At 52.2% G+C, this 69,566-nt stretch overlaps 5 protein-coding genes across 5 annotated transcripts; 3 read left to right on the top strand and 2 right to left on the bottom strand.

The window, feature by feature from the left end:
• Positions 1-30,012: 30,012 nt before the first annotated feature.
• On the bottom strand, positions 30,013-36,029 carry LOC100899081 (ankyrin repeat domain-containing protein 11). Its single transcript, XM_003745402.2, has 10 exons — positions 36,011-36,029; positions 33,933-34,057; positions 33,464-33,836; positions 33,073-33,298; positions 32,250-32,938; positions 31,821-31,945; positions 31,603-31,739; positions 31,085-31,303; positions 30,744-30,972; positions 30,013-30,655 (listed from the first exon to the last, which is right to left on the bottom strand). Exons 1-10 carry the CDS (start codon positions 36,027-36,029, stop codon positions 30,233-30,235), a joined length of 2,565 nt encoding a protein of 854 aa, XP_003745450.1. The 3' UTR covers positions 30,013-30,232.
• A 496-nt stretch (positions 36,030-36,525) lies between these two features.
• On the top strand, positions 36,526-38,299 carry Tcs5 (TP53 regulating kinase). Its single transcript, XM_029112058.1, has 5 exons — positions 36,526-36,653; positions 36,821-36,966; positions 37,060-37,254; positions 37,342-37,544; positions 37,695-38,299. Exons 1-5 carry the CDS (start codon positions 36,620-36,622, stop codon positions 37,810-37,812), a joined length of 696 nt encoding a protein of 231 aa, XP_028967891.1. The 5' UTR covers positions 36,526-36,619; the 3' UTR covers positions 37,813-38,299.
• Positions 38,300-40,353: 2,054 nt separating this feature from the next.
• Positions 40,354-45,203, bottom strand: LOC100906659 (Smad on X). The gene is made up of 7 exons (XM_003745374.1): positions 45,059-45,203; positions 43,576-43,823; positions 42,524-42,750; positions 42,336-42,436; positions 41,998-42,153; positions 41,281-41,837; positions 40,354-41,129 (listed from the first exon to the last, which is right to left on the bottom strand). The coding sequence occupies exons 2-7, from the start codon at positions 43,776-43,778 to the stop codon at positions 41,006-41,008; spliced, it is 1,368 nt and encodes a 455-aa protein (XP_003745422.1). The 5' UTR covers positions 43,779-43,823; positions 45,059-45,203; the 3' UTR covers positions 40,354-41,005.
• Positions 45,204-50,372: 5,169 nt separating this feature from the next.
• LOC100898791 (GIGYF family protein Gyf) lies at positions 50,373-55,553 on the top strand. The gene is made up of 7 exons (XM_003745400.2): positions 50,373-50,512; positions 51,263-51,638; positions 51,764-52,342; positions 52,427-52,689; positions 53,209-53,618; positions 53,738-55,143; positions 55,278-55,553. Exons 1-7 carry the CDS (start codon positions 50,373-50,375, stop codon positions 55,491-55,493), a joined length of 3,390 nt encoding a protein of 1,129 aa, XP_003745448.1. The 3' UTR covers positions 55,494-55,553.
• A 7,565-nt stretch (positions 55,554-63,118) lies between these two features.
• Positions 63,119-65,931, top strand: LOC100898649 (zonadhesin). The gene is made up of 3 exons (XM_018640332.1): positions 63,119-63,184; positions 63,313-63,375; positions 64,678-65,931. The coding sequence occupies exons 1-3, from the start codon at positions 63,119-63,121 to the stop codon at positions 65,929-65,931; spliced, it is 1,383 nt and encodes a 460-aa protein (XP_018495848.1).
• Positions 65,932-69,566: the final 3,635 nt, after the last annotated feature.

Genomic DNA, 69,566 nt, shown 5'->3' with positions numbered 1-69,566 from the left:
CACGTAAGGTGAGGGTTTTCCCTGACTAGATTCCATTTGTGAATCAGTGCGATCAGAGTCGAGCTAGCCACTAGTCCATAGCGGGAACCCGATGCTTGATCTGACTAGGAGTACATACACGAAGCGCTTACAGTTCCTTCTCGGGGGTCCCATATATCTTCCTAAGAGGGGCGAAAGCCTCATAGGTGGGCACCGGCGGCTGCTGTGGGGTCAATGGACTCCGGGTTTTCGGTCAGTGCGGAGAATAGAGGCCGATTCCGCTTCGTTCCCGAGCGCTTACTGAAGATCATTGATCCGAAGACCTTGATGAGAGTTCTATGGAGCGGAAATTCTCAGCCGAGCAGTTTTCTCAATTATCCACTATTTCGAAGTCCTCTCTATATGTAAGAGACTAAATAAAATATCCCATCCACTATTTCGAAGTTGATAATAATCGTCGTTTACTACCATGTCGGTTCTTCGGGGTAGTTTGATGTACACACATAGCTTGCGACATTGGGGTGATTCCCGAGTATCATATCTGATCAAGTCCGACTCCCTCAAGCGGCTTGAAGTGATATACATACGCGATGTGCAGGCATGTGGACTGTTTAAACGTCGAGATCCGCTTTCGCTCAGGACGCGGAGACTCACGAGGGCTCCGTGGGCCGTAGAGGACTTGTTGGAAACGCCAAAAATCCGTTGGGCTACGATGCTCTGAGACTGTTGTATCCTCGAGTGAACATTACGACCTGTATCAAATTCGCACGTGTGTTCCGATTCGGGAAAGCAGGCTCCGAATTCGACGGAAGGAGGTGAGCGAGCGATTTCGAATGATGCTTGATCTCTTCGCCGCACTCCAGGACTCCTGATTGGAGGCATTCCCGTTGAGCGCCATAGCGCATCCTACTTGGTGAGGGGGAACTTGTGAAGGGGTTCTGCTCCGTCTGCAGATGTGATTCCTCCGTTAGCAATAGACCCAGTCTCGTCGAGCACGCGGGCGTAATTGAGTATCGCCACGCGGACAGACAACATGTCTGGGACACCCGGGCTTCTCGGGAACCCTAGTCGAACAACAAAACAAGGGCTCCGCTGTGCTAATCTGAATCATTTCGCTGAATTTCTGTTAATGGAGGGCCGTAGGAAGGTCGCCGGCACAACACGCGTCTGAGTTTTACACCAGACTTTGTCCATGCAGCTGGCTACACAACGCTCGCAGGAATGAAAAAATCACCATTCTCTTAACGACCGCTGAAAAACTCATTCGCTCTTCGAATGAAACAGGGCTGGTCGGCTGTAGTTTTCGGAGTGAAATTCTCTCGATGATTCGTTTATGAGCATGGAACGATTCGAGAAAATAACTTTCGGTTAACTTCCATCGCCTTCATCCGCGCAGTGTGCCGGTCTGGGCTTCTTGAGAAGTGCTTGCGCTTCCCTGAGATGGATCAATCTTCGAGTGAATCGAAGGAGATCCTGAAGCAGCTGACTGATTCTTTCATCGTCGATCGTTCAAGATGTATAACCGTTGCGTGAGTCGCCGGTGCATAGACTGAACACTCCGAGGACTGCTTTGGAAAGCTCAAGTTTTGGTGCTCAATCAGAATCATGCGAGTCATCGTCTTCTCAGCACTCCGCGATCCTCGCTCGGGAGGAGCTCGTTTGGAATTCGATCATGTTTCATATCTGATAGACTCGGGGATTGCCATGATCCGTGACCATTCAAACTCGGAGCAGAACAGAAGCGGTGCCGAGAGCCCTCGAGCAGCAATCGGATGAACATAGACTAACGGGTGGCTCAGAGTTCAGACCCTCCGCCACGGAGTGCCGATCGGCAAATAGCGGTGAGTCCACAATTTGTGAGCTGATGTGCGTCATACTATTTCCTCGACTGACGAAGCAGGGGATGATTTACTGGATTCCAGAGATATGAAGGAGACGAACCGAGACAGGCTGCTGGCTTCTGCTTCAGTCCCTCGCGGGCACGATGGATACCGTAAAAGGCTCCCTCAAACCGGAAGAAGTTTTTTGTTTCATATCAGGCGTTCTATCTTGGCTGGTATGAAAGCACCCTATTTATCTGGTCTCTCCTTCGCGGAGGCTTGTGCACTGAAGCGAACATCCCACTAGGGTATATCTACTTCTTATTTTATGACGCAACTTCGCAGAACTCGGCCTCCCGAGGTGTTTCTGGCGAGACGCTTTCGTGAGGCCGAGCGACTCTCTTGACTTCTGTGAAACGAGGGTAATCGTCTGCGTTCGCCGCAAGTGACAATATCATGACAATGGCTTATCCGGAGCCCAAGCTCTTCGAAATCCTGATTGAATTGGAGATGCCCCTCCCCCATCGATGGCGAGCGAAAGGCACCGAGGGTTCGCGATTTGAATGCATTGAGACCGACTCGATGCATTGCGGAAAGTACTCATCGTGCTCACAGAAACTCTCTTCAGTTCCGAGCGTCGGATAAACCATCCCTCGGCATCGGTGCTTCTCTGAAGCAGACTCAACGCTCCTCGGAATGTCCCCCTAGATTCTTCAGGACTCCGTATGTTCGGCTTGGCACACATGTACAGGGCGGGGCAAGATATGTACTTTGCTTCCAATAGCCTCAGGAACTTGAAGTTGAGGCACATTAGCTCCTAACCACGGAGTCATGCTGCACCATACCGATCTCTGCCGAGGATCCATGCACCGCTGTCCTTTTCACGATTCGACTCCGCCGCGATTTAAATAATTTGTACCGGCAGTGTTCTCCCGGATCGGCGAGTTCGATACCTCCAGTAGACTATGCTGGAAACTCTCATGTTACGAAAATCCGATTACCGATACAACCATACGCGGGACTCAATTATGAGACCAACTCGCGCAGTATTTTCAGCGACCGACAGCATTTGGATCATCCGCATAGCATCTCAATGTTAAGTTGTTACCCCACGGCCCCCTCTGCTGGTATCTGACCTCTTCCGCATTTCCTCGCGCAATGCTCCGAGATCAATTGATCGGACCCGCGCTTGTCTCGAGAAGGAGGCATGAAAATACGCAGCTCTTGACGCAGAGAGAGCTTTGCTTCCTCGTCTGGTTCAAGTTCTGCAGGCTTCCGGAACCAAGGAATATTTCTCGACCAATCCCGTTACTTGAATGGTCCAGTTATTACTCGTCGTTAGGAAGCCTCGTTGGCTCTTTGCAGTGGGTTTCGGGAATGTCATCATAAAATGAGCATTTGGGGCGCAAGAGTGGAGGACGAAGCCATGCTACCCGGAATGCGGCCGTCCAGAGAATATACCCGAAAAGAGTAGCCCTGTTCTTCATCTCCACGCAGCGGACAAGCTGTGAGCATCGGGAAAAGGTCCCGGCGTCGCGAAGAACCAGATGCAAAGCCTCCTAATGTGTAAGATATCGAAGCGCTATTCACAGATTCTCAGGGAATCAATCTAGATCGTGACACCATCGGATCTACATATTGCGAGACTGAATCGCTGAGGCGAATAGAATCCGGAAATCAGCTCCGTGCAACTCGCATGCCCTGCGAGGATGATCGGTCAACGACCTCGCATACAGTGTGCCCCGGAGACTATCATCAACCTACAATATTTGTGAGTCTCATGAGGTCTTCAGAGAGACACTTGTACATCTTGAACTTGCTCAAAGACAAGGGGCATTACGTAATACTTGAAAAACATGACCGAAATCGAAATTCTGAGCGGCAATCGAACTCGCAGTCGGAGGCTCCCTTGAGCTGATAACGATCAATTCCATCCATTCCGTTTGCGAGCTACGCATCACCTCATCAATTTCACGTATATACGAAAGCTCCGCTTGCCACGGTAAGATGCTCGTGGTTAGCCATTGCGGATCAATCGGTCATGATCTGAGGCAGGCGGACACCTGCCGCGGCAGATGCGAGCTTTCCCCCGAGATTTCAGCTTTCTGGGTTTTGAAACCCGTACAAAAGTTCGCTCCGTTCTAATTATGCTCACGATGTGATCTACGCAAGGACACGCATGCGGAGTCGGCTTCATGTACCAGAAGAATTCGTTGAAAATAGATTCAATGTTATATCTTCTGATCATGTGATCAGACGGGAGCGTTGCTATCCACCAAACACTTACAACATCCATCGTGCCGGCCCGAACGACTGAAATGCGGTGAATCAAGCCGCTCATGAATGGCGGCAACTTTCTCATTCGGACGGCTGTTTTATTCTGTTACGTCGCACATTCTCCGTGGAGTATATCACCTCACAGGTGGAAGAAGGTACACATAGAAGAATATCGAAGATGACCACCAATAATCATTTTCCTCGCAACGATCACTGTAGCGGCGGGAGAAAGTCCCCGCGTGAGCGCTATCGCTTCACCGTGCAATCCTGACTTACAACCAAGCCTTCCTCGTGATTGGGATCTCGTTCTTCCGCGAAGGAACATCGGCCGGCTCTGGGACGGGAACTCGGACCTAGCCAACGACGGCGGCATCACCATAGCGCACGGCTGCATGCGTCGCGCAAAAGGAATACCTGGCCACCTACCGGGGGCAGATCGAGTTGCAGAGTAGAGTTGCCCCACCACGTCGAGCTCTTGCTGATGTGAGTCCGGAACACGATGCAAAGGCGGTTCTTGCTGCAGTTTTTTTTGTTGAATATCGACGCGGGCGGCTTGCAGTTTCGCGCGCGCTCGTTATCGATATAAATAAGTACCACGATTGGCCGACCGCCAGTTGATGAAAGAAGTGGAAGTAAAGTTGCGAGTCAATATCACCCAGGTCTGGGCGGGCGATTATCTTTACCAGGGGTACGCACAGGTACACACAAGGATAAAGATCGCTTTATCCATATAAAATCCCATGCTCGTCTCCCTTCAAGTCATGCCGATCATGCTTTCCGGAGGCGTATCCCGAATTCCCCCCATCCTTTCCGATTTCACTCGGGCGCGAGTTCTGGTCCCGGTCAGAGAACTTTTTTGAAGGAGCAACCCTCATCAGGGTGCTCGTCGATTTTCGGAAATATTCGATGGCTCATGCTAAGCGGCTTCCGTCCACCAGAGGTTGTCCGGCTCGACCGCGTTTGCGGCGCAATGCCTTCTATACAGATCATCGCCGTCCCTATCTTCGGAACCGATCTTTAGTCTAAAAATAGCAGCGCCAACGGTAATCGAGCCATAATTCGGAAGACGGTCGAACAAGAAAGTTTTTCTGTGGACCTAGACCCCGTTTTCAGAATCGAGCATCGTGAAAGCTATTCTGCAATTCGTGATATCTGTACCCTTTTCAGTTACAGGCCTGAAGTATTGCACGATCATTACGGCAACAGATTCGATAAGAATGCCGAAGTCGTTCGATGCCATAGACATGTTTCACTGATCTTCGCTCGGCCTTAAAAGAAGAATCTTCGCTTCACGATAAGATCGTCAGGCTACGACTTATATCTCTTTCTAGCAGCCGGGATTCTGATTTTCAAGATCGAAGCCTCATCTGCCTGTGATATTTCCTCCCCGCGGCTCGACCTGACTTTCCGTCTTGCCTCCTCCTCCTTTTCTTCTCGGGAAGACTACTGCAAAATTTTTCCTGTCGAAGGCTCGCCACGTCTAGAAAGACCGATTTTCTCGCAGAAAATTTGTCTGCCGTGGGCTCAACGAACTGCGAAAATAGTAGGAAACTGAATCGCCGCCGCCGGCGGCAGACAGAAATGCTGCGTTAGCGAAGGCCGGCGCGGACGCTCTGGGGTAGCCTTTTGGTGTTATAGCAAACACATGCCGACATTCAACCTGCACCCGGAGATCGACTGGGACTCTGCCAGTGGATGACGCGACGCTCGGGATCCTGCGCTCTATTACATGGCTGCACCAGATCCCATACGGCCATGCCGAACTTTCAGAAGATTGTGCCGAATATCGCTTCGGTACTTGGTAGATGTTTGCGATCACGGGGAGATCACTCCTCTTTTTGCCCTTCCTCCTCGAGATCACTATCAGACCACTAGGGGGAACCATTGGGAGATATTCGGCTGCTCCCATTTGTGCACCATTAGATTATATGCCGACTGACGGCGGGAGAATTGTCAGAGCGTACCCGTGTACTCGGTCGGGCTCAATTGAACCTCTCGAGCAAAATGATTCGGATCAAGTATCCTAGCAAGGTCCTGTCATGAGGTAATACGCAAAACGATTTATTACATCAAGTCGTAATGAGGAATAGGTGTGGACGACTTCTCAAAGATTGACGATACAAGGCATAAATCGAAGGCCCGGCATGAATCGGCGATGGCTCCTTCCCGCTACCCCCTGTCATACATTCATCTCGAGAGCGGATGAGCGACTACTAGGATGATTACTCTTGACGTTATAATAATATTTTTTCTCAGTGTGGTCCCCACTTGACCCACTTCTGAATTCGGAACCTCTATTCCCCAACGGGAAATATCGGCCGGCTTCGGGAATTGAACCCGGCACCTCCCCGACGATGGCGGCGTCGATATAGCATATCGCGGGGGGGAGGGGTCCCTCTAGCGCTACCCTCCGAAGAGCCCTTGAATCTATTCAGGATAGGCGGCCTGTTATCATTTGATGACCAAATCAGCGAGGAAAAATTGTTATCTTATGATGCCCACGACATACTTTTACAGTCGCAGAATTCACCGGGAACAGCCGAACCAGCTTCCGTTATTTGTATGGCATACCGATTTGCCGATTCAAGGGATCGTCGACCACGTCCGCAACCTCAGCGAGAATGGAAGAAATTATCCCCGAAGTCCGGCCGTCGGAAACCGCTCCGTCTCTGACCCCGAAGTTGGAATCTCTTCCATTCGAAACGCCTCCCAAGTCCGCGGCTTCTGCTCTCAGAAGATGCTTTGCTTTCATTGTTGCGTTTGATTGACGATTCACTACCGGAAAGCTGTCACAACAAATCAATGTGCCGTCCGAGAAATTTTCTCGAAGCGGTATTCCGCTGGGCACCGTTCTTTTGAGCAAAGACCGATCGGTGAAGTATCACTCCACGATCTTGTCGAAGATTGATATTCACTCGGAGCGCTCTCATCCATGGGTTCCCACCTTCGATGAAGGGCGTGATGAGCTCTGAACTTCGGATGATTGACGTCAGAACATCGTTTCTCCGGATGCGGACGATATTCCGGTCGATGAACCTATATTGCTACACTCTACACAATAACGAGGGACCCTACCAAATATTTCCACACTACCAAATCTAGGTGGGTCGTTGAATCGAAAGATCGTGGAGAGAGAGGACCCTCGAATATAACGAGGAGTTTTTCCCGCTGTTTCGCGATACGCTCCCTGTGGTCCTCGTTTCTGGGAGCCGTCCGTGTCCATGCTCGGACTCAAGTTGTTTGGGCACATGATAAAAACGACGGAGTGCGATGCGAGCGCTCACTCAAGCGTCGAGCTGATGCCTGCATTCTGCCCCGGCAAAGGTATTTCCCGAATCCAGTAGAGCTCGTATAGAGGATCGACCCACGATTCCAGGGAAGCACGCAGGGAGCGAAACCAGCAGCGTGGGCAGTGATTGCTCTTTCATTCCTTCACTCAAGTGGAGGATGTGCGATCGCCTCGTGACCGACATCGACGACACACTCCGATTCCCCAGCCTTTGACTGCCCGCGACGAAATATAATAAACATCGAGAGCGAGAGGACGGACGGAAGAAATCATCCTGGACACTGGCCTCCATCCTTCGTCCTCACTTGTCTCCCCCGTGAACGGCTTCAATCAATGGGAACAAGCCTTTCCGGTAGATTGCCTTCTGATGGACCCGTAACTATGGGGCTGTCTCGAATCATAACATCAAGGCTTCAGCTTCATTCGAGCACACGAGTTTCCTGAGCTTTCCGCGTAAGCATAAAACAGACTGATCTCCTGTTTCCAAACCTCTCAACACCCTACCGGTCGAGCTGCGTCGCGTATCAACGGAATTTTAGCGTTGCAAGTCCAGGGGAAATCTCGTTGTATGGAGGACAGAGTTTTCTCGTGAGGCCACTCAGGCGATTCTGAAGACGTTCTCATGTCGCGGGGCGCCACTCTTCGCTCGATGGTTCAAAGCGCTGGCACCGGTTTCGCCAGCAAGAGACAGGAAATACGAACGGTGAAATCCAGTCATTCCTGGGACCCAAGAATTCCTAGGAATTTCAATGAGCGGATCCGCAAGTTCTCCTACCTCCCAGCGAGCTCCTCGGGAAAACTGACAGCTCGTCGGGTCGAAAGTAAATACCTTTGGGCTCTCAAGGACTCTTTATACCTTCATTCCACTTCCTTCTCCTCAGAAGATCCACACAGCAAAAAAAATTCCATACCGCAATTCCAGATTGGAAGTCTCCTACCGGAAGCGTCCCCCACGATCCTCGATAGGATATCTAGCGGCCTACTGACGGAATTCGATTGATATCGACGACGATGCATCACGGGTTCTCCAATGCTTTCCCCGACGGGAAAGGTGAATTCCTCGAGGGTTGGAGGCAAAGAAGAGTCGTGATGATCGGAAAGCCGAATCGTATCAGAGGGAATTTCAACTCGGAGCATCAAGTCGAGGACCATAAACGAGTTAATGGCCGCTGATGAGACGGGGGGAGTTCTGACCCGGATGCGAGTTGAGGTCCTCGAGACGCTACGGGAGGCGGTTGACGCTCCATCGCTCAAGTACGCCAACGCAGTGGCAGGTATGAGAGGAGCTCTAAAAGACGGAACCCCGATAGCCCGAAACGAAGCGGAAAGGTACGCTTTCGGGATTCCTAATACATACAATTGTAAGAAGGCGACGAAATCCGTCTCAGGTGGAGTGGGAGTGGGCTGGTCAACTATGGGGGCACGGGAGGCCCAGGAAAAGTTGTGACATATTCACGGAGTAAGATCCATGCAAGGCCATAGATGGCTGAATATCATGATTCATGGTGAACGTGATCGACCAGACCGGAGAAGAGAACTCGAACCTGGATCCGAATGTGAGGACATCCGAGGATTTATCGGCAGCGTGACTGAAGAATAAATTCACGGATCGGAAACTAGGGAGACTCGAAGATTTGGAATGTTAGCCTAGCTCAGCCTTCCTCAAACTAGGGGAACGCGTCTCCTGGGGGAGACGCGAGAGAAATCTAGGGCAGACGCTTAGGGTTCCGAGAATTCCCGACCGACCTGATTCCAAGTTTCTGAAAGCTCGCCAAGCTCATTGCCACTGTACTCCAAGCTTATAATCATTGTACAATTAAAGGATGAAGCCGTATGTACGGATAAAACGGCACTGTGGCATGTCTCGGTCGAAACTCTATCTTTTGAGATATTCGATGACCCTCGGGGGAGACGCGAGCGCACCCCAAGAGGCAGAAGGGAGACGTAGGAGAAAAAAGTTTGAGAATCGCTGGCCTAGCTCGAAGCGAGCGAAGTAGCACTGGATGGTGGCGACCCATCAGAACCCTCATCCTCTCGGGCCTTCGGAGAGAGCTTTTCCCTAAATGGGGATATGAAGGGGCCTCGAGATCCTTTGTTGCAACTCAATGTGAAGGAATCGAGCCCGTTCCTTCTCGCGGAGCGTGTTGAAAAGCGGCTCTTGACGTCTCTGATTATCCGGAGGGACTACACCTCCATTTCCCGCCAGGCAGGTCGGATCTGGCCGTGGGCTTTACTGAGTGCTCTCATGACTCTGTGCTTGATCGAGCTCAGCGGAAGCGGCGGCATACGAAGCTCAAACTTGATGACAGAGCTGGCATGACGACTCACCTGCTCTCATCGATGTGGATCGCAGAGCGTTGCCTTGACGGGATCGGCGACAATGATGCTTGCTTGCACTCAGCTTGCGGTGTTTGTTCCTGAGGAACTACGAGTCGGAGCGCCTTCCGGAGGTGTGGGCTCGATCGCCGTCTCCGTCGCAGGGCACAAACTTTGGGCTGCTCGCGAGTCTGCCGGTAGAGCTGTTTCCCAGAAAGAACCATGGCCCGCGAGAAATCGAGCAGGAGACTGGGGCAGGATGCCGTGTCTGCGGACGATCCATGATGTTATGTAATCAGTAATCAGGATCACCCGAGTGGTGCAGGTAGAATCGAGGGTCTCCCTCGTCGATCCAGTCCCGACTTTCCCTTCCATTTTCATGTGGGTAAAATCTCGTGCTCGGACTCTAGGATCTATGAAGTGTGTGGATTCAGCCAATTCGACCCACACATATGTGGTACTTGCACAAGGGAACTCCACGACTGAAAAGCAGAACAGAGCGATCAGGTCCCCCAACCCGAAGTTTCTCTCAGGTTTGTCGGGATTCGCAGCCTCTATCGGAACTACATACTGGTGCCGTCGAGAGGAGTGTATGAGCTTCAACACCCGACTCGAATGGAAGGGAACCTTTCGATACCGAGCATCAGGAGGATACTGACCAGGAGGACGTGCTCGCAAACCCATGATCATATCGAAGCCGCACCTTTCGCTTGTGGAAGAGCTCATCGATAAGACGTCGATTCGCAACGGCGAGAGCAGTCTGGAGTCGATCATGAATTATGATCGATCCTCGGCCATCGCTGTGTAAAAGGGGATTCTCGCCCCTCCTGAACCGATTAAGTCGGGGAGTACCTCTATGCATGCACGCGAACCGTTCTCGGCGATTTGCAGCCCAACCCGGATCAGTTTGTACTTTTCCCGTTGTGCGTAGTGTAGCGAAGTATTACGAATTTTCGATCAAGGAGCGAAAAGATTTCGATGAGGCAGCCACCTGATCTGCGCCGGCGCTGCGCCTCGGGGGAAACTCGGCTGAGCCGCTCCTCATAAGCTGAAAATCCTCGGAATTCGAACGGAGTGAATTCACATCTCATCGACATAAACAGCTCTCAAACGCATGAGGGGCGCAGAAAGCAGCATACATGGGAGCTGCCGTGATCTCCGATGCCTCCTACATGTGTAGCACTTCTTCAGCGCCTTTGCGTGGGTCCCTTACTGATCGGCGAACGAGACTGCAAGCGTCTTATTACTGAGGTCGCAAACGCCCGCGCTGCTACACCTCTCTATTCCATTACAAAGTCTTGCAGCTCGTCGCTAGGGGAACCCAGAGGCTCATGCAATGCGACGGCACGGAGCTGGCCGCAGATTCGATGCATGTCGAAGGACTTTTTCAGCTTGTCTTCCGTGATATCCCGAAGGGCAAACATTTGAACGGCCTGAGGCCTCAGTATTTTCCCTAAACCCGAGATCCAATTCAAGGCTTCGATCAGACGCTCCGGAATTCGACTCGTTCCAGAGGAAGATCGTGGGCTTCGGACTCGGAAGCGACGTCTACTCGAACCCGTCGGCGTCGTCCAATATCCCAATAGACTATCCTGCACTGCCGCGGCTCTCCGACTCCGGGGCAGAGCTGTGCGCCATGGGATTTTCGTCGGCGGCGGCGGTGGGCTGAGAAACGGGCGGCGGCGGTGGGCGCCGCGGCGATTTTCGGCGGACCAATAAGCCCACGGCACGCCGCGGGATAGGTGGAACGCACTTTCGAAAGCCCTTCTGATCGCGTCTCCTCATTTGTCGGGGATGAAATACCATTGGACGAGTGCGAACTCCCGACGAATTCAAGTTTAATTGATCAGCCTGGGCTCTCAAGGACTACGAACTACTCGATGGAGCTTCGGTCCGGAACGTCCCGTCTCATTCGAATGCTATGGCCCCGCATTCTCGTGCGAGCTCAGTACCTCGAACCGAGTTCCAATTTTTCCCCGTGGTGTCCTGTTACTTTCCATGAGGATTGGGCACGGCGCGCCGGCGTTCCGTCACGCCGTCGGACACCGTGCTTGGGTTCCGGCGGCGGCGGCGGACTCCAGAGGTCGGCTACGGCGATCGCCGGCGAATCCGTGACGCGGCGCACAGCTCTGCTCCGGGGCTACCGACTCATAATTTCGACGTCAGTCTCGAGCGCCGGGGGCCGGACAACGCATTCGAATAAGTTGTGAAGTAGATGGCGGAGACCAAGAGTCAGAGATCGATGGCTATCTACCTATAAGATCAGGATTGTTTTGAAGCGAAGTGCATATATCATATATTACATGAAAATGCATATCTCATATCTCCCCCGGTGTGCATACGCTTCGGAGTCGTCGTATCCTTGCTGCTGAGACTGGCCGATAGAGGCATCGACGGACAGAAAGTCCCGCCTGTGCCGAGTCTCGGTGTTTTCGAATAACTTTCCCGATTTTCCCGTTTAGCCCATAGTCCGACAAGAGTCAGAGTCCCTCTTCAAGTGTCGATCTGCTCTTGATCGATCCGAATCCTGACTGTGACCATCGCTGATATTCAGATAGAAACGCCCTGAAATCAACGGCGATGCGTACGATTCTAGTCTCGGTGAGTCGTCGGTTCTCAAATTCATCCGACATCCAGATACTCGAATATGATATATCCTAGACGCAATGGCATTGCCTTATACCCGAGAATTTCCGAAAAAACTATCGCCCGAGCATATCTCCCGCCCTTTAGAGCTGTTTCCCCCTATTTGGGTGCAAACGCTCGTTTCGGATGCTTATTTTTTTTCTTCTCAGAGCATTTGAGCATGCTTATTCTATCCGTTTCCACTGAATATCTGCCGAGAGTGAGGCTGGTGACTCTGTGATCACCACGTGCCTTTGTGGTCCCGAATTTCCAGTCTAAGCCCCAAGGACCTGAGCCACCTGTCCAAAGATCTCCTGACTCTAGGCGAGTCTTGAGTCTCGATTCTGGGGCCCAAACGACTTCAGAGCTTTTGGATCAGGACCTAGCGTAAGGGACTCGCTAAGAGCTACCTTCTTTCGATACAAGCGGACCGTTAGGATGCCGGTCCGGGACAAAGCAATGTCCTCCGTAGACCAGATTGAACCAAGGATACTATACCGCTCCTTTGCGAGAGTGGCCGCCGTTTCAAAGAACCGTGGTCACGGATAGAAGGACCTAAGCCATGGTCTCTACAAGCGACTCGAGTTACCGGAAGAGAAAAACATCAAAGCTTGCCAGCCGTGCCGCCACTCCCGGTGCGGAGCGCTGGCACGTCTACCCCTCTCCTGTTTTGTCTGATTGTGGGTCTGCGAGTGGATCTCCATGCCGTGTAAGTGCGTTTGACGGTAGGCAGCTTGGCATCACATCTCAAAGGCTAACCTTCCACTTGCTTCTGAAGAGCGCGGGAGTCCCCCGCAAAATGCCTCCTTTCCTCGGAAATGTTTGAACATAACTAGCCTCGCGCCTGCTCGAACTGGCTCGCTCGAGCTCCGACACTCCCTCAGGGTGGGAGATGAATGGCTCCGGCACGGCTTCACTTCCCCCATCTCGACCGCTCCATCGCCCGTGGCAGGCTCGAGGGCTGCATCGCCATCGGTTCGGGAATCAGACTCTGGATCAGATTTGGGCTCAGCATTGTCGAAAGCACAGTATTGTCGACGACTTCCCTATAACTCTAGCTCCCGCACTCCCAAATCGCTTGACTCTAGCCATCCGCATTCTCCATCTCCTACGCATTGAAGTCGCTAAACTGGTGATTGGCGACTCCATTCAGTCCAAACACAAGGGCGGACGGTCGACGGAGTGAGCGGGAATGGGACAATGAAACCTAAGCCCCACGAAGCGAAAGCTGAATACCGCATCCATAATTGTCCAATGAAGAGAACCGCAATCGTCCAGCAGGCTCGAATGGTCGAGCATCGTATCGAAATTCTGGATCGACGGCCACCCTCCCGAAGTTAGAGAAGTCACCGGATGATCTCGGTTAGACCCGAGGTGCTCGAGATCTCGGGAACTTTCGGTACTTCCGGGGGAGCAGCTAACTCCCGTTTATGTACTCATTAAGTCGTACTTCTTGCTGTACCGACCGAAAGTCTCCAACGAACGAGCAGGTTTTGGAGGGAAAATAGAACAGACGGTCACACTTGAGGGCGGGAACCCCATAAAGCGTTTATTAGCCACATTTTGGCGTCTTCGGAGATGTTAAGCTCGCGGCCGAATTTTCCGGGCTCCAATCGGAGAATCTTCGGTATTTGAACATTCTTATAATAATGAGGCCCCGCACGCGGGCCTTGTTTCCAGACCGAGAAATCGTAATCATAGAACCTATATCCGCGCTCGACGCATCGGGCAATGATGAGAGTCATCAGGTCCCTTGTCCGTCGAGATTTGTTCAAATTCCGCATCGAATGAGCACTGATCAATGAAAGGATTGAAACCGTGCTTTTAGCAGATCATCCCTCTAAATTGCATGAGAGCGTATGCCTGGGTCCGATCGGTATAGAAAGGTGGGATGCGGGTTTTCGGCAGCCGCCAAATCGGTACAATAGGAGACTCTTGCTTATCGCTTCGGAGATCATTGAGTTTCCCTTGCGTGGGACCGGTTCTGCCCTCAGTCAGTGGCTAATCAACAGAATCGAGCCTCGATTTTCGCTCCGACCGTGCCGCTCGGGCTCTACATTTCGGGCCCACTTGAGATTTTTCCTAGGAATCGTAGCTTCCGAGTATCATGAGCCGGAGGCTATACCACGGCTTTTTCCTCCTTGAAGAATCACTCCTGAAGAATCAATTGTGATCGGGACAAGCTCCTTGTGAGGGGTTACGTCCAAACGAAGATTACTATTTGCCTTGTCGAATGCTCTTTTTCCGAGCCCCTCGAGGAATTTTGTGATCAGTCACTGGCGATTCGCTCCGCAATCCCCTGCCTGAACTACCACGGGAGACTACCAGGGAAGGAAGGGGAAGGGTTGATAATGTTGGATGTACGTCGATGACGACCAGATCGGAGAATGCGTTCCTGACTCAATGATTTCTCGAAATGGCACGCCCGCCAATGCGATCTCGAACGCATCCTTGCAAAAGGTTTTCAACTCAGAATGGAAGAAATTCGGCCTGTCAACAGGAGAAGAGCAGCTCTACGCGTTGCAGCAGTTGACCTCTAAGATTTGCGACATCTTAGAGGCGACCTGTCCAGCAAGGATGCCATAGCGATTCCGTCCCTTGAGCAAGATTAATGGTTGTGTTGGAGTGAGGGATTCCTCGGAATGGCATCACATAATCGAGAGTCGCGCCGAGCGTCGGAAGATCGGCGAATCAAAATCCGTGAGCATATCGGTGAGATCGAGAGCTTGTTGAGTGATACCGATGATCTGTGATGGCATGGACCCGGACGATCGGCTCCCCGGCAGATGGAGCCGTAACCAGGAATCGTTGAGACAGCGACTATGGTTCACTACAGCGAATCACGAAAGCCGGGAGGGCACGAGGCAGAATCGCATGAGACGGATTAACGAAAGCCAGAATTCTCATGAGCTGGAATCCGCGGAAGCCGGAATCGGTTTCCCACCGAATCAGCGCCCTTCCAACCATTGCGGGGTTTCTGCGATGAGGCATGGGAATTTGTGTGATCAGAAGGATCTCGCAGCTGATGAGCATGATCGTGTGCTGTTCATGAGCTGTTGTCTCTCGTTCGCTGTGTAATGGCGGTGATGAGGTACAAAGCAGGAGAGCAGAATAGAAATTCCCCCATTAACTTGCGGCAATCATTTCCAACCGCGGTACCTTCCGAGCTCCTCGAGTTGCTTGCAACGGCTAATTCATGTCGAGGGTCTGGAAAGCTCCAGGAGAAGCTTCATCAATGATTCCTGAGCCAAGTCTAAGTAGTCTCACCGGTTGAGAAGACGGGCGTCCTGCGTCTCTCCTTGCAACCGCAATATCTGACTGATCAGAGTTCTGGCTTCCGAGAACTTCGGCTTATGCGACTCTGGCTTCTGCGATTCTGGCTTGTGGATCCGCAACTATGACAATCTCTCGCGGGGATAGGAATCTCTGCTAATGGTATTTTTCTGATTGCTCTCCCACATTCTTCTCCTACGTTTCCCTCGGTCTCCTACCTCCCGCACTTGCAGTTCCCGTCAAGAACCATAGGGTCGCCTTCTTGAAAGTTGCTTCGTCGAGGTTGGAACGACGATTCTCGATCTCCCCAACTCTATTCGCTCCGCATTGTGAGTTTTTCCACGCTGGGAACAGCACAACGGGACCGGATGCCTGGCCTTGCACTGCTGACGGGAAGCCATCGATTCAAACGACGTGGTTTGCAGCTCCAATTCTGTATTCGGATCGGAATTAGCAAGATTGAAACTAGATGTGCACGATAGTGGACGGAATGAAAGTTGATGATTTGCAACTTCAATAAGGCACTCTAATTGGAATTAGCAAGATCCAAATTCGTACCGCGCTCTAGTGAATGGAGATGATGGTTCGGAGGGGTTTGCGATGGCTTGTGTAAGTGGGAGGGATAAGGAAAGCTTCTCTGAACACGGGAGAGAAATCTCGGGATGCCAATGGTCAAGGCGCCCGAGATTAGAGCATTCAAAGAACAATGTAGGACGCTTCTCCGTACGGAATGTTTAGCCTTGCAGAGGGCGCATGTATGGAGCCCGAATGAGGGAGACCGGCTGCGACCGCAGTGCCTCTCGATAGACGGGGCGCATTGCCTTTGCTTTTCGATCCGTAAGTTGACAAGCATCAATCAGCCTGGGTGATTGTTCCTTGCCTCCTCCGCTGAGCCCTTCGCGTCGAAGGTTGGCGCTCATTCTAGCGTCCCGTTCGGGATCACAGGCATCGATGGGAAATTGATGCCGAATGAGTTGCTTCAGCGTCTTGAGGAATGAGGCGTCGCCGGGAGGATGCTCTCGCGACTTTCGGATCAAGTTTCCTTACTCGCAAAGCTGAAAAGGTCTGCGCGGCGACAATCGAGGGATGTTCAAATTTAATCGCTGCCCGCGGCCTGGTACTGCTAGAGATAGAACGATGTGTGCTTCCCTTGTTGAGCGTCGCCTCGCTGACTCGAGGAGCGAGAAATATACAACTCAACTATAGTTTCTAATTTCGATATGATGATGATGCTTCTCCATGAGATGCTGTATATTGTTGAGACGAATGCTCATCGCATCAGCCTCAGCGGTCTCGTGAGAAGCTTCTCGGAAACGCGGGTGAATCACGGTCTCGATCCGGTTTCGAGCGATAAAGAGTCGGACATGCGTTCGCAGCGAATGACGCTTCCCCGGTCCTGGCGCAAGCCTAATTTCTACCCCTGTGGAAGCTCAAGCCATGACCCGGAATCTCTGGCATCAGCCAGAAATCCGTCAACATCATGGAGCCACCCGCAGGCGCACAAGTAACTCGAGCATGAACTCTGATTTTGAATGGGACTCTGGCAGGGAAGCTGACCAAAGCCGCGCTGCCAGAAGGAGGGGTGAGGCTCATCGAAACGTCAATCTAGACTTTCCGGAGCGACGAGGAATCACAACTGCACGAATGAGGTTTCCCTCATGCCTTGTATGTATCTGATATCCATGAGGAAGAGCACGAGTGTTTGAAGTTTCCCACGGAAGTTCCCATAGCGGGTAACGGCTCTAAACCCTACATCGACGGCTAAATTTCAATCTCAACATCGTACTCGATGGATCGACTTCGTAATCCGCTTGTAGACACGTCGATAAAGTTGATTCTGGCCGCTGTTCGATAATTCCACGGTCCCACTCACGGAACGACCGGGTGGACCTTGCTTCGATGCTTCTAAGGCCTGAATCGGAATTTCCCGTTGACCGATTAGGCACCACTTGCCGAACGTCATTTTCTATGGCGCCATAAAGGAACAACAGACGCAGAGATAAGGGTTTATAACACTAAGCGAACCCTGTACCGCGCGCAACTGTGAGCTCGAGAGGTTCTGGGAAAAGCAAATCGCTCCTTGTTTCGTTGCTGAAACGAAATTTGTGCTCTCGATCTCGCATCCTCCAACTGCTGCTTTGGCGGAACATTCGTCTGTGGGATGAGCGAATGAGAATCCCGGTCAGAATACATTCTCGGAGGGAAGATGCAACTGAGCGCGGATTTCGGTGAATTGTATGGCTTTCGCTCTCCGGTCACCCGCCGTCAGAAGAGTTCGTTTCCCGTGCCATTCCCAGATGTACAACAAAATTCTGGGAAACGAATAATGATTGACAATGTATTATTTCCCTTGCGCTCGGCCATGCTGAGCTCCGAGCTGACTGCTGAAGACTTGTAAACGTGAGGGTAGAATCGGAGAAGTTACGCCAGTCCGTGATTAGGTACCCCTTCTGCGATAGAATTATTAAGTCTGCTGATAGAAATCCTGTGACGTGCTGAAAGTCGTGGAGTCTATCAAAAGGAATGCATTGATTGAGAGAAGCTCTCAAGCTTTCGCTCGGCTCATCCGATATCATTTCTCAGGATCGGAATGCTCTAGAAGCAGATCGATCATCCAGTCGCTAGAACGACCTCGTCAGTGAGTACCTACCTCTGCTCGACTCGAGGCGCGAACGTCGCAGCTTCCTTGCTCGAAACAAGGAAGCTGAATGAAAACCATCGAGTCTGAGTGTCTGCGAACCGAGGTGATATACGACTCCATCCCATACTCTATGTCATCTATGATAGTAATTTCTACGAGACTGCGACGCAGACCGGCTCTGGAGCCCGACCCGCGAAACTTCTGCTGACATGGCTGATTCCACGCTGGAGTCCACTACCAGCGGAGACGTATTACATGAATTTATCGACCTGTGTATACATATTCTAGAGAATACATAGGTAGGTAGCTCCATAGTTTTTATCTGCACTAGATTCATTCAGCCCCGCGCAGAAAGAAATTTCTTCTCTTCTCAAGTAGACTCTGATCTACCGCTGTCTGGCGTTTTATCACTCCGTCGGGCGAGAGCGTGCACACATGCCACAGTTGACACGGTTCAATAGAGGCCCTTCGAGCGGCAGAGGACTGCTGTTCAGGCAGCAGCGGCTCCTAGGTCTATCCGTTTAACGTGCCCTATACCTCTTTGTGCTGCAGCTAGATTTGAGGATAAAACGGAATAAGCTGGCTGTGAGTTGGATGGGCCAGTCCGAACATGAGCCCTCCGGCATGAGCCCTCAAGCGAATTTCAGCACCGATTCGACGCGTGCCGAGCTCAGGCTTTGAATGACTTCATCACCTGATACTGATGTACAAAACTCATCGCTTCATGGAGATCGGATTTGCATCCACCTTAGATGAGAGAAGCTGGAGATACCCGCAGGGATGACACACTCGTCAGTCATTCTTATCAGGGCCAATAATAATTAGTCAGCTCTGTGTATATTTCCGGTAGGGATTTATATTCGATTTTTCTTCAAACTCGCGCTGGAAACTACCTTAGGTAATAGGATACGAATATATCGCTGACGTCTGTCACGGACGGCGATGATGCGACTGTTGGAGATGCTGGTCGTGCTGTCGATGGCGGCGGCCGTGGTGTCGGTGGTTGTGGTGGTGGTACAACATTCGACGGATGTAAAAAGCAAACAATTCTTTGCTCGACGAATACGACAGCTACGACGGAAATGGTGCTCAAATATGCCAGAAACAATCAAGAGAAAAGTGACTTTTACCAACCGCACCCCAGCTAAGGATCACACAGAGGCGCGGCGTCGGGAACCTGCGCGTCGCTCGGCTGTTCCTGTTTTCGATTCACTTTTCGTGTTCATTGTACTCCAACGAAAGCCATGATTCATGACAACGAGACCGCACAAAAACTCCTCGTCTTCTCTGCCGTCTCTCGGTTGGAGCACTTTAGGCGGACTCTTGTGAAGGTATGAGACATCCGGAATTCCCTTTTTAGGCAATGGCTAAGTACGCGATTCTCGCCTCGATGCACGATCACGATGATCAGTCAGATATTTCTGCTGCCTGAGATTTGCGGCGGGCTCGCTCGGAGCGATGAATTGGGATAGCGACGGGAGTTTCAAGCCTGAAGTCATCTCCAAGCGGGATCAATCGCAATCCATCTGAGAGGTCAGTGTTCTTGACCGGATTATCGAGCCGAGAGGGGGGGGGGGCGGCATTCAAAGCTCAAGGGCGAAGGATCGCCGTTTTCTGAGGGACGCGCGGGGCCGAGAGGTGACAGGAAGCCTTCGATTTTTAGAGAATGAAGTGTTTAGCAAGACGGAGTTGACCCCCCTCTTGATGGTGCTTGCACTTGAACGACTCAGAACAGCTCGGCTGCAAGCTGTGTGATCGCCGACGCTCTCGTAGCCGGCGAATACCGAATGATAAATAATGAATTTTCCGCAGAATTAGGAAGGAATCATGATTTCTTCCGCGTAATCCGCCTTTGCGCATTGAGAGTGGCTCTTTATCTCTATTGGGCTCGCGTTCTAGAATTCTCAGCATTGTCGATCCTCATAATGTTGCTTGGGAAGAGAAAGACTGGCTTGTTCTGGCTGGGAGAAGGTTCAATAGGTGTACTGTAAGCGGAGGCCGTCGCCGTCGCACAGCTGCTTCAGAATGTGTTTTCCTCCTCAGCGGCGTTATGCGCTCGCACGTGTGCAGCTCCGGGGAATATTCTATACGTAACGGCCACGTTCGAGCCCTCACGGGTCGATCCTCGATCCGTCAATTGTCTCGTCCGTGCTCTATTCCCGCATCAGCCAGCCAGCCAGCGACCAACCCAGCAGTGTCGGAGATGGCGCCAGCAGTGTCGCTACTGCTGGGCATCAGCGAACAGAAGAGCCGCGTGAGGTCGATGGCGGTATCGCAGTCTAGTTCAGTTACACATTCGATTTACACTTGAGTGCCGAACAAGAGCGAAGCAGGCGGGAGTCTAACTACCAAACATCAGGGAAAACAATAGGATGGCGGTAGCTTCAGTCAGTCAGTCAGTCAGTCGATGCTTCACACATCCCGTGACGGGGCAGGGCGTCGTGACAGCATCACACCGTATTCGAAGGAAGGATGAGATGATAATATCGAACGAGTAACGAATTTCGTCATAGGCCTTCGCCGCAGTCGCCTGTCAATGTTGTTTCTAATGAGGCGTTGTGCCTGATTGAGTCGATCCGAGTCGAGAGCCACCCGGGCGGCAACGTTCCTCGCTACTGCTACTACTGCCGCAATTAAGAGAAATTCAGTTCGACTTGCTCCATTAGCGAGTTGAATGGAGATACAGCGAATGTGAGAAACCGTCCGATCCTGGATGAGGAGCAATTATTAGACTGGTTCATCTCATCGGATATGTGTGGAACACCTAAGCCGCCGAGCGAGACGACAATATCCAAGGGAATTTCGATTGGTTCGAGACTGCTGTCACCAAAAATAAATTTCCTCGTGTGGAAAATCCGCCGGTATCCTGTCGGATATCCTGCGGGGATGCGTACCGGTACCGGCGGGGGGCATAGCCTCTCCACGGGGGAGTTTCTTGATCGGATTCTGCGTGACCCCTGATGCAATTACCAGTGAATATACGATCGTACCATTGACGATGTGAGTACGATACCTAAGGTACACAAAATCGTTCCGAAATCACATCTCGCTCTCTGACGGCAAATCAGAGGCATCCCATAATCATTCGCAGCATATCAATGATTGTAAGCCGATTAGGCTGAGCAGGGGGGGGGCAGTTGTCTGCACGAGAGACCTTTTTTGACATGGGAGAGACTGCACTCAGCTTGCACTACCTGGAGAACACTCCCGGGTGAGCTCCCGCTGCATACAGAACTCGACTCCATGGGGGCATATTCACGTGCCCGTTGGAGGACGATGCCGCATCAGCGGACGATCGGACCTCTAAGGAACGTATCTCGGAGCTCTGCCTCTGGGCCTGCTTGGTAGCTCTGCGCTCAGCTGGAGTGCGATCCAATCGGAGAATATTCTTGAAATACGTAATTTGATCCGATGGCCGAGTTCGTCTCGCTCAGTGAGGATGAAGACGCATTTCGGTACGCAGCAGTAAGATGGGGATCTTCACCGAGCTCCGGAAGCATTTCCGGAAGCGAGGCCGTGACGGAAGCCCAGACTGACGAACTCAGACTGACGTATCCTGATTCCATCCTCATATTCTGCTCCAAAGGGGAGCGGATGTTCTGCAGGTTCTCGAGGAGCCTCGATTCGGATTCAGAATGATTTGAATAGATGGGAAGTTCTACATGAACGCGAACAGAGAGGGTCTCGATGGCAATGGGGAAAATAAGAGCCGTGCCGGCTTGCGATCGCGTCTTAGAGCTCAGCATTCGTCGAGCGGAGAGCGGTGCCTCTAGAGTCTCTAGAGCGCATGAGAGGACGGGACACAGCAGAAACTGGTTATGGAGCGTCTCTCCCAGGGCGAGGCCGATGGAATTCGTTCCCCTTCCGCTCCATACGGATCTACTCGAGGCGGAGCTGAAATCCGTCGATCTTCCTAGAGCTCTAGAAGTTGGGATGAGCTATCGTCCTCGTATTACGATCGAGGCACAGGGTTAGCTCCGAGAGAAAAAGACATGAGCGCGAAGCTGAGGATGGTTTTTCCTCCTTCCGAGACACCGAACCTACAGAGCTAGTTTTAAGAATCGGCGTTCTGAGCTCCCCGTGTCACAATCTTCTCGTGCCGTGAGGATTCGCGGAGATAAGGTGCACGCGGGTTGGGAATTCACTCGCGGTCAGAGCATCAGCCAGGACGTATCCAGGAGATAATTCCTCTTCGAAGATCCTCGCCTACGAGTTTTGAATAGTCTATGCAGTCTCTGATCGCAAGGATTGAACTTGAGCTCCGTTCGGTATACAGGGTTGCTATTTCATTCCAGGAGAATCTTTCGTGAGCCGAGAGTTCGGGTCGACTTTCCCGCGTCGTGAGGTGTGGGATAGCTTGATCGGTCGAAAAGGAGCTCGAACGTTTTAGGAAGGAGTAAATATGGCTTATCCACGGACCGATTTTCTCCGTTCCCGGATGAAAATCCGACTTCATGGTGGACTCGATCCAGGTCCTTCAAGGAAGACGGGGACAATATCGCGAACACATTCCCTGCCGCAGTCTCTTGTGGCTCCGAGATCCCACGAATCTATGAACAGTGGTTTCGATGCTGATGCCACGATCGAAATCGCGCTCTTGTGGGTATGGGCTCCGTTCCGGAAATGATCGGGTCTCGGATCAAGAGCCTGACTCGAGGATGAGGTGGCCGACAGACCGGAGGAATCGGCTCAAGAGCCCCAGGCTCATGAGGCAGCCACCTCTGGATACGAGTGTTCTCTCGAGTCCGACGCTCGAAGGGCTGCTTCATCCGAGTCGGATCCTGCGATGGATCTCTGCATTAGATCTGAGCGCCTGACCTAGATCACTCATGGGGAATAGATGAGTCTCGACCTTCGACTCTCAGCGAAGTTAGCGCTTCAGCGGTGTTGCGCTGTCGATCGGATGTCATTGAGCATCATGCCGCGAAGTCTTTGGCGCCTGAATGAAGATTGTCTCATCGTAGACCGACTCGAAGCGGTGAGGTTCTGCTGTCCTTCGGAAGAGATTGCGGGGGCTCCTCACGTAAGATGCAACAGCCATGAGATGGGAAAAAAGGCACTTTCCCGACTCAAGTTCACATATGTCCACAAATCGAATAAGATGGGCGTGGTCTGCCTGCTTGACAATAAACTCCGCCTATATCTCGCTTACGGCCCGTCCACCGTGAGCGTCGCTCGCGGCAACACCGGCTGGCTCGTCGCACCCTCCCCTGGCCGGTACGCGCCGTCAACAAGAACGACTACCTCGACGCTGACTGAGCCGTTCGAGTCACTAGAAGCGTTGCCAACAGCGTGCGCGGATCGACTTTCTTCGATCACGAGGGGTTTTTCGTTTGAGAGTATTCGACCGATGGAATCGGAATCCCCTGGACCTTTGTTTTCCTCGTGAGTACTGGAACGATAGCCTCGATGTTGCCTAAATTCTCTCAGGATAGAGCTCTGCAGAAACTCGAAGCTGCAAGAAAAGTCTATCTCCTTGATTCAACTGTGATGTTCAGACAGTGCATGATCAGATCTTCGGCGGTGGGCGATAACGAGTCCGCATCTATGGTTCCCGAACCTTCTGACTCGACGCACACTCTGAGTCCGTTCCTCGTCGCCCTCCTAGAGACGTTTGTTCTGACGTGTATCTCTGGCATGCAAGTATTACATGGGGACGTTCCATTCAGTGACCCTCTTCGGGGCTCGAGTTACCGATTCCATCATCAAGTATTTCCGATCGATGGGAAGCGATTCGGACCCTCTGGGTCTTCTACGAAAGCGCTTCTCTTCGCGTGAGAGCTCTCGTCTTGCGCCAGATACTGAGCCTATATTGTGACGAGTTGGAGATTCCTCCGTGCAGTGTCTTCAGCAATGGTGAAACGATCCCGGGGTATCGCCATAGGTTCAATGTGTGGTCAATGTGTGTATGGGCATTTGGATGTGTGCCCATACACACATGTTATACTTCTTGCATCGAGTTTTTAAGAGCATTCAGCCTGAGTTGCTGCGGAGCTTGGAGCGTAGTTTGCTTGTCGCGGGTCGTTATTAAGATAGCTGGCTCTGACGCCATCATTATAATACTCATTACGTCGTTTGTGCGACTCAAGCGATGGCACAAGCCTTTCCGAGCCTCGATGAGGTAGCTTCGAGCAATATTTTCCCAGAATGCGATTAATTTCCATGACTCTAAAGATCGAAATCCTTAGAACACGCCTAGTAGAGAGCTGTGGTCAAATGGTGTGTCGGTCGGTCGGTCAACAGAAAGTCCGCACAGCCGAACAAAGTCAAGCAGTCGCTCAGCTAGTCGCATACTCACTCAGTCAGACCGACAGCGATCCACCACCCACTGTGTCGTGTTGATTTCCTTCTGCGGAAAACAGGCAAAGTTCCGATGGCTTGCCGAAGTACCGCGCGAACAGTAATCGCGAGAATGTGACATTAGACAATCTGAGAACTTTAGCAGTTGATGACACCCTTGGGACTCATGCGATCAACCACCGAAAATAATTGCCGTTCCAGTGAATTTTGCGCATGATTTCTGAATGACGGAATTTCATCACAGGACATCGAGAATTTTTCGCTCGCTTAGCCGAATCCAGCTTTCGGTCCGAGTAGAAGCGGAATTTCGTGCATGTCCGCTCCAAATCTTGGAAATGAGGATACCTCGCATTTTGCTTAACGAAATCTGATTCTTTCTGCCCTCTTGAACGAGGACGAAATTCTAACCCCTCCATGTAAACATTCTCTTTATGGTAGCCAGCTAAACATAGGGCTTATTCCGCTTGAGTCGGGATACGACGATCAACAGTTGGTTGCTGCTCCGTCCCATCTCAAGAACTTGTCTGCAAACAATCGGATCTAGCCCACCTTTTTACAGGCTCCGCCAGCTCTAGTTACGCTTGATCTTCCGAGATCGACGCTGGTCGTCGACTGGCGACAGTCCGAGCTCATAATTCAAGATCTGCCGAATATTATTGATGGAGTGAACGCCGTCATTATTAGCTGCAGTCCTCAACGGACCTCGAATCGTGTACTGATCAGTTGCTCGCCGGCGGGCAACGGAGTCCACCACTCAGACGGAAGTATCGACTTTGTCGAGTCTATGTAGACAAAGTTCCGAAAACGGCTGGGCAGGCATCGGAATAGGCTGATGTGGATTCCGACAACGAGCCAGTACGTTGAGCCACGACGCCGCGCCGTCCGCTCCAGGTTCAGCAGCTCCGTCTGGATAGGTTCAGTTGCGGTTTCCCGTAAGTCGAAGCGACGACCAAACGAGCACACATTGGGAGACGATCGCGCGGACGAACAAACGTTCAGCCGTTCGAGCAGGCCGGTAGATATAGACAGACAGATGTGCCGTTCGTCTATTTGAACACAGATGCTTCTCAACCGACATCAGGAATCGTGTTGTTAGAGTATTGCTTTGTGGAGAGTTACCACCAGCGCCGCTACGAACGTCGCCGAAACTCGGTTTACTCAACGGAGCCGAAATATATTAGTCAAGCGTTTTCTGGGCTGCCGGTAGTCTTTTAGTTCTTATGTCAACCGTGGAGTGAGATGGGGGATTCGATCTTCTATCCCTCATCGAACAGATATTCCCACGATCCGCATTGTTCGGTTTATCGAATATTCTATTGAATATTCCCTGATATAAGTGACGCGCATAGTTTTATCTTCGACGCATTTTATTGTTGCGACGCTTGTCAGACTTCGACTTATGTCGGTATATGTATGAGAATAGGGATCACTAGGATACTGTCGGTCCGCAAGCAGCTCAGCGATGACTACTGTTCGCGAGACAAACAAGCGGGAGCTCACGGACAAGAATGCTTATCGGGGTTGTTGCTCGATGTCAAACCGAAAAATTCGAGTTCGCCGCCCCCGCCGGGATTCCGGGGGAAAACATTTATTCGTTCCGCGAGTAATGCAAGCGGCAAGTGTTTAGTCGGGCTCAAAAGTAGTAGAATGCACACAGAGCGTGATCCTTCATTTCCGTATTAAATTTATCAAGAGTCCGTTTGAGGCAAGAAATTTCTTGAATTTGGGTGCGGCTCTGCATCTGGTGCCGCGTGTGCGACATTGATTGTCAGGTAGTCGCATGATGGCTCTCGACACGCAAACGATTTGCCACGCTCCCTATGACAGAGAGAAAAAGTCATGTCTGACCGTTGTCGTGCTTCTGAAGTGGTTGCGGCCAGTTTCGCTCGGCTCAGTTTAGTTTAGCTGACAGGGCAGACGCCGGCTGGCCGGTCGCTAGCTCGCTCAGTTGGTCGGTCGTTCTCTGACTTACTTGCCAGCGGCCGACTAGTCGAATGCTTGGCTGCCTAACTGCTTTGTTATACACAATGCGGAATGAGAAAACGGGAGAACACGTTCTCCGAGAGACCGCGCGCAGCCGTAGACACATCGGCAGCTTGTGCTGTAACTCTTCTAATCAGAATATTCCACGGAGCATAAGGCTTGTTTTTATCAGTCGAGCAGTCGCTGCAGCATGTCTGACCGAGTGATTCTCTCCCGGAGCTCCTTGGTGAGTCGATCCCCGTACGGAGGAGCGATGGCGATTTCAAGCAACGTTCGGCTTATGCAGTGAAAGCTCTTGTTTTAGTGCCAAGGCGCTGTAGTATCGGTCGTATCGGACACTAAAGATGGCCGGCGACCAAATCAAAGGTCGGAAAACGTTCCGGAATCGCTCCGGAGCCGATTCACAAGATGTTGTTGAATTCCTGCTTATTCCGCTCTTGAATCGGGGAGCTTTCTCGAGTAGTAGCGTCGACGAGAGTAAACTGCTCCATCCGAGTCAGGAGCTCTGCCTGCGGAACGTGACCGTACATAACCATGATATGACAGCGGTCTGTGATGAATCACGTTTGCCTGGTATGTACCAAGTTATATTCTAGACTTCTGCCGGCGAAAGAGTGACGGTAGATTGTTCCGAGGCACAACACCGAATCAGCGGACTCATGCACATTCGGAGGAACAGTCTCACCTTGTGGCCGCTCAGCTCAAAATGTCCGCAAGTGGATTATCCACACCGAAGTCCATACTTTAGGATTCGCCCCCCGGAGCTCATTCCGGACGTTTTCCTCGCTCTCCGGGACATTAATTCAGCGAAAGTGTCGCTGGATGTGTTTTTCTGAACCTCTCTGAACGTCTCGGGCGGGAATCGTGAATTTTCCTAGGGTGGTTCTTCCAGCCGAGTCTTCTGACGGCAGGGGGTTTGCTTCTACCGAACCTTTCTCGACCACGCATGGGAGAGGCTCAAAGCCAGCATCGACAGCTTGGGATAAAGTCCGTCTTCCGCTCATCATTTTGTATCCTGGATCCAGCTAGCTGTACTTCCAGAGAGGACAAGCGAACAATGTACCTACATATGTACGTAGAACTATGCGCGGGACGGGCCGAAGATCAAATCAGGATCAAATCGTAGTGAGGGATGTCTGTGTTTGCGAATCTGCTGCGACACCGAATGTGATTCGATGAGCTCAACCGAGGATCTGAAGAGAGAGAAGAGATCGAAAAAAAGAAGGTCAGGTGATTCCCGGCGATGGAGCCAAAGTGAGATGCGTGCCATCTGCGTTCCGTGCAAGATCCATAGGGGGGGGGGGTACCTTCGGTGATGGAGAATGTATTTATGCCTCCTCTCGTCTCGGAAGCTATCTTTCGGCTTTGGCAACTGCTGGATCACGCTGGAACCTCCTCCAGACACATGTCGGCGTATCTTTCAACGAAAAAACGTACAATTATTATCGTGTCAGATTCGCTCAAGTCAGATGAACCTTTCAGGAAGATGTGTCGCAGGCCTGGACAGAGCTGATGGCGCGACACAAACGCAACGCAGCGAGGTGGAGATTCCCGACGGGGGCAAGAACTCAAGCCGGTGGCCGTTTCTGCGGGAGAAGAGGACTCGGTTCCGGGGAGCCAATCTCATAGGTATCTCTGGGGATTTATTTCCGATCCGCCCAGGGATAGCTGTTGAGGTTCTTTTCCTTTCGGTGACCACGCACAGCACCTTCCTTTGGCCCTCTCTTCTCAGCACCGATGGAACACACTCACTCGATCATTCCGGACTAGTTTGGCACAGCTTAGCAATCAAGCATGCGCAGTGGGTGCTTTCCTCCCCCAGGTAATGTCTGGAAATGGCTGCCGTATCGCGAGCTCACTCCGAGCCCGAACCATGTATCTGTTCTATCTATCTGCATGTTCTTATTTCGTCGCATCACTGAGGGTTCCGGTTGGGGGAGCCGAATCAAAATAATTCCTATTTCAAAGAGCGTCCGCCGCGGAGCTCATAACAGGCTGGTGTGATGCTCCTTCGAGTCAGTAGAACTGGCTTCTGCATTAACGGCAAAGTTTGGCAACGAGAGTAACGTCCCCGCTCTGAGTATTTCATCAGGTACTGGTTGTAAAGACACCACCAGTATCGATGTGATGCTCGAAGTGTGGCCGGAAACGATACACAGCATAGCTTCGTTGATTGGGCGTCGAGGGTCAACGCCTCCTGTTTCAGGGGACGGGGGGCTCGCACGGATCGCTGAATAAAGTCTGATTCTCCCTAAGAAGCATCTGTATTCATTTGACTTCAGCCTTCGCTCTAAGGTCACGGTTTCCGCTGCTGCTCCAAACTGAACACGTTCCTATCAATACGCCGTATACTTTTTGACTGTCGATGAGCATGCGATGTCTTCGTCATTCCGAGTATCTGGAATTTCCGAACTCTTCTCGTGATATCACAGACTTGAGGACTCCCTGCTCAAGCTCCGAATTATCCTTCGATTATCTTGTAGGATTTTTGTATCTCTCCATGATAATACTAACAGAGTTGGGCGTCTTACGTTTCTCCCTTCGAATCGCCGCGCCCACAGTCGGAATCACTCCGATTGCTATCACGTTCTCTGCCCTCTGAGAGTACGCCTCCGCTTTGAGTATTACATCAGGTACTGCTTAATATCATTACCAGTATCGGTGCGATATTCATAGTGTGGTCGATTGGAACATCGATTCCGACTTGATAGGGGAGCCGTACGTCATGCGTCTCGAACAGATACCTCTCCGATCAGACCTTTCCATATAGGTATACTATCTGGATAAGTGAATCGAAATTTTCATGCCAAAATAAAGCAAGGTGGATTTCGCCGTCAAAACTCCGAGTGCTCTTCTGTCGCGATGAGCAAGACCAGCGTGGGGAGGAAAAGGAATTCCCCCACCCGCGGGGATTTTTCCGATGGACGGGCGCCCCCTCGGAGGCTGGGAAATAAGCGGGCGAGTTTCTCGATGAGGAAAACAACACTGTCCTATATTGAGGGTGCCCTCCGGGAGACGCGGCGGCGAACGGGTTCGCTAGCCCCGATTTTCTGACGCTCAGGATTTCATGATGCATGAGGTGAACTCTCATTAGGAAAGAAGTCAATCCGCGGGGGCCATGCAGAAAGAAATTCTATTGATGGTCCAGTCAAGCTCTCCGTGAAACAGGATTCCGACCGAGAGACCTGAAATTCCGCTAACCTCAGATTCGGAACGAATAACAGCCGGATGGTTTCTGTCGGATGCACCACCCGGCGGAACGATCTGCCAGTCCACGGTGAGGCGGAACGGAGCGCCAATAGGATACGGGATGCGGGTAGCAATACGAAGTATGGGTACCTACTACCAGATCCCATGGGTCCACCTGCTCTCCGGTGATTCATTCCAGACATCATTCCATGATCCTCGCGCCGCACCGCCCGCGTGCCGAACGCGGTAATTGTCCCATCCGAGGGCGACTCGAAGTGCTCTCTTCTAGGTATGAACCATCGAAAGATAGAGGGGGGAAGTTCTCCGAGGACATCAAACTATTATTATATAATTATGATACAAAGGGGAACCGAACTCAGTCAGATCGGCCGGGAATGGAACTCGTCACCCGAAGTTGGGAAATATCGGTATTTAATTAATGAGCACAGCTGGTTCACTCCGGAGATGAAAGAATGATAAGCATCTCACGAAGCAACAATATCGGGGCGAGCGATCGCTGAGTCCTTTGATAAGAACTTCTCACGACGGCAGTAGCTCGAAATCATCATTCACTTCAACCATGGGAACGCAGATATTGATATCCAGCGCGCAAAGCCCCTCTCGAACGTCGGTTTTACTGTCGACTGGTAGAGTCTTCGGCGCTTCTTCAAGTCGTTGCTTGGCATTCCACTCCCAGTCCATCTTTTGCACGGCTCGCAGAGCTTCGGTTTCGCTGTGGTGCCTCAATAGCATTGCCTCCTTATTCCGTTCCCATTTATCCTCAACATCTTGGAGCCAAGATGTGAATACGCGTCCATTGTAACGACTCAAATCTTTCTTGTCGTTCTCGAGTAGCGGATTAGTTGCTGTCATGCCGGTTCGGGGATTGTACAAATTCGACTCGGGATCCAGCGTGTTGTAAATTTCGAGGTCCCTCAGAACGCACGTGACGGAGAGGGGTATCTGCAATTGTAGAAAAGATTCGATTCATTGGACAATGTCTTCAGCGGCCTCCACAGGGATGGAGCAAGCTCGCGGGAGCGATACTAACTGTTTGTCCTGCCGTAGCTCGGGCTGCTTGAGCATTCACCCGGAGAATCTCTTGCTCGCAAGCCAGAATAATTTTGTCTTTCTCCATAACATGTTGAAGGCGCAGGCGATATCTCTCCTCCTCCTGCTGCTGGAACAGATCTCTCAATTCACCCGGAAGCGTTGACGGGGGTGGGAAGCGGGGCACGCTCAAACGAGACGCTGGACTACCATCGAGGGCATAGGTGCATCTGTAAGATCGGCTTGAGTGTCTTGCGCCGGGGATTATTCTAGTCTTCTGACATTCGATACCGTCATCGAATCGATAACTTCTACCATGATCCGATCTCTCGGAGAGCTCACTTGTTCAGAAGGAATTTCTTGAAATGCTTAGGTGCTTCAGGTGTGATGGTTGTTTCAATCTGAGCGATTCGCCGTTTATCGACCGCGCGGCGGATATTCTTCAGCGCTTGATAGGGGTTGAACATTGTGGATGGCTCCCCAAAGTAATCTCTGGTTGGGGTGGGCTCTGGGGGAGGCAGCGACTCTTGGGTCTCTTCATCGTTCGTGGCCGTACAGGGTCTGAAACAATAACCGCGCTCGGTGAGGCCATTCCACTCGCGCGTATTGAGTGTATCGCTCTGCTAGCGCAGAAGTTCTCGAATCATGTGCCACAAAATGCTTAGAGTTCCGCAAGTCTCGCCGAGGGGGGGGTTGTGGTCGAGGTCCATCTGAAGTGCCGGTCAGGCCCCCGAATTCCCAACGGGCGTCCGATCAACCTTGAGAGTCTCAGCTCCAGTACTGCGGTATTGTTGGACGGCCGCGAATCGCCACCAAGAGGCTATCGACCGCGGACTGACCTCACGGTAAAAGGAACTTACTTCTCGTTGCCGACTGTCGATGATGCTCTACCCGAATCCCTCTGATTGGCGGCCGCAGCGGCAGTGCCTCTGGTGTTCCTCATTTTCCTCTTGCGAGGATGGGTTTTCCCCGTCGTCGGGGCCATGACTTCCTCGGACTGAAAGTAATTGACGGTCATTCTGAGTCTTACGGAGCGTGTCTCGTCCATCAGGAGATTCGGGGTGCTTATAGTGTCTACCTGATCATCGTTATCGTGCAGCTGGGCCCTCTGGCTGCTCCGGGTCACACGTTTACTTTCTTCCCTTTGTTCTTTTGTCTCAAGAGGGGAATTCGAAGCTGGGCTAGGAGGCTGGGGCGAACCTGCTGGAATTCGTCAGAATGAATATTTGTCCGCACGGACGAAGAATGGTCATCTTAAACCGGTTGAGATCACTTGAGCGATTCCCACAGCGACCAGGATCGGAGAGTAGCGCAAAAAGAAGGCTTAGAACTTCAGAGGGCATTGAGAGCGGATGTTCACAAGATGTGGTGCAATGACGGATCTGGCCCGTGCGTTATTTTCCGACCATTCATTTTCGGAGTGCGAGTCTTCTCCCACCGGGGACAAATGGACAGGGCAATCAATGCGGAAACCGGAGAGAGTCTCATATCAAGAAAGCTTACTGACCTGCGAGCGGGCTATTGACGATGTAGGGCAATTGTTTCCCTTTCGTAGCCGGTACTGCTGGCACATCGCTTGTCACTTCTTTCTCCCCCGACAACTGGGGTAAGACAATTTTCAGAGGGGGTACTTTGAGTCCATCTGCAGCATCCTTGTCCTGAGCCTCGACGTCGCTGCTGCAGCTGCTGTTGCTTTTATCGTTGCTGCTCGTCTTCAGTTGATCCGGTACGTCGTCCTTCGAAGAGTCCTCGAGCGACGCGGCTGGAAGCTGTGTCTTTTCTTCTTTCCGTGCGCCCTTCTGTTTTTTCGGTCTCGGCGAACGAGCGCTTGCCTTGCTTCCTTCGGTCTTCGATTTTTCGGGAGCGGTCTGGCGGTCGTTGATCGAGCTGCCCGGTGCTGGTGAAACATCTTTCTCAACGCTGCGACGTCGTTTCTTACCCTGGAAGGACTTCTGATCAGACTCCGCCGTATCCGAGTCCTCTGTCTTCTCGTCCTTCGTACCGGGAGCTCCCGCCGAATCCGAGCTGCCACACGGATTCTCTCGTTCGGCAGCGTTCGCTTCTGCATCGGAGTTACTCGCCATTAGGAGGTCCGATGCGACATTTTGAGCCTCTGTGTCTGAGATTTCATTCCCGAGGCTCTCCCCAGATGACTGCGTCGCTTTCGGCTGCGTATCTTCAGCGCTGTTAGCAGTACTGGTGGAAAAAATAATTCGGTCAGAATACAAGGTGATCTAAATCAGAGAAATTGGATGCCCTGGCGAGCTCGGACAAACGTGCGGATGAGAGAACAGTTGCAATGAAATGGCGTATCTTGATCATTTACCAACCTCGGACTGCGATTTGTCGCGCTTTCTTCTGACATGGAAACAGATTTTTCCTTAACATTCGGAGCACCTTGGTTAGCCGACATGACTGGCGTTTCCGGGGTTTCGGACGTTACCGGCTCGGACATGTCCAGAACCGCTCCGGTGTCAGTGAAGACGTTCTCGTGCCGACCGTCGGGTTCGATGTCTTGAGAGTCAGCTCTGAAGAGTCCTCTTCGGCAGCCACCGACTGTAAAATTCGGAACTTGTTTCGTTCAGGGAGTCCGCGGACATCGTGCTGAGCTCACACGAGATGGGATCGATTCTTGTCGCGAAATAAATCAAACGCAGAATTGGATTCGATCGAGCATGCGGGAGCAGAAGGTGCGATTTTTCTCGCGCAATGGATACGTACAGAGAGGTGCGCGAGGGGTTCCAGGTGGGGAAGTTTTGTGCTCAAAGTTGACCGAGGAATGGCATTGTGAGAGGAATTCGGCGACTTTCGGATGTGTGGAAAGTTCGAGAGCCGTTTTCCCGTCTGCGGTCAGAGCTTCGGAGTCTGCGCCGTAGCGGAGAAGCAGCTTCACAATCTGTAGGTGCGAATTGACTGCAGCGTCGTGGAGCGGGGTGAACTGGTTCAGTTGACCGCGTGCGTTGACGTTCGCTCCGGAAGCTATCAGCAGTCTCGCAACTTTATACCAACCTCTGTTGCTCGCTTCATGGAGTGGGGTCCACCCCGCATGGTCCGAGGTGTTGACGCTCGCTCCTTGTTCAATGAGCCGTTTCACCTGGAGAGCGAACCGCATTTCTCCAGTAGCATCCTTACATACTACAGTAAGGCTATGTCTTCCAAGAAAGCGCAATGCTGTGAACCCTCGTCTTACTTGTTCGTAGTCACCGTTGATACATGCGACGTGCAGTGGAGTTTCCCCGCGAATGTTCCGTCTCTCGCTGCGTGTATCTTTTGGGGTCACCGGATCCTTCGGGGAACTCTTCGCTGGATCGATATCTGAGAACGAGCGCCAAAATTCGGCATCAAAATTTCGGGGCGGAGGATCGAGACGGCCGAATCATTTGATCATGTGGTCGGTTTGGCTCGAGCTATATCGATTCACCCTTCACTAAGGAACGAAGTACATACTAATACATATGTACATATTCAATTCGAACATACAAATGAACGATTGTTCTGATCGGTGCCCGTATCCCTGGAGGGAGAGTCTCTCCCAGCAGTATTCGACTCGAGATACTGCGGAGACACTCGTTCGACGCTCGCATGTTATCCAGCTACACTGGCAAGATCTCATACAACTCAGAAATGACGCGATCGAACCTTCCAAAGCATGCCGGCAGGACGATCGAGAACAAGGACTCTCACAACTTGGTTTTGACAACCAGTGAACTTGCCGCGAGTTTCTCCGAAGCGGTCGATGTCAGACACAGGGAGCCTGACGGCTAGAAAAAACGGCGACTCCCCCGTTTCCCGCATTCCCTTCTCGCGAGACTACAGACGAGGACTGCCATCGCTCATCCAGGAAGTGAAGCCGACCCGATGTCATCCTCCGCCGCTTCCACCGTTAAAAAATTATCACGAGCTCACTGTGTCTTCGGAGGCAGCCGCTGTCGCCCTTATTCCGAACAATACCACACAAGAAATAAATTGTGCGTGATACGGCTCGCTTCTCTGACAAGATGAAAGCCCCGAATTGGAGGTCCTCCAGGTCTTTTAGTAGTCTGCCTTCCTGATCCCACTCGGCTAATCTTCGAGAAACAGTGTTCCCCGCAACATTCAATCACAAACGAATCTGTTTCGCTCTATTACCTCGGGTGGGGAAGCAAGCAACCAGGGGGCCGCGCCGTACAACCTGCAGTTTATGACACGTAATGGAATGCTCCTCAGGAGATTCAATCAACTATCAGAGAGTTTCAGTTGTTCCAAATGTGATTGACAAGGACAACGTTTTCCCACGCTGTACCTCTCAAGACGACTGAAACAGCCGCTCGCTCTCACACATCCAGAATGTAAACAACAAATCAGCGGGCGACGACAGCGCCCTTCGTGCAGAGTCGCGGCGCAGAGAATTCGCGCAGCGGAGGAAGAACGAACTATCGCCTGATGGACGCGCGCGGCTTTCAAATGTTTCGACTTCCTGCCTCCCCACGTCCCTTAGGCTGGCAAACGAGTTTTGACTCGCTTCCCCGATCAGCTCTCTGAACTCAAGCCAGGAATCACTCTTCTATGCAGAGAGTACAGATGTCTCATTGTTGGTATTATTTCCTTTGAACGTTCACCGATCTATCAATGGCCCGATCCGGGCCACCCGGACCCGGACTGCAGAGGCAAGGTTTCCGCACACGGAATTTTGACAGAGAGCGGCGGCGATGCACGCGACATACGTTGCTGCAAGCTCACATCATTCACAGCTCCACGAACCTGCGGATATCTGGCGTAGGATATGGAGTTGTTGTCGCTCCGACAGAGGCGCTTTTCCTCCGGAACCGCTACTGACAGCAGAGTTCCGAGAAGCATCGAGACGTGCGCTCAGAGGGGTACCGCAGCTGTTTTCTGATCCTCCGCTGCCGCCAACTGAAACGCAGTTCTCTGTGGTATACCCGATCACTGAACATCGCGAATCTCACGATGCTAAATCATAGTGATTATTGCTTAGGTTGAGACAGAGGTCCGACGACTCTGGGTTTACTCACGGCACCTGCTACGATGTTTCCGCTTGGTTGTCGGCGGGGTGTTGACACAATCCTACCCATGGACAAGAAGAAGTCAGAGATATGATTGCTCAGAGGTGAAAACACTCGGAACACATTTGAGGGGAGACCAAATCAAATATATTCCGCTCTCATTCCCGCCTGTTGGGATCTCGCGGTGAGCTGGAAAGATGGGTCCAAACCACCTACCATCACTCAGAAGCATAATTTCCCGGATTGATGTGGTCGTAGCACCTACGCCTGACGCAGAAGACCATTTTGAGGAGCTCACGATTCCGATGCACCTTTGCGCGCCGTCTCTCCAGGGGGAAGTACGGATCTACCGACTGGTTCCTCTCACATTGAACTGAGCAGATCTGAGTACATTCGAGCCAACTCTCGCCGGGAAGGGTATTCCTCGCCGAGATTGCAGCGTCGGAGTGCGATTATCCCATTCAGCACTCGACAGATCCTTGCCGGGATCCGGGATGTTTGCGCCAAAAAACAGGCGGCGCCGTAACAACAACAGCCCTCATCGCAGACAGACTCTTCCGATGTCGTCGTCGTCGAGTACACTCATCCTGAAGACCCCGGAAAAAACTTCTGCGGCGATAGGGGAGATGATGGCGATTCTGTAGCCGGTTAGGCAATGACAGCTCGATATCTAGCTGTATTCTCCTATATCAATGGCGCGAATCGCGGCGCAGGATTCAGGTCCGGAATCCGCGATGCTGGTACGCGCGCGCCACCGCCAAATCTCGCCCAAACAACAACAAGGCTGGCCGCGGCGCCGGCGGAGACACAGAGAACACACGCCCGGGCATCTGGGCGCAGTCAGTTGAGCTCGCTGCTTCTCTAAGTAACATCGATGATGAAGACCTCCAGAGAGCGAACCGGTGAGAGTGGCCTGAATTCAGATCGTAGGCTGGCGCCGTCTTACCACCGATCGATCAGGTTCAAGAGAGCCTTGAGAGAAGCGATTATTATCGGCATTCGGCATTAAGGGTGACGGTATGGAATCGGGGAAAACAAACATTGACGCTCTCCATCTTCTCTCTGCGAAACTCAGAGTGGCTGACCGAACGGAAATCTTTGCTGATGCAAGGCGCCGAAGCGCGGGTTTTTGAGGGTACTTTTTGCGGACGGAAGGCGGTTTTCAAGGAAAGATTCAGGAAGAACTACCGAATCCGACAACTCGACGATCATCTCACGAAGGTAGTCCATAGAGTCATGAGAAGCCCATGACGGATACGGAGCTCCTGATCATTGATGACGACTAATACTAACAGTATTCTGTGCGGTCATCAGGAACGGATGAAGAATGAGGCGCGCAGTCTATCGCGCTGCCAAATGGCCGGAATACCGGTGCCTGCGATCTACGAAGCCGACCTTTTTAATCGGCGCTTGATTACCGCGAAAATCGAGGGGCTCACCGTGAAACGACTGCTTAAAGAAGCCGAGGACCAGGGCGATTTGTCAAAAATCGATAACATCCTGTACCAGGTGAGGGTTTCCGGCAGCATCGGAAGTTCACCAGAGTTGTGCCCTCTGATCATTAGAATCTCGAGTTTAAATGAGCCCACCTCCCAGGTTGGACAAGGTATCGCTAAATTGCACGGAATCAATATAATTCATGGCGACCTGACCACTTCAAACATGATATTCAGCGATGGAAAAATATTCCTCCTCGACTTTGGGCTCAGTTCAAGCTCAGACAAAGTCGAAGAGAAGGCTGTAGATCTCTATGTTCTAGAAAGAGCCTTCGGGAGCACTCATCCCAATCTGAACCTCAGGTTAGCGCGAAGATGCTTATATCCGGAATTAGATTCGAGCCACAAAGTTGGATTCCGCGAATTCATTCGGGACGTAAGAACTCACTGCTGCTCCCAGCCCATGCCGGTCCGAAATCAGCGGCAATCCTATTTCATTGAACTGCATTTCAGGTACCCTCATGCTATCGAGGGTTACCTACACTCTGTGGGGAAGAAATCGAGGTCGGCCTTATTGAAGAAACTTGACGAAGTTAGGCTCCGCGGGCGGAAGAGGAGCATGGAGGGATGATGACAGTGACGCAGAAGGGCATGTGAACGCAGCCAGAATTCGTTCTCGACCGCCGAAGCGGCAGAGTGCCTGTATGATGGAAAGCCGATGGTGACGGATGTGTGATATGTCGAAGGAGTCAATTGAGCTGATCACGGAATGAGAGAGAGTGCAGGGTTCCAATGGGAATCAGGAGCTTAGATTCGCGTATTCTCTACCCGCCTAACTCATTCACCTCATCAAGCATGTTTGGGATGAGGCAGCTCACTCAGACGCTTTTTTCCGAAACTCGCTAATGTTAGAATGTATTCCGATTCTGGGCCGATTCTGTTCTGGGCACATCGTGCGATGATACGCCACGGGGTCGTGCTGATCCAGCAGAGCTTCATGCGGTGACAGCCCCCGGACATCTTTCGGACTTCGAATTATAAGCAGGTTCCCAGTGCCTCGATTGCAGAGCGGCTCAGCTGATCTCTTATTAAATCTGACGTTGAAACCCTTGATCATTGATACCAAATGTTCTGTTTCGCCTCGCTGGGGTGCTGGTATGTGGCCGCAGAACTTCGATCTGGAGGGATTTCCGAGGGAATTCACCGCACCATTAATTCTCGAACGGATTCCGCACGTGATAACCTGTCTCCTCGGTCAAGAGATGAGATAGCAATTATGCGATCGGGGGGGCATGCGGATACTCGTACACGCACTTGTTGTTCCAAGGGCCCTTGCCCATAGCAATCCTCGTCGAATAATGATGAACTTCGGGCGTTCGAATAAAAAAACTGAGTGGAGGACGAATCACCGAATTCGCTTGACACTTGACACCCTCTTTGCCGGACTCCTACCTGGGAACGACCACCCAGCGGCGTCTCGAGACCGGGGGGAACCGGACAGAACCGAGGGATTGGGCAAACAGACTGTGTAGGTAGAGAGACAGGAAACTCTCGCGGAACCGATGCTTCTAGAGGGGCATCGGGAACCGATCTGACGCTCTTCCGAGAGGGGAACGCCTTCTAAACATACATCAGCATGCTGGAAACGCGGGACCCCCGTTGGTGGCCCCTGTCGTTGTTGAGCGTGGACGAAAACACGAGAACAGGTGGAAACGGATGTAATGATTGAAGTAAGTTCAAAGAGGTTTCAACGAGTGGCAGCTGACAATATCATGATTGTTTTGGCACAGTCAATGCTTTGAAGGTTCTCCGGGGAGGGGTTTCTTTCTAGTGAAATAGCCATGGAAGAAGACTCCATTCCAGAGATAACTCCAGAGATGCAACTCAGCTGATGAGAGTGAACAGCGTCGAGATTCCAGAGATGCAACTCAACTAATGAGAGTGAACAGCGTCGAGACCCACTGAAGGCTTCCGGCATGAGTCTCGACACGTCGGGAGTCTGCGCACCCGGCTGGCCGCGAGGGGAAAGATCAGAGCTTACTAGTCTACGCTCAGGAAACGGGAGCACAACAGATTTATAGGATCGGCTTTCTCGCGTCAGATCTATCTCTCATTGCCAGATGTCTGCCGAGGCGCATCCAGGGGGAAGCGACCCCGAGAAAAAGGCAAGTCCGAGGGGAAAAAGGGAGCGCAGATTCGGTCGATATTTTCCGGAAAAAGACAAGACCTGTAGGAAAAAGAGGAAGGCCCTCCGAGGGGGCGCGATTTTCGATTTCTTCGAAGGGCGAAGTTCTCGTGGTTCCGCCGCTGGTCGGCTACCTTTTGGAATCTGTCACTCCGCCAGGACGAACTTCGATGAGTGCATGGCGACCTCAGGATGATCCTCGGCTCATGCGATGTGAGGTGAACACCAACAGACACAACCCCTCTCACAGAGGCGAGCCAGACTTGACGTTGCCTGCGGTGCAGCCGGGACCTGATGCCTCCGGAATTAATTCTCAATCCCCGTGGGAGCTTCGTGCAAGTACCCAATGATCTTGCCGGGCCTTGGAGTTTGGTCCCATGAGCGGATGACAGAAGCCCGAGTGAACCAGTGGGTCTTGCCTCATGAAATCTCCCACTCCTAGCGTATCTACCGAGGATCGCCGCCTCTCTCGGTGGCGCTAGAGGAAGCGAAATCTTCGATCTGCGCGCGGAGCTAGACACGCTCATCGCTCGACAGATTCGTCAATTCTCCCAGCGCTTTCGGACAGTCGACATACTTCGTAGCATGTGAAGATTCGTGGTGAGACAATTGAATGGGTAGTATAGATTTGCTTCTTCGTCGCTGCCTCTGACAATCTATCAGTCCACCCGACTGCGAGAGCTCCTTTCTGGACAAACTTACGCTGGCTCCGGCTATCACGAATTACGCAGGTTTCGGATCTCTGTGCGTCCCAATTCCGAACATCCCCGCATCCATGATGGAGCTTCGCGTCTAGTACATTCTGGTAGTTATGAGATGAGTTTCCGTTTGGAGCTAAGGGTGCGACTTCAGAGTGAAAAATAATGCGCGAGATGTGCCTTGATCCCTCCAGCGCACCGGTCTTTGACGCCCCATTTTCGGTCAGCTACTTCTCCCGTTGTGCGGCTGGCAAAGGCTGTCCCGTCGATAAGTTCAGAATTGCAATACCATTGATTTCTACACCAACTCAGCTGTACATATATTTTTCGTCAGTGGAGAGTGAGACTCGATCAATGAGTCGAGGATGTCACACTGCGCAGACGGATAGACGCCGTACCGCGTAACGTAAACAGAGCCATTGCGGCCCTTTTCTGCAATTAAGCTCCCGAAAATGCCATCTTAAAGTAAGAAGGATACCTAACGTAGCTACACGGTCGGAGATCAAACTGCGCCTGTAACAGGCTAGCTGCTCTGCCTCCGTCAAACTGAATTCGAACACAGATACGGTCGCTTGGGCAGAGTCCTCAGAGCCCATAATCTGAATCTGTGAAAAAGCTACAACGTTCAGGGCTATTCTCGTCATTTTTGTTCCGTCAGGAAGGTGTCTCGGTGATCGGACGAATACTCATCAACGCGTCCATGAATTCCAGTATTCATTATTGGATAATGACAAGAGTCCATCAACTAACGAAGGAGCCCAAGAATCCATAATATAAACTATGCGTTTCGATCAGAAAGCTGCCTCCTATCGTGAACGTCTCTTCGATTCGCGTGATAGGAAGCGTGAGTTTTGGGGAGGAGCTGAATAGGGAACATCCCGAAGGGACAGAGCGGCATTCCAAAGGAGAAAAAAATGAGCGGCCGCGGAGATACTTATGAACTATGACATCGATGAACAGGGCATGCGGGGTGATCCCATCTGGGTCAGCACCCTATCGAGCCATTGCAAGGGTCCGTTCAAATGTAGCTCGATCCAACAGGGAGTTGACGTTACAGTTTGTCGCCTGCAAAGTATGCAAGGGTGTCTCACAGTGATTCCAAAGCGCAATGCTTTTGACGTGCGATCGATGAACCAAGTGCCGATCTCTGCGAAGATCCACGAACGGGAAGCTCCTCAATCCGCAAAAAACTCAAGTCGACCCAAAAGTTACTCACCGATACTCAGCTCCCCAGCCTTTGACGAACGACATTCTGATGGTACACATTCTTGTCAATTGGTAGACAGCTTCGAAACCCTGAGAGACACTTTGCGTCAGCAGGTTGGCGAATTCGTGATTGTTGAAGATCTTCAAGTTGCAGCCGGGGGGTATTTTACAGACGGTTGCAGGGTGCCAACCGTAGCGCTGATTACAATTGGGACTCTGCACGAATATCGAACTGTCTGACAGGCATTCAGCGAACACTTCTCCTCCAATATAGTACAGTCGAACTCCCCGACCGATGTGTTTCCGAGTCTGCTCGACAATGGGATTTCTATTCACGTTCGAAAGCAGCCCAAGACAGAACCGTTCGCAGCTCGAGGGATCGGTGAATCCGTCGACTGTCAACGAAGGTTGAGACGCGTGGAAGGTTTCCCCGACGCGGCTATTCAGCTCATAGTAAGAAATCGAGCACCAGAACTGCGGTTCCGAGTAAGTGACGGGTTGCAAATCCTGTGACAGGTTATTCATTCCAGCCGGAGGTGGTGAAGGAGTAGCGATTTGAGGATTCTCCTGGAGAACGAAATTGAGCTTAGATCAAAACTTCCAACAGTCCATCGTATGTAGGAACGATTCTGCTCGATGTTGTTCGAGGTGGGCCAGTGATCGAAATCAATGAGCACATTATGGCGCCCTCAATCCTCATCATTACCACTCCGCCAATCATTCTCACCGTGTCCATGGTGTCCAATCCGCTGAGGTGATTTGCCGGCGAATGCAAGTTGTTGTTTTGTAAAGAATTTTGGGTCGAAAGCGGACTCGCGAAGCCCGGCGTGGCCGGTGGTGACGATGGTGCTTGGGACCCGGGCGATGACAACAAATCCGATTCCTGTATTTTGAAACGTTTGATGTGATATTCGGAAGCCAAGTGCATCGGTGCCCCTCAGAGAGTTTGACGTCGCAAACTCTTATTCCACAATGCCTAGACGTCCGGCCCCCTCTCTACGGTCTCTACGGTAAGGTAGGGAATCAGTGCCGGTCAGAAGCTCGTTTTCTATATCCCTGACGAACCTCGCTCATGTATCCAGGAGGCGGAGTATCGGGTGGCAGATTTGCGTTCTCCGGAATAGAACTATCGAAGTCGGGCAGCTCGAAGTCTTCTGGGAGATCACCTGAGAGAGTACGGTAAGAATGGCAATCGGAAACGAGCGCTGAGGACAACGAGTAGACACAGAATTCGAAATTTCCGCAGCGCTTACCCGTATACCTCGGCACCAATATGGGCGGCAGCTGTGGCGTTTCTATTCTATCGTAATGCCACGGATTGACGCAGACTTCATCCTTCTTGGCGTGGAATGAATGCTGGCACTGGGGCGTCGCGCGAAGCTCGTGTTGTGATTGCAGGTCCGGCCACCTCCACAGTCTACAGTAGATAACGTGTGGTAGTCCTTTCCGATGTGACACTTGCAGCCGGCCGTCTAAGGATCTGCTCGACAAACATTATCGGTTAGCGGTGAAGCAGTTCGCAGTGAAATCTAAAGCTTATCGGCTAGAGTTCGCTTCGGAATCCTCGCTGATTCGGAGCTTCCGAGACGCTCGTCGGAGCTGTTCAAGGTAAGTGATCGTCTTAAAGAGGAATCGCCATGCTGCATAAGACTCCCGATGTAGAGGTTGCGCGGAAGCGGTCGTCATGAATGCCGACACTCACGTCGTTACTCGCAGAAGCGTTGTCGCGAAGACCGCTCAAAACGGTTGCCTCCAAAACACGACGAGTCCAAGCTGCTCGCACAGTTTTCCCATTGCATGAGATCTATTAGTTGTTCAAAGCAGGGAGTCTCAAACATCGGGGCTAGAATATGATCCAGAACGAATCTCTCGCTAGATTGTCCCTCATCAGCGGCGGGAGAGAGGCGAGGGCATCCCTCACTCTCGACTGCTCGGAAAAGGAGGAGGGAACAGATCGAATATTCGCCGGAATCAAGCGGTGAAAACTCGCTCAGCAGGTAGTCAGCACGGTTTCCATTCGCGCAATGGTCGCGAGAAAATTCGGCGATGGAGCACCATAGTGTGGTTTGGTACAGACGCAAAACTAGAGCGGGGCAAATTATCGCTGGATCCACAGGGAGAAAAATAGCGACTGTCGCGGAGCTTTCTATATTTGGCCACGGAAGCGGCGATCTCCGTGTCTACCCCATATCCCCGGATCCCGCTTGTGTCGAGCGTACTCTGAGTGAGCCGAAGACGTTGGCATCTCTAGAATATGCTAAATGCAGAATTCACGTGATGCTCCACAAAGAAATTATGTACTCACCTGGGAATCGTTATGCATCGGGAGTTGGGATCCTGCTTGGCGACAGCTTGTTCCAATTCCTCCAGAGCTCCCTGTTTGTTGAGCTTCTTCACGAGAGACTTCACGGCCTTCTCTCCCCAACGATCATCAGCGTCGCCCTTCCGATAGGCCAGAAGCTTTCTTACCATGGGATGTTGAAATGCATTGGCGATGAGCGAAGCCATCTCACTGCTCTAGGAGTTCTCCTTGCTTTGCAGAATGATTCTCCCCTGGGGATTTGGGAAGGGAGTTCGATCAGCCATTTTTCCGGCGAAATCGCTAGTCTCATGTAACTCGTTGTGAGACGATGGCGGCAGATGGAATACAGAATATGCTAGGAATCATCTCCATGACGGCTGTCAAGGTGGCGATCTCCAAACGCCCATTCTAATGTGTTTCTGACGATACGTAAATTTTTCCAGAATCGATATCTGGCCCAGGTGGTGCGCACGGATGCGTCGGAAACACCTGACTGAGGCCCGACGGGGAGACCTAGATCCGAGAGTCATTCTCGCCTATGCAGCGACGGCGGGGTCAAATGGAACGTGAGCGACCGTAACGAAAACAGTAACCAACGTCTGCGGTCGAGTTCTACGGCGTTTCCTTTCCGAAAGCTAGATTGTTTCAAGAGACTTCCAGATGTTCCGGACACACCTACATGGAATATATGTATATACATTTATATATCGAGGAAATCGGCCGCCACGGCGTCTTGATCATTGCCTCGATTGATTGAATTTTGCAATCGGGAATTTCAATCATAGAGGGCTAGTTTCCGATCAATATGACAGGGGAATCATCCCAGCCCGTCAATCGACCCGCTTTCATCGCTCCGTCCAAGTTTTCCCAGCGGAGGAGAAAAGCGATATGGACGCGATTGGACTCTTCACATCGAGAGGCGAAGGAGTACCCACGCAACGTGGATCCACTCAGGTGCATCTCCGAAGGTTCCCGTGGAGACTCTCAATGAAGCAAGAGATTGCAGAGCTTATTTCCAGTCCGTGGAGGTCATTCTAAACAAGAATGTGTCTCGGTCGATCGAAGATAATTTGACGACTCGGCTGCCTTGGAACTTCACGAAACGCTTGCCCTGAAGTTGGCATCCGTGTGCTCGAGACCCTCCAGCCACGAGTCTCCGAAGAGACTGAGGATACTTTTTGGCAAATCCCTTGCAGCTAGTCTGCCAGTGAAGCGGCAATTCAATGATTTAGAATGGTCGCCCCAGAGCCAGCTGCGATATAGAATGCTCGACAAATGAGTGGCACCGACTCGGACGTTTCGCTCCGCGCGAAGATGGATGGCCCGTGCACCGGGAGGTATAGCGCCGAGATATGCATACACAGTCGCTATATTCGTAAATTTCTTGAGGGAGCCTCAGTCTCCGTGAAACCGGTCCATTCGGTTCCTCTCGGTGGCGATACTCAGAACATGACCGGGAGGCATGAGACACCAGCGGACAACTTACTTTGCGATCGACACAGACGAATACACAAATTGTTTCTCAGGTCACTGACGATCGAGTGTGGTCAAGAACACCAAGGACGTAACACTACGCCGTCCCCCACGATCGTCGTCACGGTTCGAGCTGCTTCCTGGCTCGCGGCCTGTCTGTCGGCTGCTGGTGGACGTGTTTATGTTGTTCCCATTCGGAATACTACTCCTCACCACCACACACTCACCACGACCACCACCGCCTGCGTCACTTATCGCGAAACTTGAAATTCGGCCAGTACGCTTCAGCGCATTGTGCTGCGTTTTTTGTAGGCTTGTACGCGAGCTGACCAGAGCGTTCAATTGAACGCGTGTCTGCGAAGTGTGTAGAGGAAGGCACGCTGGGTAAAATCACATGGAAACGGAATCTGTCGATGGACGGTCGGGAGAGCGAAGGACATGATGTCGATGATCCGTGCTTAAAATTTCAGCGGGTTCGGGCGGTGCTTTTAGTATGGCGAGTCAATTCTTCTCAGACCCCTCGAAAAGGCATCGGACGCTGGTAAAGAGGACCCTGAGGCATTCGGAGGGCACCTTGGGCCTACGGTTGAAGTTTGACGGGAGTGAAGAAAGTGGATAAGCTCTCTCTGATGCGAACTGGGGTGACTTCCACGATTTTCGAAAGTCGACGACGAGGTAAGCGTTCTTACTCTCGGTAGTGTGCATTTACTTGTCAGGCAGGACACAAGTCATAGCAGCGCTTCCATTGACGGAGGCGGCATGCTATGCAGCTTGTCGGGGAATCGAATGGTTTTTGAATTCCACGAAACTGCCCACCGTGGACATCGCGCGATCAAGGACACTCTGGTGCGATAATCAAGGAACCAGGCTGTTGAGCCATGATGGAGTCCAACACAAGCGAACGAAGCCTATCGATCATCGCCACCACTTCATGCGAGAGCTTGCCGCGGAAGGATCAAGCACATACCTGGCGCAGGTAGCTGGCGCAATGATCACAGACATTTCCACGAAAAGTCTGCCAAGTGAGGGAAGTTGGGCGTGTGTTAATACCCTTTTTGAGGGGGTCACGTCGCTCACGGCGCTCACTCGCGAGCGGGGGTACGACCCGAGGTCACATCGTTTTTGAGGGGACCATATGAGGAGGAGCACTCCTGGGGATGAATTGAGTTTTCTCAGGCTTCGAGTTCTCCCAGGCTGTCCCTTCATCTAATTTTGATCCCGCTATCTCGCGTACTGTGATCTCGCTGGATCACACCGGTTTCTTTCCGTTTCAGGGATTCCTCGACGCCAAGAGAGACTAGGAATTCTTCTACCTATGTCTGTAGGTGAGCAGATATTACACCAGGTCCCTGTGGAAGAGTTCAATTGATTTGTTGAACTCCGAGTACTCTGGAATCGGAGAGAATAGTCTGAGGATCGAGATGATAAATCCGAAAATTATCGGAATAGGATGCACAACCTAGAACTTGAGTTCGAAACACTCGTTTTATCATAGAGGGATTATGCGTCACGATGCGAAACCCGAGAATTCTCGGATTCTATCCTCAGCTCACAGAGCCCTAGAATGAAATCACTCGAGGATCACTTCTGATTGATCCCGAAGCGGGACTCGGCCAAGTGTTCTGCTCGAATCACCTGCAATTCGGCGGAGAAAGCTCAGGGGGTCAGCTGAAGGGGACTCCATCAGTGGCGTCCACAGAATTCTTCTTGGGGGGCTATATCGGGTCCCCGCATGGGGCTGATTTCCAACATGGCGACCCGCTCCAATATTTTAGTATTACAAGCTCTCAATCTGAGAGGGGGCCATAGCTCCCTCGCCCCCCCCCCTTCTGCGGACGCGCCTGGACTCTATGTAAATCGCTACGTCTTTAACAGCGCAATGCGGAGGGTCTCGGGCCTCGAGGATCTTGTCTTGTGCAAGCCCGTGAATGAATTGCTGCCGACGAGCTCCTTCTTTTGACTGGAGCCGGACGAAGCCTTGGAGATGCGCAAGTTCTGGAGGATGTCATCGTCGGAGGATCTCACAGTGACGTCTTGTGTTGGCCCACTCCCAGGTTTGAAGATTGGGGGATACCGAACTCTGTTCGAAAGTGGCATGAGGAAATTGTATCTGATGATGCTGAATCCGAATCTCGCTGCAGGTAAGGTGCGCGGATCATTGGCTCGACCGAGAGACGAGACCCCAAAGTCGATGAGCGAGAGGAAAACGAGGAGAAGACTGGTAGACTGCAGTACGACCGTCGATTCGTGAACATCCTTACCACATTCGAACGGAGGAGACCGGGAACCCTACAAAATATAGACCGACCACCATACTATCGGTTCTGTACAGAGTGTTCATGAAAAAATCTTGGCAGCTCGGATCGGACGAAAGGATTGAGGAGGAGGAGGAATCAACGGCGAAATGCCAAAAGCGTTCAAACCGGGCAGGCGGGGAGACGGTAATCGTCCGATACTATCGTCGACCATAGAGATTCCACGGATGCTCTCTCAGGCACTGATTTGCACGGTCCTCGATTTACGACAGCGTACGACGGAATATATCCAGAGAAGCTGCGCGAACGAATCACTGGATGTAAGCATGAATCCCAATCGGGTTGATCTCTTGAGATCTTTGTACTCCGGTAACAGAATAGTAATGAAGTTCCTTGGATTCTCGTCGGATGATCTCCCTACGAACATCGGGTTGTTCCGTATCACCGGTGCCGTGCTCTCTATACATAGCAGAAATAGAGACCCGACTTCTATGGTCGATGACTGGATCCGGAGCAGCCACCCCAGGAAGTTTAGGGGAAACATTCAAAATACCAGGACTATCACAGGCAGACTATCTGGTTCTCACGGACACCTCATACGAGCAACAAGAGACATCAGACAAGTACAAATACCAAGGTATATATGCGGGAACGCGGAGTACCGGCTATTCGATGAGAGTTACTTGGAAGGAAAGCAGAAGAACTCCGAAAACGCTTTCGTGCACAGTGCTTATGGACCCTCAAAAGATTCGAGATTTGCCGAGTTCAATGCAAAGGAACTGCCGTTCCAGCTATGACATACGTGAATGCTGTCACCGCATTGAGAGGAACGGAGAAACTCACGCCTCACTCAGGAGAAACTCAGACGGCCGCGGGTCATTGGACTCCAAGCATCGCCGGATAAGAAATTGCCGACGAATTGATCATGGGGCGGTATGAACACAGTGCCCTGGTATTTGACCCGTCGAAGAATTGATCACAGACGTCGCGATTATTGAGGATTTCGTCGAAAATTTTTCGGTCGGCGGAGTGAAATATCTTCGTATTCGTTCACTTCGAGGGCTTATTTTCGGGGAAGGCTTACTCTGATGCCGAATTCAGATATCTGGGCAAGGTCAATCTTCTAGGAAGGCCTCATATTCGAGGAAAGACGGTAGTGACTCGAGAAGAATCAGATTCGAAATGGAGCCCATCAGAAGAAGCTGCCTCGGCGCGGAGAGTTTTCCCTTGAGGGGTCCTAGACACTTGTAGCTTGAGGTAGCTCCCAGTATTCAGGTAATCCTGACCAAGACTCCAAGACCTTACTCAGCCCAAGTTCTGAACGGTGACATCCGAGGTGAAATGACGGTTTCAAAATTGGCTTTCCTTGCCCTCAATGCGAGGAGAAGTTCGCAGGGTCGGTCGCCGATCTTGCAGAGGACGCCCTCCAATGCCAAGCTGCGTGAGGCCCTAATGAAGTATAACCGTCGCGGCGGGCATATATCTGACGACTCGCGAGGGTCTCGGGAGAGCCTTCTTGGTTTCTGAGCTATTCAAGCGGAAGCCGAGAAATTCCATTGACCAAGTACCGGACCTCGCGTGCTACCGGCTATGGACCGAGTAAATGAAGTAAATGAAGCCGGGGGTAAATGAAGAAAAATCTCCAATAGCTCATCAATGCTGCTGAAATCATCCGCATCATTGATTATAAAATATAGTCCCAGGAGTCGACGTGTTCGAGAATTTGGCGGGTTGTTCGGGGAGTTGGAGATTACATCTACCCGCGCAGCCATCCTGTCCCATGATCCATGATCTATGACAGACCTCGCTCAATTTTTTTAGAGGGAATTCTACTTGTCAGAAGCCTCGAATCTGACTTGTCATTTGTCTGCACGAGGGTAGCCGTAATTCTTCCTCTGGGAGCCGAAAACGCGATTCTCGTTTACTTCCGGCTTGCTTGGCGCTGCTTTCTCAGAAAGTTCCAGTTCTCATCGCGTCCTCGGAGGACGCTTCCTTATCGTTCGGGTTGATCACTGGCGAGACAGTATTCTCTGCTGATTTTTACGCCTCGATTGAGATCGCATCGGGACGCAATAAAGGGGACAAAAGAAGAACCGGCGAAGTTGATCGTACCGTACCGTCTATGTGATCGTAGCCTGTCAGGTGACAAGAGCCATGAGACATGATTCACGATTCACGATTCATGATGATTCATTATCATCCATCGGCTTCGTCGCCGACTCTCGTATCACCTTAGCAACGTCTCCGAATTTCGGCCATGTCTAAGGTCATGTTCCGTGAGGATTATTTGGACTTCAGACATTCCCAGCCAGCCCCGTCCACTCCGAGCTCTCGCGGATCTCCACGGAATCGAGCGTCCGATAGAGGGAGAGCTCATTTGAAGTCCCCCATCGCGACGAGCAGTAAGAATAACAAGGGACCGTTCCCTCTTGGTCCGATTCACGGAAAGAAACCGGTCGAGGATTCCCACCGGTACGCACCGGTTCACTCGCTCATTGAATCGCGCGCCTTGAGGCTCGACAGCCGTCGAAGAAGTCACGGTACTTGCCCCAGCTCTCGGATCGGGTGGCTACTAATTGTAATTGTAAGTCCGTCAGTTCCGGAAAAGTCAATGGTTAGAATGATGTCATCTCGCTTCCGTGGCTGGTCCCGCCGCTAAGTTGGTCAGGGAAAGAGCGAGAACGAAAAAAAGCTCCTGGGTAAACAGTACCACAACACCGCCGCAGCGATGTGACGAGAAGGAACCGAAGGCAAAGCTGTGCGTGTGTGTGGTGTGTGTCGTCCGCTAGTTGGCTAGAGTTGTTTTGTGCATGCGTCGTGTGCTGAGCGCTCAGTCCCTCAGTCGGTCGTCGTGTCGTGCTTGCTCTGAATTTGGAGTCGAACCCTTTCTCTGACCACAATCGTAATCCAACGGAGCCCGGTCTCCCTAGCGCTGTCATCACCGAGATCAATTCACTAATCGATCACTTCGAGCATACTTCGCTTACTTAGTCACAGAAATCGAGTTTGAGTGGCCTTCCCTCCTCCTGTAAGAGCAGTAACAGTATCACAAGCAGTGAGATTTTGACCAATATGGCAGCAGATTCCACTTGCTCTCTCAAGTTCGGACCCGAATGGATTCGAGTACTGAGTGATTCGTCCGCGGGTCAAGCTCCTCAAGCGCAAGCTTCGCAAGCAACACCACCTCGGAAGTATCCGCTGGCAAAGCACAGGTAGGCTTCTCGAGAGCACCTATGTGAACATCCGCTCGATTGAAATGACTTAGGACTCGATGATTTGATTCACTTGAGCGATTAGCCGAGCAGTCAAAGCTCCATCTTCTGCGAAGAGGCGTCTCGTCGGGTCGATTCGCTCTCACTCACATCAGTCGCGGACCCGAAGTAATCTCGACTCGCTCGTGTGCGGCCATCAGCTGAAGAGACGGTATTCCCACATGTTGATCTTCGTGTGGAGCCTAGCTGCTTGTGGCACGCTCTCGAGGAGAGCAAATAATACTCCATGATCGAAGCCCCGAGTCCGGTGGCAGACCCGCTGCTCAGGACGATGGAGATCCTCAGAACTCTCCTATAGCATGTGGCGGATACGAGCGAATATTTTGTCCCGGTCGGGCATCCTGCACAATGCGTTGAGAGAGCTGGACTCATGGCTGGAGAGAAGTCCTCCTCGCATAGCATAATCGTCACCCTTTTCTCACCTGGGAGTTTTGCCTGAATATAATTTCGGGAAGTACAGGGAGCCTGCTGAGTGAATGAAGGTACTGTTGTGCGCTTCGGCTATGGAATCGCGAATTCGTGCGGGGCAGTTAATCATCTCATGAATGCCGGAACCAAGACTGTCCGAGGCTTCCCGAACGGGGGATTTCGTTCCATCGTGAAATAATTCACTGTGTACCCTGTATTCCCCTCCCCCCGCCCCCTTCTGAGGACGAACACAGACCAATATGAGAGGGATCCTTCTTGCAGGTACGGCAAAGAAGAACTGATCGCTATTTATGAACAAACGCTGTATGGAGATACTGTCCCACCATTATCGACGCCGGGATTCGTCTTCTGCGACGGAGTCTACATCGAACAGAGTCAAACACCGCGGTCACTCATTCCTATGACCGACGAGGAGCAACGCTTGTGGGCTTTCCAGAGGGTGGCCTCCTCAAGAGGCCGGGGGAGAGGAATAACTCCGGCACCTTGGGCGGCCGCTCGAAGCGTTGGGGGTCATCTTCAACAGACAAGGAATTGGCGCTCACCGGAAAAACCGATATCGTCGACCACCCAAATGCCGACGTCGAATCCGAGTCAATTCAATTATTGGAGGAAAAATTCCCTGAACGAAGATGAAAAGGTGATCTCTTCTTCGACGGAAGAGTAGTATTGTGGACAATATCCTATCTCGAGTGCCCTCCATCCCCCGAATGTTCGCCTCATGAGTTGTTTTCCGAGCTACATGATCCATCCTCATCGTTTCAGGTACCGGAGTGGGCCGACGAGAAAGTGTCTGACGACAACGACAATGTCGGCTCATTCGACGAGAAGGGGGGTTTTTTGTCGCTGGAAAGTCGCGGTAGGACGACCGAAAACGCCTCGGCGAACTCTTCGACAGGGAATTCGTTTCCGCAACGTCCGGTTGCCTCTGCAGACGGCGAGGCTCACCTTGCGCGGCCGACTGTCGAGTCCAGCATTGAATCGAATGTCTGTAGAACGCTGATGGATAAACTATCGTGCAGTTCTCCACTCCAATCGGCGAAAGAGCGTGATTCGAGTCACCCTCAAAATATCCGAGAGAAAGAAGAGCCGTTGGATATTCCTACGAGCAAGAGCATCCCTGGCGGCCCGGCGGTGATCCAGATTCCCACGGTTCCTCTGGCCGAAGACGCGAGAGTATGTACGAACCAAAGCAAACGAGCTCAGGTTGTCATCCTCGGTGATGGGAGCGTGAGCGTAGACTCGATCACGGTTGCTGCACCAACTGCCGACCAGGACTCCGCGCCAACTGTCCCGTCCGACGGATCATTGCAGCAGAGTGCTCGATGGTCCCACGCGAACAGGGTGAGTAGCGAGGCAAGCATTCAGAGGGCTCCGCGTGTGTCATGAGGGAACGAAAATATGAAACTACGGATTTTATTTTTCCAGGATATTGCGGAAGCTCCACTCTGGTACTACAAGGATCCTCAGGGTATAATACAGGGCCCTTTTTCATCGACCGATATGCTTGAGTGGAGCACCCAGGGGTACTTCCATGACAGCCTCGAATGTCGTAGAGCTTGTGATTCGGTTTTTAATCCTCTTGGTGCGTTGAAGAAAGTTTGGAATGGAAGACTGCCGTTCGTGATGCCAAATCTGCATGGACCAATCGCAAACGTGATCCTACCGACCGTGTCTACTTCTCGTCAAAAGTAAGGTTCCCGATAATTCCCGAGGGAGATTCGAGGAGGCAGTCAAGTGCACAAGGGACGATTTCCGTCTCGAGTTTCGATATTTCGCTCGGGAAAACCCGAGAAACTAGGGTCGGCAAGGGGCTATCGCAAACTTCCTCGTCAATGGAGCTCGCCTCATCCGTCGTCCATGCGTTCCGAAAGGGGAGCTCAGTCCAGTGTTGGCTCTCTTCATGAGCGACCGCATTGGATCGAGCAAGGCTTTCTTCCGTCTTCGGAGAGATCGTTCAAACTTTCTGAGGAGGAATCGAGGAATGAACGGAGTGTATTGGGCGCCGGCACATGGTATTCATTACACGACGCGGCATCCGTTCCTCGAGAAGCCATTTTAACATTGACTCAACTCGGCTATTACGGTCGCCCGGGTCGAATCGACCTTGACGTCTGCGCCAGGAAGCTCGGTTCGTCGTGGATTTGCGAGAGTAGAAGACCGAGAAACGATCCCTAACCTGGGTTTGATTTGATTTCCTCTCTTTTCAGTGCTGTGTTCAATGTCTCCAGTGTGCCCATGGGGCTCGGCGTGAACTCTCTCTGTGCGGTCGGAGCTATGAACGGATTTGTCGCGGCTGGGGGAGCGAGCTCCTCGGTCGTTTCCTCGGTGTCACCCATGAGAGCTCTGACGTCGGCTCTCCACCCTGAGAACGCCTACGTCGACGAGGCTAATTCACAGTTCAATGCGTTGTCGCAGCGCCAGAATGATTTTGACGGAAGGAGTCAACATATGGCAAACGAGAACGGGATCGATAGCAGCCTCATCGGCGTCGGGCATAATCCAGCCCTTGGTCGAGCTCAACAACTGGAGTCGGGATCGAGTCTGCCAGAAAACATGCTCGAGACGCCTATAAGGAGGTCGCACCATGAGGATCAATTCAATCAAAGTGTTAACAATCGTGAGTCGCTTCGTACCTTGCTCATCCAAAGCACTGAACCGCGATTCTTCCCCATCTTCCCCATTTCAGCGGGGGTTGAAAACGTTTCTGACACGGTTCCCCATTGTCCTTCCCCACAGATGTGACGGCCGACAGTGGCACCGGCGGCAATCATCGGAGAGCAGTCATCTCAAATCGTCTCATAGAACACGTCACCAGCGCGGCTCCCCCTCTACGCGCAAGATCTACGGCAGCGTTGAACACGTTGGAGCAACGGACGGATCCGACGTCGTCGTCATGGTTCAGCAGGTCTGCGACGAGTTCAAATCTAGGATATCCACAAGAGACTGAAGCGATTCCGCCATCGGCGGATTCGGGCGTGGACCGAGCATTCGGCGCGTCCACCGCACATCACCACGCAATCGCTCAACACGAACTTCCAAACTCGTGGCTGGTCCAACGGAAGAACGAACGGAATGCTGAGGGTAACCAGATGGCTCCAGCTCACCTCGACGAACCGGAACAAGTTGTTCTGAACAAGAGCTCATGGAACGATTTCGAATATAGCTACGATATTTCGCGGATGAACCCTTCCGCCGACGGTGATGTCGGCCCTGCGCAAAGTCGGAATCCACGACAACAGGACGAAGCGCTCTTGCAAGCACAGAATTCCGATTTGGAACATCAGGACAACCATGGACTATATCAGGAGACTCCCGAAGGAGCTCCCTTCGAGAAAGTTGCGGAGAAGAAAAAGAAACGAGATCGCAGAGAGAAGCAGCAGCAGCAGGATGACAGACTAGTGCGCGAAAGAAGGGAGCCGGCAGACGATCAGAAAAAACACTTGGTCCAGCAGGACTCTTCAGATGAAGACGCGGATTGGGACAGCGGTGAGCAAATTGCAGCAAGCAAGATGGCGTCTTATCAAGATGTCATCATACCTGCTCCGGCTCCAGCGATTCCCGCGTGGGGGAACACATCTGAGAAGAATATGTCCGCTTTGAGTCTTCAAGAAATTCAACGGCTAGAGGAGGAGCGCGCTGACCGAGAACGTCAGCAAAGACAACAAGAAGCCCTCAAAAATGGATACTATTCAGGAATCAAGACCTGGGCAAATGCCATAGCGCCCATAAAATCATTCGATCAGATTCAAAAAGAGCAGCAAGCTTCAAAAAGCAGCGCGACGCAGAACAAGCATCAGTCGAAAGGAGCTCCCGCATCGTATACGCCGCTGTCAGCCGCGGATGTAGTCGCCAACGGTATCGGCTGCACTCCCACACACAAAAGCTCGAGCTCGAAAGCGACGTTGAAGATGTCAAGTGTAGTGAAGGGAAATGTGGCGATCACTCGCCCTAGCGCCACAGCTGCGAGCAACCACAACAACAATAACAGTCCCACCGGCAACCATAACCACCACCATACAATTAATAATAACGGCGGCGAAAAGTCGGTCCTGGCGACCGAAACGACGAACAATGAGCAACAGCTCATTGACTGGTGCGCTCAGATCACGAAAGGTCTCAATTCATACCTAGATATGCCCACAGTAAGTACTCTGATTGAAACCGCTCAAATTCTTGTCGGAGTCTGTCTCCGTTGATTCTCGACAAAACAACGATAGTTGGTGCCATACCACTCACCTCTCACGATAGCGGGTCTAACAGGTTCGATCTTCCACAGGTTGTGTCGATATTGAAAGATGTCGAATCCGAAGCCGAAATCGAAGACTATGTCTCGCAGTTCTTCGGAGAAACCCTGAGAGAACCTCGACAGTTCGCTAGGCAGTTTGTTCAGAAACGCGCCAAGTTCAACGTCGGGCTCGCGTCCAGTCTGCCGAAACAGTCCGAGTGGTGCACCACGGGCGGAAATAAGAAGCGCAAAGGTGCGAAGAAGTAATCGAGCACAATCTTTGCCGACTCCGCCGCGGGTAGTTTCGAGCAATTCCAACGGCGGCGGCAAAAAGTAATCATTCGTTAAAGATCGTCGTACACCAAGTGCCTTCAATCGTTCTGGTCTTGTCTAAAGCTAACTGAGTCTATGAGAAGAGAGCAGCGAAATGGCCGAACTTGACTGAGTAAAACAGTCGGGCAGACTTTCCTCTTCCGACAAAATGTTTTCAATATTTCTCCCGCAGCGTTAGGTTTGAGCGCTAAGTTCTAGTTATTTTACTTCGTGCAATTCGTCGTGATCGGCGCCCGAGAAGGAAGGGCATCGGCTGGAGGAACATTCGGAGGGACGTGCGCTGGAATCTCAACAAGTCACGCTATTTTCAATCGACGGGAACATCGACCGAGATCCTCATAATAATGTGAGATTCGCTGAGGAAGGGAATAAAACCGTGCTTTCACATCGGAGCAGAAATGATTCTGCAGAATCTTTTCTAGCCTGCATCCCTACAGGAGAATCCGTTTCGGAGTTCGTAAATCTTCCCAGGCCCCCTCTTTCGGTCTTCGCTCCTTAGGGTCAACATTCTCCTCTTCGTGGCCGTCTCCCGTCAGTGGATCTCTGTTTCTCGCGTGTCGCCGAGCTCCAACAATGTACTTCCGTCAGTGATCTCCCCCTCGAACCGGAAAGCAGGTGAAATGATGACTTTCGTTCCGTTTGCCACATTCGCGGGGGATACTCACCTCGGGGAACGTAGTGGTGTTCGTGTTTTCCGTCAATCTCCGTTGCTAGGGGTCTGATGGCCGAGAGGAGTAGACGAAACGAAAACTCGGCAGAAGTCGGGACAGTCAACCCCTCGCAAACTATTGCGAAGGGTTCGTCGGTGCGGCGAGGAGCGTCTCTATCCGTGTGATTCTGGCGGGGGCGGCTGTAGCTCCGAGGATGTGACACCTGGCGAGGAAAAGGAATTCCAAATTTCAAGGGACGCATCAACGCGCAAAGAGGCTGCTTCGCACTCGTTGCCATATCAAACGACCCTGATATTGTTACTCAGCGACGACTGGAGCGCATTTTCATAGCCTTACAAGGATATGGCTCAAGAAATCGCTGATCGCTGATCACGGACGAGACTTCCCGTGGGACTTCGGAGCGTAACCATCACTCCACCAAAAATCACACTCCATGTATAACAAGCTGCAATCGATGATAATGCGTGTTTATTGCGGTTATCTCCTCTGCAGAGCTTGTCGTCAATTCCTCGTCTAGATTTCGAGGAGATATCCAGCATCAAGCTCGGAAGCATAATAAGCGGACACGATGAAGCGCCTTGGAAGCAACAAAATCCCAGGATTTCCCAGGAGATCAACGTTCCCTACCTCAGCCGTGAGAGTCCTCGTCTGATTCGGTATCGCGCCCGATCGTGCTTCTCGGCCAGGAAGCCAAGTGTCGTTCGCCCGACACACGTCTCTCGCGCGGTGATAAGGATAGCGACCAGTGGCGGCTGCCGACCGCCCATCACTGAGGATCGGCACGCTTGGTAGCGAGAGCAACTCTGGCTCAGCAGTCAAGAAGCTCTGGCTGTTCTCTGCCGCCTCATGAGTTCTGCCACCAAAAAACAGCACGAGCTGGCCCCGGTGGAACAATGTCTGCATAACAGCATGAAACACGGCACTCCAGGCATAAATCTTGAGCGAGGTCAGGCCGGTTATGCGACCGATGGCAGCCCGTTAGAAGACAGCCTTCAGGAAGTTCCTTCAAGCAGCCAGAGACGACTACAATCAATCTTACGGAAGATTCCGGTTATCAGACGTCGCATCAACGACTCCATATTGTTGGTCAGAGCAGTGTTTCTCAAACTGGGTTCCGCGGAACCCTTGAGGTTCCGTGGCGGATTGCGCGGAACCCCAAAAGAAAAAGAAGAAAAAGTTTGAGAACCACTGGGTCAGAGTACACGAGAGCCTCAAGGCTCTGAGGACGTACTTCGGAAAAATATTCGAAGCGTCGAGCACGATCCTTACCAATGATTCATTGGAGACCATCCCGGGCTCCAACCAGCTTGGGACGAGCTGATGACGAAGTGGAGAGTTTCTTTGGACGCCGACTCCTGCCTAGCCGAAGTATACAGCGCAATCTTGAGGCTCCCGAACGGAAAGGCATACGGAGGAGACCCACAATACCACAATAGTAGAAGACCGCAGCTCCTCCATCTCTGGCATATCCCCCAACCGTCTCAACAATTTTCCTCCATGACCCCCCTGAGCTAGTCATATTGTCTACGTACTCTAGCATGCTCGGGACTGAGACTGTGACGTCTTGAGTTTTTGCTTCTCCGAGGAACTTCGGGATGGAACGTGCTCATAACCAACAACATGAGTCCATAGCTTCGTGCCGGTCATTCGGATCTACATGATTCGTTGAGTTCGCTCCTTGGTTTTCAGCAATCTTCAGAATAGAGCGCGTAGGGGGACCACAACGAAGCCGCCTAAGGAGCCCCGACTCACCCACGCTGAAGACAGAACGTGGTCAGCTTTTCGGGGCCGGGTCACTCGGGGTCTCTCCGGAGAAGTCAAGCACCAAAAGTTGTTCGGTGACAGTCAGACATTGCGATTTCATTCTATAGGGGGAAATCCCCAGATCAATCATATTGACTGGTGGGTGGTCAACGCGTCTGTGATTTCTCGTGTCGACGTGCCCTCCACGGAGGGAAAGTCACCTTGTCAAGAGCCGCTTCCACTCCGGGGAATGAAGCCGGCGGCGCTCACGCGGGGAGTGGCGTGGGATCGATTCCTGCTGCCGGCCAAGCAGAGAGTTCGCTCGAGGAATTTCTAAACGGAGCAGCAGGTCGCTCGCCTCGATCCACCTGGAGAATCTGCTCCCGGAATCCGTCCTTGGAATACCTTATCGGTGATCCCCGGGACGATGAACTTGGGCTGTGTGGTCCAGCCCGGAAAATACGTCCTGGATCCACCCTATTGAGCTGAGTCGGCTGACGTGACTGGAATGCAACATTCGTTTCCCTCTCTCCTTTGCGACATCTTCTAGTCTGCTTCACTGATCAAGCCGGCGTCCAGGTTTCCCCCCGTCTTCCTTACCCCAAGGAAATCAGTTGCTCGGTTCAAGTTCATTTGTGGAGCTCTGATCATCACTATTCCTGAAAATGTTCTCCCTCATTTCCCACCGTGTGTCAGTCGGAATCGCTTCTATCGATCCTCTAGAATATTTCATACGCAGAGCTTCGGCTGCGGGGAGAGTGTTTCCGTCGACGCAAACGGATCCTCTCGAGCGCAGTTACTCATGCCCTTCCCGAAATATTGGACGTCGGTGGGGCCGCTGCGATAGGAGCGAGCTTTCGAATTAACTCATACGCGTGTGGCGGGGAGCCTCATCATGACCGGAACGCACTGACCGACCGCGCAGAGTTGCTCACATTGAAATCAATGGAACCCCATGTGGAACACATCCAAGAAAAGGTCCTGGAGAGACTTCGGTAAGGAGAGGATTCTCGGCGATCAACTTCGAGCTTGATAGCTAAAAGGTCGATCTCGTTTGGCTGGATCTCCTCGTCCAATATATTATCCTCTTCCATGAAATTGCGATGAGGAATCGAACAAGCTCCGAAGAAGCAATCAACCGTCTGGATGGTGATTTATCATCATCTCGCTATTCTGGAACAAAGAGAGCAATTCTCCTTCCGATTGTTCCGCCAGAGAAAGTCAGCTCCGAGCGCGGGGTCATGTCATCCGCGGTGCGATAGATTACCGATGACGAGACATACTGCTCAGCGGCTCCAAAAAATCTACCTTGAAGCTTTCTTCCGCGCTCGCGCGATGTGATGTTCGCTGATATCCCGGGCGGATGACGAGCCTGCTTTCTCGGCTCGAGGTGTCATCGATGACTGGGACTTCCCCGACGCTCATTGTCCGTTTTGGACGCTTGACTCAAAGAAATTAGCTTCGTCGGAGGCTACCATTTTGGAATTCATTGGCCTTCTTCCCTCGTCGGAAAGAGATGTGCTCTGCGTATTCATACGAGTCAGGATTGAATGAGAGAAGAACATCGGCTCTCTTGATGAGCTGTTCCAACGGTAAAATGCTCTTCCGGCTTCGGGAATCCTGAAATTTCCTTGAGGCAACAATAGTACTTCTTCGTAGCAGACTCCCATGATGCCCCGGCTCTCAGTTTCTCCCGCGTCGGTGTTTTCGGCAACCGCGCATTCGGCTGACGCCAGACGCCTTGAGCTATCTCTCAGAGTACTGACGGTTATCAGGGATCGGAGCTCCAAAATCATCATTGCTGCAATCAAATTGTGGAATTCCTACAGTCCGATCTCGCAGCGTCCGATCGATGATGGACCATGACTCAGTCGAAGGGTTCTGTACTCATTCCCCCTCCCTTTCTTCCCATCCATTCCTCTCGCACTATTCGTTCTCACTCAGTTAGGAACAAGTCTGACGAGTTGAGAGGCGTCGAGCGAGTCTACCGACCACCATACGAATGACCGCGTGAGCCACAGCCGATGGATCAACGCTCCTATCTTCGCCCAAAAGAGTCGAGAGATCTGTGAGGGAGCGAGCGAGTGAGCGAGCCAGCCAGCCGGTCGTTCAGTGAGTGAGCCACACCAGCAGGCAACTAGCTGGCGCTCGAGCGAGCGGACGAGCCACAAGAGAAGAAGCGTGGTCTGTGGTGCAGGAGCGAGTGAGATCAACTGCCAGCACGATAGCCGCCTAATACTTCGTGGACAAGCAAACCTCAACGCAGCTAGCTGTCCGCAGCACGTTCCCCTGTCGACTTACGTGCAATAGCACTCAAGTGAACGACTGCAGAGAGCAAGAGGTGAGTTGGCTCTTACGTCTTCCTCGAGATCTACGCAGACTTAGTGCGGATTTTGGATGTCGCACAGATTTCCCGTTGCCCATCCCATCGCTAGTTCGCTCGAACAGCGCGCCCCCGATCTCAGCCGGCGATTCTAATCGAGAAGTGATTTCCTCCCTATTAAAACTTCACGCATCCGGGAATGAAGCTACTGGTGATCGTTCGCGGAACTCCGTAGCTCATCGTCATGCGTGGTCCGAGCTCCGCTCTGGTTCAGGCGACTCATGGGGCGGCGATCTTCCGCCAACAATTTTCGCGACTTTCGAGCGTTATCAGAAATTCTCTCTACCTCGGTATCCTCCTATAGGCAGAGTTTCGTCGCGGAGCGCTCTTCGGATTGTGTGAAGGATTTCGTCATCGTCGCGCCGGCTTTCCGTTGGTCTCAGAAACTTCGCCGTTTCGTGCACAACGTTTTTCCAACGGTCCGTTCGCTTTAGGACACTGCTCCATTAAGCGAAATCGGGCTGAGTGAGTGTTGCTGGTCGAACGGCGGTGAGGCCCTCGGTGAGCTGCTGTTGCCCCAAATCTGCGATGGTTCGAGATACCGTCGTCAGAACCCGCCGAATAATCGCAAGAGAAGCCTTGTGATTCATACTTGGGCTATGGCCTGGTAGTCAGACAAATGTCCAAATAGCTCAACAGGCGGGTTGCCCAGCAGTTCCATCCCGCTGTCTGTTTGTCGGATTTGTGTTTGTCTGTATGAATCATCGCACTGCGGCTGCTGTCTCTGAAGCGTCGACGATTGTCCTATCAGTGCCGTCGTCGGCTCCGTTGAATCTGGCAGCTATCCTCTGAGCCTTGAGGCCGCTTATCGTTAGTCTATATTGATCGGAATTCGATGGAACAATTTACGGAACCCTGGAGTCCGGAGAATTCATTGCGACGGAAAACTGATAACCGCCTCGTTCCCGGGTTGAGTCCGGTCAGCGCTCGGATAGATGTGAGATTCGGAAATAGCTGCGAATGGTATCGAGTGGACAACATCGAGAAACAAGCGCTCCATGGAAGCGCGTGTACCCCCATGGCTGAAATCTATCGCCAGTCTCTCAGTGATCAAAAGCAGTCGATAACGGCACGCCTCCATGCTCAACAGTCCCTAAGTTCCGACGACGTGGGTCGATATGACAGTTCACAATTATCAGGACGATCTTCCCCCCCCTTCCAAGGAGCCCGCCTTCCCCCCCTGCCGCTTGACAACAACTCCCCGGAGCCAGATAGCCCGTGTGAGTTCACAAGGGAACCATGTTGTTCGTGACAACAAGTATTCCATAGACTGTGGGAAGCAGGATTATCGCAAGCTGATTTCCCCGAAATTATGACTTTTGTCGGTCAACTTGCATGGGAACAAGTTCCCTCGACGGAGCCTGGGAAGCACGATCTGGTGGGAAAAGAGCTCCATGACTCGATGGAGCGATGGGACAATCGTAATCATGGAACTCCGAGAACCGCTCCCTTCTCACCATTGAATGAATCGATCCGCTTGTTTCCGCTGAACTGCTAGTTATACTCTACTCCGCAAGGGCAGCTCACTCAGATTCGAGCGGATTCCGATGACGTCTGGAGCCTGGATCTATCTCTCGAGAAGAATTCTAAGAACGATGGAGCGATTGCTCTTGGTTCGTTCAGGCATTCTGAGTAACGCGAAAGAACTCTCAACGTCCAGCTCATCGGCTCCCGGAGTGTTCCACTGAGAATTCCTTCCTTGGGCATCGTCCTGCAGCACGGCACATGCAGTACGATGTGGTGCTGCACGAACCGTACTCGCTATGATATCCTTACGCGATCCTAGACCAGGAACATGTAGAGTGGGCGGAATGCCTTCTAAAGTTTGTTAGCAGGATCACTTCTTGATCTTCTCACTCAGTGGGGTTTCCTTCGCCGCTCCGATCAGGCTAATGAGCTCCATCAGGCAGTTGTTGTGTGGAGTCGCGCGCCTATCAACCGCGGGCTCGATAGCGATGCTAGGCACGGGAATAATCTCCCACGGATGAGCAGTCCGGAACTCCCATCCAGGTTCGGTAATTTCGCGCATGTGGTCAGTCGACGTCTGCTTGTGGATAGAAACTCCACACGGACGCTCGTGTTGCAATCCGTACCGAAGAGGAGCAGTCATCTCCAATCATGCGGTGCTCCGGTTTTCCTTAAGAAGAGAGGTCATTTCGAAAAAGTCGCGGATGGCATTCGATGTCCCCTATAGAGCATTCTATGCTCAAATATGCCTGAATGTAGTTCACATGTGAATATTATCGTTCCCCGCCGAGGCCTGCTGAATGAAGCGCGACCATGCGCGCTCTCTTTTCTAGATCCAGGCTGGGTACCTGCGTGTCCTGGGGGCACAGCTGACTTCGGGATTGTGGAGTTTAATCGCTATCTGTGATCCTGCCGTCTAAAAATACTATCACTTTCTGGGCGTTCGTTCCGCGCTCCGTTAATTCTTGAATCGTAGTCACCCACAGAGTCTCTCTCATACTTTGCGAAGCGAATCCAAGTTCACGAGGTAAGGTCGAAGTTGTCAGCTTGGCGAAGCATGGTCGAGACCACGGTTAGGATTCGATCAGCCGAGGAGCAGTCCACTTCCGTGTATTATTGCGTTTGCCCGCAATGTTTGGACTTCTTTCCGACACTTGGCGAAACGTGAGAGGCGGATAGCAGGGTCGCGAGAACTCCGGTCATAATTCTCAAGTCACCGATTTCATTCAGGAGCCAAATCCTGTACGAGCCTGAGAAAGTGCGTCAGCCGTATCCGAAGTAAACTCCTGTTCATCATGGGAGGGAGGAACTCCAAGAAAGTCGACATATCTGAAAATGCGAAGAAAGGCGAGGTCAAGAGCGTGAGTAGATTCTCGATTCGATCGATACGCTCATGAATGAGAAACGTCGGATCGCGTTAACTGAAAGTTCTCAATCTTCCGTCCCCGCGGCCGCTTTTCCATATTTCACTTGCATCCGCTCATTCCAGCCGCAGGTAGACGCCACAGAGCGCAGTCCCAACGTGAAGACAGTGAACATGACAGTCAAAACGGTGAGTAATGTTGAATAGCACACGGAAATAATCTAACGAATGTACTTTGCGAGCGATCCTCCGTCTCATGAACCAGGGCGCCACAGGCCGCGAGGGCATGTTTGTCTGCAACATCCTCGCACAGTGAAACTGAGTCGAGAGTAATCGTGCTAAAGGCGTCAAGGATGCATCCGACTCGATTGTCGAGTGCCGCTCTGTGGAAGATGAGCGGCCGTTGTCAGGAGGGGCGCGAATACGCTCTCCCTCAGCAGCGATGACTCAGTCGGAGCACATCTGGCTGCCTTCCCGATGCAGCTCCATTTCTATGCATGATAGGGGATTTCCGAACGGAAAAGCCCCGTTGTCCCCGGAGGAGATATCGAGCTTTCGTTGGAACGGATGATACCTGTGAGAGAAATCCATCAATTTTGATGGAGAAGCGAGCGGAGGAACGAGGGCTAGACTCTGGCCCATCGGCCGACTGTCCGGCCCCCTAGAAAGGTCTTGGCGTGTTGACACGAGGGTTCTCAGATTGGGCACACCAGCGGTTCGCTGTCTCTCAGTGAGTCTCAGATGATTTCGGTCCGGGGATTCAGCCGCCGCACTTCGACCAATTAGATTTCCCCGTCTTGAGGGGCGTGCAGGTATTCTCCTCCGCGTGCATCGACTCATTTTGCCGGCTCGATGTGAGCTCGTTTGCTCAGCCGAGTCAGATATGTCTCAATAGCCGTGGTTATTTGAAACTCAGTTGGACACTAGCTGCTGCGCACTATGAAGCGTTCTCATCACCTGAATATAGCGTGAAGGCTGTCACTGCGTAATTGTTGAATTCTCTCGCTCTGCACACCCTGAAGGCCAAATGAGTCCCTCACTCATTCAGACTTTAAAAGTCTCCGAGAGCTCGGACCTTCATATCAGCGCTTGTACGATCACAAAAGTGTACACCATAGTCGCTGCGTCATTTTCGCAGTCTCCCAAGCTCAAAATGACCGATAATCGGATACCCTTGACTGTGGAACTCCTGGGAACATCGTGCGCCGAAAATTCAGAGATCGCGGTCGCGGAGACGATGTGCTCGTCGATGGTAGCTCATTGCGTGGGTGTTCTGATCAATGAGCAGCGACCCGCCTTGCGAGGAAGTGTTAAGCGAGAGGCTAGTCCCACGTCGTCCAGAGCAGCAGCGACTGAGGGATGTGCGTCAATCTCTATGGTGGCTCACTGTGTTGGTCCTCTAGTGGTGAGATCGGTGTGATCGGTGAGATCGGTTTTCCCATGAACACATGTCTCTTTCCTCGGTGATTTACGACGTCGTTTACGTTGCAGGAGGAGAACAAGGCGTCGGAACAGCCAGCCGTTCCGGTGGGCGCTCCACAGACGCCGATTGAAGGAGCTCCGATATCGGCTCCGACAGCGGCTTCAGAAACTGTCGAGTCACCTGTAGAGGCTAAAGAGGTAGCCGTCGAGAGCATTGCCGCAGGTGTAGAATCGCCGGCTGTAATAATCAAGACGCCCGAGGCTCCACCTCTGGGGGTGACCGCCGAGCAAGAAAGATCACCTGCAGTCCCTACCGTTCCAACGTCTCCCGTAGTGCAAGACACACCGGCCGAAATCACCGCATCGCTAGAGAAATCCTTGCCTTCGCAATCAGAGGCAGCCGCGCTCACGGACCCTATAGGTGAGACTCCTGCTCAGGCCGAAGCGGAGCCAGCTCCAGGAATCCCATCATCGGAAGACAGCGAAGCTGCGGCGGTTCCGTCTGCGGTGGAAGCCACCGGAGGCTCTAACGAGGTGATCGAAAGCCCGGCGGTGACTGCCGGTACCGTGAGCGCCGGCGCTGACGCCCCTGCCACTGAACCCGAAAGTCTTGCCGCTGAATCCATCGTTGCCGAAGCCACCGACCATGATGCCGGGGCTTCAAGTACTCCCGTTGAGGCTCGAGTCGCTGCCGCAGAGGCTTCAGTCACTCCCGACGAGGCTGCTGTCGACTCTGTCGCCGCTCCCGACGCTGCGGGAGAGGCTCCAGCAACTCCCAACGAGGCTCCAGTTGATTCTGCTGACGCTCCGGTCGCTCTTGTTGAGACTGCGCTTGCCCCAGTTGAGACTTTGGTCGTCCCCGTTGAGGCTCCAGCCGTTCCCATCGAGGCTCCTGCCGCTCCCGTTGAGGCTCCAGCCGTTCCCGTCGAGGCTCCTGCCGCTCCCGTTGAGGCTCCAGCCGCTCCCGTCGAGGCTCCAGCCGCTCCCGTCGAGGCTCCTGCCGCTCCCGTTGAGGCTCCAGCCGTTCCCGTCGAGGCCCCTGCCGCTCCCGTTGAGGCTCCCGTCGCGCCTGTCGAGGCTCCAGTCGCTCCCTCTGGGACAGAGGTTCCCGTTGTACCAGCTGAAGCTTCCAACGATCCAGCGGGAGATTCAGTCCCTCCGACTGAAACTACCGCCATCTCAGCGGAACCCTCCGTCGCCCCCATCGAAGCTTCTGATGCTCCTACTGTATCTCCTCTCGACGTAGGAGAACTCAGCAACGGCGACGCCAATATCGTAGATCTGGAAGCTCAACCTGATAACAAGATTGAGGTGAGGGTCTAACGGGATATTGAGCCCCGTGTTATCTTGTATACAAATACATAGACAATCAAAGATATCGGGAGAGAATAAACTTCAGAGAAACGGTCCCTCCGTCGGAGAAACCCCGGTTGAGTTCTTCACATTTCCAACTTTCCGACCCCGCGCTCACCGATAGTCTTGACTAGCCACCCCTCGACTCACTAATTGCCCTTCCACTGACCCTCGGCGAAAATCTTTCCTCAGGATCCCGTCGTTCCCGAACCGTGCGTAGAGGTAGAGATCCCATCAGAGGATACGGAGGAATCGCTTCCGGGAGCAGATGACAGCAATCAGGAAAAGTCCAAGATCGCACAATCGACGGGGGAAAATACCGGCGCGGGGATCGATCCCAGTCACTCGCAACCGTCGTCCACGGATTCGACTCCGACGTCAGACTCTGCGGAGTCTCCGCTCCTTCACGGGGAACCGAGCGAGACGACTCACTGTGAACAGGGCAGAGTAGTGTCTGTCGATGCTTGAGTCACTTGCCCGCTAAAGGCAGCTGTTGCCAGATCGACCCAGACTCTGCCTTGCTCTCTTTGCTTCGATTAAGATCAAGAAATAACAGCAACTCGATATCGCGATCGAGTGATCAGTTTCTGCTTATTGCTACCTGATTGTCTTTGGGAACAGACAGAATTGAGCTTGTCGTAGAGACTCCCTCCTCGGACTTTCGCAGGACAGGTGTGGAAAAGGCGAGCCAATGAGGAGAAGGATTTACCTCAGAGTTGGGCATTACAAAGTTATCTTGTGTGGGCTGTCTGAAATTTCTTCGTCGTCGAGCCGGAAACCCGAGACTGCATGAGTGAGTCCTGGAACGCCTTCCCTGCTGATGGATCAGCGGGTCGTTTCCGCGTACTCGAGAGGTAGAAGACCGTATTTCCGATCGGGAGTTCGCGGTTGGCCTTCTGAATTCACTGTCAATGATTATCTAGTCGTTCGAGTTTCAGTCACATCCCTGATCATGTCGGGCAGCAGACCCTTCCTCGATTGAGATTTGATTCACGATATGCGGATGCGTGCCATCGAAAGCCGTTCACCCATATGAGATGCAAACCCCGAATAAAAAATACTTTATCTAGACTTGGCATGGTAGCGGGAAACGGGAGAATGGGAGAACGGGGAAACGGGGAAACGAGGAAACGGGAGAACGGGGACACGGGAGAACGGGGAAACGGGGAAGCGGGAGAACGGGGAAGCGGGAGAACGGGGAAGCGGGAGAACGGGGAAGCGGGAGAACGGGGAAGCGGGAGAACGGGGAAGCGGGAGAACGGGGAAGCGGGAGAACGGGGAAGCGGGAGAACGGAGAAACAAGGGAACGGGGTAACGGGGGACGGGGGAAGTCAACCTGTACATACTGCACAACTACATTCATCGAGTCACGTGAAGTTTCCTCCGAAGAATGTGTGAGAGGACGTTTCGCGTGTCATAAAAACTCAGTGACATGGTCTTCTCTGCCATGAAGGAACTCTATGTGGACTCCACATAGAGAAGAACGGCGATAGACGCATGGGTTCATAGAGTGGCTGCCCGTGGCCCGTGGTTGGGTTTTTCAGTGTTTCTGGTTTTTGTCTTTTTCTTTTTCCTCATCCGCTAGTCTTATCAAGCCTCGAACTCGAACAAGAGATAGGCACTGAAGGTCCGCGATCCGCGGAGTTCAGTCTCTACGAGACTCATCCACATGCGGCAGAAGTCTAGCGACCCGGGGTTCGCCGCTGACCCCAACTCCGAGCAACAATTGTCGGAATCGAGGTCGCCAAGCTCATCTCGCTTGAGATACAAGTTTACAAGTTATGGATTCCGCATGTGCATCTGCTAATGGTTTGCCTAGGTCTGCCTATGTGTCCGTCGCCTTTTTCGATCTCGGCGCTGTTACTTTCCCAGGGTTCCGTCCACTTCCTCTGGAGCTCCGTCACAATATACATGTGGTGACTATGCGCACCTCTTGCCCTCCCGTTCCGCTCCGAACTCGCTGAGGCCTAGATCTCTCAAGGACTCATTAAGGGTTTCAAACCACCAGACTCTACCAGCTCGCTTCGGACTTCTGACCGCTGAGCGACTCCTCCAGCACGAACAGACTTTGTCTTCTACCCGGAATGAAGCCGGCTCTTGCCTTAGAGTTTCTCCCCGTCATGTTCCGCACCATCTCTACCCCGAATATGACCCATCGAAATCCACTGCCCTCGTCTGGTCGCATCCTCAACCGGCCGATTTTGCTTCGTATTCCGTGATTCGCCCCTTGTTATCCCTCTTCAGTCGGAAGATCCGTCTCGATATGATCACCCTCCTCCTTCTCCGGACATGGTTTCTCGAAGGCTCGACGGCTCTTCGGAGAGCTCATTATCCAGTCATCCAGACTTACTTCTCATTTCTCAAAAACTCCAATCGAACGGCACCGTGGAAAGGCTGCCGAATAATCGAGCCGTGCCTCATCAACTCGTGATGCGAGCTCACAGCTGCTCCATGCCAACATGCCTCGAATGGCAATAGTCCATCATTCTGATCTCAACCTGCCGCACATAGCATGGGAACATCGTTTCGACCTGCCTCACAAGGCATGGTTCCATCAGCTCGACCCTCCATCTCATTCCAACCTTGCCTTCTTCCTTCCCTCTCGAGAACGACGATTATCACAAAGCAGATAAAGTACGGCTCACAGCGTACGGTCGTACTCTTCAACAGTCACATAAGGACTCAGCCTTCGATAAATCGCTCGTAAGGCCCACTTTGCACCATCTCCGCGGCCTGCTGCAGGAAGAATGCGTCGCCGGCGGAGTCAGGAATTACAATGACCTGAGGCTCTCTCCCTCCGCCAAGCAGGTGAACGATCCGGGAGAGATCCGCTCGCTGCTCATCGTCGCGCTCTCCTGAGTAACTCCCGTAGTGAGACTCGTGGTGCAGGTCATGCTCTGCGCAACAACTAACTGAGGATGTCGTTTTCCGGGTGGGTGTTATCTAGGTGGATCGAACGATGCCTGATCCAAGACATTCGGTACGGAAAAGCATGACAAGGAGTGATCAAAAGAAGTCACGAATCTCCTGCCTCTCGTCTCAGCATTCCAGCCTCAGGATTCCCGATCGCAATGTTTTTCCCATGGAGAAGATCGCCCCTGTCTCTCAAGATTGCGGATCGCGGTGTCTTGCTGAGAGATCAAGAGGAAGACTATCCGCGATCTCCCATCCTGGGACCGAGATTCTGGATCGCGAGACGCCCGTCGCGAACCCAACGACGAGTCGTGAGTCGTCCGCTCTTCGTCACGGATCCCAGTTCAAGCGCTGTCCAGGGGGAGATCACCCGCGACCGTCCCCAAGCGTCGCCTCATGGGAGACGAAGAGGAATGCATCCATTAATATTGACATTTGTTCGGTCAATAGGCTGCTGTTGTTGAGACTCCATGGCTGAAGACTGACATATCGTACATGTACGAATGTGAACTTGTCACGAATAGATACATAGATTTCCCTGTATGAAGGCCGCAAATCGATTGTCGTGCCATTGTCGTGACGACTGTGTCATCCCTCCAAATGGTACCGCGTAGGTAAAGGACAGTTGCGGAATGCGGGATCAGTGAGGACTACCAGAACTACCGTATCACAGGGAACGACGATGGAAGGTT

This window comes from Galendromus occidentalis, unplaced genomic scaffold (assembly GCF_000255335.2).
Source record: "Galendromus occidentalis unplaced genomic scaffold, Mocc_1.1 scf7180000077483, whole genome shotgun sequence".
Lineage (NCBI taxonomy): Eukaryota > Metazoa > Arthropoda > Arachnida > Mesostigmata > Phytoseiidae > Galendromus > Galendromus occidentalis.
The sequence above is the reverse complement of the archived record's forward strand: the minus strand, read 5'-3'. Positions and strand labels throughout refer to the sequence as shown.

Excerpts from the sequence above, each read along its gene's own strand:
- LOC100899081 (XM_003745402.2), bottom strand. Across the intron at positions 31,304-31,602 it reads TCGACAGTCGGCAACGAGAA|ACCCTGTACGGCCACGAACG; the intron begins GTAAGTTCCTTT and ends TTATTGTTTCAG. Across the intron at positions 30,973-31,084 it reads AAGAAATTCCTTCTGAACAA|ATGCACCTATGCCCTCGATG; the intron begins GTGAGCTCTCCG and ends CCGATCTTACAG.
- LOC100898791 (XM_003745400.2), top strand. The coding sequence starts at position 50,373 with ATGGCAGCAGATTCCACTTGCTCTCTCAAGTTCGGACCCGAATGGATT. Across the intron at positions 50,513-51,262 it reads TATCCGCTGGCAAAGCACAG|GTACGGCAAAGAAGAACTGA; the intron begins GTAGGCTTCTCG and ends TCCTTCTTGCAG. Across the intron at positions 52,343-52,426 it reads GATGGTCCCACGCGAACAGG|GATATTGCGGAAGCTCCACT; the intron begins GTGAGTAGCGAG and ends TTATTTTTCCAG.
- LOC100898649 (XM_018640332.1), top strand. The coding sequence starts at position 63,119 with ATGGGAGGGAGGAACTCCAAGAAAGTCGACATATCTGAAAATGCGAAG. Across the intron at positions 63,185-63,312 it reads AGAAAGGCGAGGTCAAGAGC|CCGCAGGTAGACGCCACAGA; the intron begins GTGAGTAGATTC and ends CGCTCATTCCAG. Across the intron at positions 63,376-64,677 it reads TGAACATGACAGTCAAAACG|GAGGAGAACAAGGCGTCGGA; the intron begins GTGAGTAATGTT and ends TTTACGTTGCAG.
- Tcs5 (XM_029112058.1), top strand. The coding sequence starts at position 36,620 with ATGATGAAGACCTCCAGAGAGCGAACCGGTGAGA. Across the intron at positions 36,967-37,059 it reads TCGACGATCATCTCACGAAG|GAACGGATGAAGAATGAGGC; the intron begins GTAGTCCATAGA and ends TGCGGTCATCAG. Across the intron at positions 37,545-37,694 it reads CATCCCAATCTGAACCTCAG|GTACCCTCATGCTATCGAGG; the intron begins GTTAGCGCGAAG and ends ACTGCATTTCAG.
- LOC100906659 (XM_003745374.1), bottom strand. The coding sequence starts at position 43,778 with ATGGCTTCGCTCATCGCCAATGCATTTCAACATCCCATGGTAAGAAAG. Across the intron at positions 42,154-42,335 it reads CTCCTGGATACATGAGCGAG|GAATCGGATTTGTTGTCATC; the intron begins GTTCGTCAGGGA and ends TTCAAAATACAG. Across the intron at positions 41,838-41,997 it reads GATTGGACACCATGGACACG|GAGAATCCTCAAATCGCTAC; the intron begins GTGAGAATGATT and ends TTCGTTCTCCAG.